General features: G+C 36.5%; 5 protein-coding genes across 5 annotated transcripts; all 5 read right to left on the bottom strand.

The window, feature by feature from the left end:
- Positions 1-30,804: 30,804 nt before the first annotated feature.
- Positions 30,805-31,356, bottom strand: LOC140154161 (5-hydroxytryptamine receptor 1-like). Its single transcript, XM_072176769.1, has one exon. The coding sequence runs from the start codon at positions 31,354-31,356 to the stop codon at positions 30,805-30,807; it is 552 nt and encodes a 183-aa protein (XP_072032870.1).
- A 2,661-nt stretch (positions 31,357-34,017) lies between these two features.
- LOC140154160 (uncharacterized) lies at positions 34,018-34,398 on the bottom strand. Its single transcript, XM_072176767.1, has one exon. It carries the CDS (start codon positions 34,396-34,398, stop codon positions 34,018-34,020), a length of 381 nt encoding a protein of 126 aa, XP_072032868.1.
- Positions 34,399-45,434: 11,036 nt separating this feature from the next.
- Positions 45,435-55,568, bottom strand: LOC140154159 (G-protein coupled receptor GRL101-like). Its single transcript, XM_072176766.1, has 5 exons — positions 55,427-55,568; positions 50,605-50,676; positions 49,231-49,302; positions 47,406-47,489; positions 45,435-46,794 (listed from the first exon to the last, which is right to left on the bottom strand). Exons 1-5 carry the CDS (start codon positions 55,552-55,554, stop codon positions 45,696-45,698), a joined length of 1,455 nt encoding a protein of 484 aa, XP_072032867.1. The 5' UTR covers positions 55,555-55,568; the 3' UTR covers positions 45,435-45,695.
- An 876-nt stretch (positions 55,569-56,444) lies between these two features.
- Positions 56,445-60,572, bottom strand: LOC140154158 (enteropeptidase-like). Its single transcript, XM_072176765.1, has 4 exons — positions 60,448-60,572; positions 59,943-60,062; positions 58,604-58,975; positions 56,445-56,608 (listed from the first exon to the last, which is right to left on the bottom strand). Exons 1-4 carry the CDS (start codon positions 60,563-60,565, stop codon positions 56,445-56,447), a joined length of 774 nt encoding a protein of 257 aa, XP_072032866.1. The 5' UTR covers positions 60,566-60,572.
- A 1,441-nt stretch (positions 60,573-62,013) lies between these two features.
- Positions 62,014-64,448, bottom strand: LOC140154156 (bone morphogenetic protein 1-like). Its single transcript, XM_072176764.1, has 4 exons — positions 64,436-64,448; positions 63,423-63,779; positions 62,660-62,779; positions 62,014-62,438 (listed from the first exon to the last, which is right to left on the bottom strand). Exons 1-4 carry the CDS (start codon positions 64,446-64,448, stop codon positions 62,014-62,016), a joined length of 915 nt encoding a protein of 304 aa, XP_072032865.1.
- Between the last annotated feature and the right edge of the window lie 7,641 nt (positions 64,449-72,089).

Here is a 72,089-nt window from a genome sequence, read left to right as displayed (position 1 = left end):
CTAGGCAACTATATTACTGACTCAGGTGGCCGTACAAACATGTATTATTGTAAGACCAATCTATTGCAATGTTCTTATCCATGAAGACTTTCGCACACGCGTGTGTACTCTTAAACACTTTCGCACGTTTGTGCGCACCTGTAAACACAAGTGCGTATCCATAAACACTTTCAAACGGAAGTGCGTGTCCATAAACATTTGCAAATGGAAGGGTGTACCCATGAACATTGGCAAACGCAAGACGTACAAAATTTTCACTTTCGTCACTTTTGCTTTATACAATAAAACCCTTTGAAAGCAAAGTAGCAATATCATATGGCAATACATCGTAAATACCTATTCATTGTGGAAATTAAAGAAGGCTACACTGTTGACTTGTTCTCACCAACATGTTAACTTAACTGCAATCTTCACTGCCGTGCCATAATTATACAACACACGATACATCTGCCAGGATTAGCCTAACAATATGAGTAATAACTTGAACTCGAGTTACTCTATACTTCTGTAGTACGGTACTCAAGGGAGTGTTTTTATCTTATGATCCAATATCTGTATAATGCAAAATCGCCTTAATGGTCATTGTAAAAGCCTCAACTACATTGTGTAATACCGATATAATAACGCTATTTCGTCGATCTATAGAGGTAACAGAAAGGTTACGTTTATAGTCAAGTAAAACCTATTTTTCAAAATATCTAATATGATATTCAATAGAAATTGTAAACTTTGCGTTACTGCCAGCTGGTTATTCTTCAAGACACTACTTTACGCAAAGAATAAAAAGGAAGTTACTTTTCAGTTGTCAGCAGTTTTCACTGTCAATGTCGTATTATACATAATGTTTTTATGTAAACATGCATTACGATGTTGAACAGCCGTTTTGTTATAAACTTGTTTACGATGCTGTTACGACCTTTCCGATTCCTATGTGGACATAATAGGAGGGCGATGTTCAGTTTGGGTAAGCCTTTTGATTAGATTGCCCGGGGCTTTACCTAAACCTGACATCGCCGTCCTATTGTGTCCGCCATTTTTTTTTAAAGGAGGTGAATGGCATACTTTGGGTATGAATTATTATATCCTATTTCATTAATCATCATTCTTGTATAACAATAAATTGGTGAAATATACAAAACTATAATTATTCCAAATGTTTGAACAGACCCATCAGAAAAGACCTAATGATTGCTTATTTGATTGTAGATATTATTGAATCTTGATAGTTAAGAATTTCAGATTTTTTAGTGAAGAAGTTTTCAAAACCGATAATACCATGGGATGAAGAATTACCTTTAATTAAATCTTTACATTTAAATTACTCCGGAGCATGTCTGTCACTCACCTAGATTAGAATGAACAACTAACTTAGCTTACTAACTTTTATTTATAGAAAAATAGGTCAGGTGGTAAGAATTGCCTTTGATTTCTAAATTATCCAATGTAATGCAATACCTGTAATATTTGTAATACTAATTAAATTTGTGGGCATGATCAACGATGATCACCATTAGAAAAATTGATATGCTACCCTCTATAACTAAATGAAGCGTTGATCCCTTGTTCGCTAATTCCAAATAATTCATGCGTAACATGAATTTAACAAAAGACGAATACAGATCCGGCTGTCTGCCAAACGCATAACGATATACATGTAATAGAATTAAGGGATGGGGTATTAACGTTTGGACGGTATTTATTGTGGGTCATTAGAGGTTAAATACCACTAATTATGTATTACACGCGTTTCAATGGGAAAATGCCTAATTTCGGGTGGAATTTTCTCATATTCAGAACTCTCACAGTTCAATGCCACTAATATAATATGATAGGGCGAATATTTACTAAAAACCGAAGCCGTGCGTATGAATTTTGGTACTATTACAACAAAAATGTCAAACAATGAGAGAAAATTTACCATTTTGAAGCACCAAACCCTACAAAGTCCTTTTTGGCTATATAACTTGATCAATTTCAGCGATTTTAATGCAGTCTTTTCGAATGCCATGAAAACAAATAGTTCCTCGTCGTATTTCAAGGTATCGCCCAGGCCTATTGGTGGTCTTTAACCTATATAAGCACAAAAGTGCTCCAATCTCGGGTAAAATGCCATGAATGTAAACATTGACATTTGGAAAACATGTTTTAGCAAAATGTTTCTGGAAAACAGCATGACGAGTAAAATATCAATGATTTTCGGACACCCTGTATGATGACTGTTTCGCTGTTTTTGCTTCAACCTAGGACTATATCTGGAGATTCGTATCTGTAGCCTGTCCTAGCACGATCAGATCAGATTAAGATTTATTTAGGGTTAGTGTTCCGATTTAGGCTTGCTGATTAGTGTTAGAATTGTTGATTAGGGTCAGGTTCGCATTAGGAATAGGGTTTTTATAGGGATAGGCTCGTGGATAGGGATAGAGATACGGCTAGGTCCGAGTATTAGATATGGGTTTAAAATAGAGTTATAGATCAAGTTAGGGTTCCGGCTTGAGTTAGGATAGAGTGCGGCCATACAGAATGCTGTATAGGCCCATAGACACGTGTACACAAAGACTAGGTTTTATTTTACACGTGACTATAGGCCTTACATGCGCCTTAAAGCTTAAGCAAAATGCCTAGCCTAGGCCTATACTGTATTTACACGTATATGCCTATGTACGATATTTAGGGCAAGGAAATCACCAACAAAATGTGCATATGGGCCTAATTAACAAAGTGGCATGTCTATATGATGATCAACATTGATTTTTCATCATCATTAAGCTTTCTATATGTATACGCATGCAGCGAAGGTTGTTGAATTTAGAAGCCCTGAAATCACAGAAACCAACCGTAAACTCAATACTAATGCCACAAGTCCCCCCCCCCCCCTTCAACCAGTTACTACCTCAACGGGTTCTAAAAACATACCTTAGTAGTCGAAGAAGATGCACGTTTTCTTGCCAGGGCAAATACAGTTAAATATTGAGAAATGTAAGCAAAAAATAGCCAGAAAAGTCTCCATGACGATATCAGATCCATAGAATTCAGTGTTTCTATAGGTTAAATACCACTAATTATGTATTACACGCGTTTCAATGGGAAAATGCCTAATTTCGGGTGGAATTTTCTCATATTCAGAACTCTCACAGTTCAATGCCACTAATATCAGGTGAAACTATATGATTTAGATGCCAAATGATCAAAAATTCAACATAGGTTGACCTGAGACTTTTCTTGTTTTAACGCACTGAACCGTAAACACTTTAACATGACAGTGCGCCCTCGAAGCTGGAAGTTACAATATGATAGGGCGAATATTTACTAAAAACCGAAGCCGTGCGTATGAATTTTGGTACTATTACAACAAAAATGTCAAACAATGAGAGAAAATATACCATTTTGAAGCACCAAACCCTACAAAGTCCTTTTTGGCTATATAACTTGATCAATTTCAGCGATTTTAATGCAGTCTTTTCGAATGCCATGAAAACAAATAGTTCCTCGTCGTATTTCAATGTATCGCCCAGGCCTATTGGTGGTCTTTAACCTATATAAGTAGGGATAACCATCCAAATTTCATGTTGACCCTATTGCTACAAAATATTGTTTTCTGGGTAGAACTCATCAACAGAAGTATTTTGGTGGTTAAATGGTCGAAATCGGTCAAAAACTTTTCGAATTATGAATTATCAAAGTTTCCCATTCTGACCGGTCATTGGAACAAAATAAAATACAAGGTCCAAAAATAGCAATTGGGAGCAAATTGGCATAAGCATATATTTACCTTTATATATTTCTTTATTTTAACATATTTGCAAACATGAAACAAGCATATTGTGAAAGCATCAAAGGGGTTTCTTATGAAATGGCACTTAACTAGTCACTGGCATAACTTATTTTTTCAAACCGAGGCATTGAAATCATGCATTTAGAGGACATTTGCCAAAAATCATCCAAGATAGCCGATATGGCACAAAATCAAAATTGCACTAAGAAGGTGAACTTTTTTTTCACAACCAAGAATTTCAATGTTATTGGGTTTAATATGACCAATTAGTAGGTGTATGTAAACAAAATCTTAAGTTTTGAAGGTCATTGACTCATTCACAACAATAGAGATTACCCACTTTACTCATCATGCTCACGTGTGACTTCTAACAAAAGGCGCTGGTTCTATCCTATAGTATTCCTCATTCAAACCAAAGATACTCAATACATTATGAATATCTTTGTTCAAACCAATTCAATGCTTAACCTCTGAGTTACCTGCATGACTATCGCGGGCTATTTTGAAACAGTTATGGTTGCACATTCAGGTGAAAGTCCTAAACAAGGTATAGCCAGCAGCAAGTTGTAGATGGTATGGGCCTAAATATAACAAAACGTTTAGGGTTGAAATCAGGTGAAAAATACATCAAATGAGCACGAAACTTCACATTTATGTTCAGAAAGGTGTCTTCTTAGCATGATTCGAAAGGAGTATGGAAATTCCAAAGGGAAGCTGGTGATTTAATTTGTAACTCAAGATCTACTTGTTCAATATTTTAACCTTTTTACAGAGGGTATGACAGAGGTATTACTGGCAACTCTGCCAAATTTCAGCTCAGTAGGCCACATTTTTCACCTGAAATTATTGACATGAATATTTTGTGCCATTCTTGAGCAGTGCTGAACTCAACCACTGGCAATTAAGCGCACTGTGGCGATGGACCAATTTTGACTCGCACTTACAGAAAAACGAAATAACTTACGTTGCTGTAATTTGCAAGATAGTTACAAAATATAATTGGCAGTAACTTCCCCAATTTTTACAGATAAATATTGAAAATTAAAAGAATGAGATCAATTTAGTAATGTCTGTGCAAGCAGTGCACAGTTGAGCTCCCTGCATGTCTATGGGAGTGTTCTAATCAAGTTGATGGTTCATTGGTCATCCCTAATATAAGCACAAAAGTGCTCCAATCTCGGGTAAAATGCCATGAATGTAAACATTGACATTTGGAAAACATGTTTTAGCAAAATGTTTCTGGAAAACAGCATGACGAGTAAAATATCAATGATTTTCGGACACCCTGTATGATGACTGTTTCGCTGTTTTTGCTTCAACCTAGGACTATATCTGGAGATTCGTATCTGTAGCCTGTCCTAGCACGATCAGATCAGATTAAGATTTATTTAGGGTTAGTGTTCCGATTTAGGCTTGCTGATTAGTGTTAGAATTGTTGATTAGGGTCAGGTTCGCATTAGGAATAGGGTTTTTATAGGGATAGGCTCGTGGATAGGGATAGAGATACGGCTAGGTCCGAGGATTAGATATGGGTTTAAAATAGAGTTATAGATCAAGTTAGGGTTCCGGCTTGAGTTAGGATAGAGTGAGGCCATACAGAATGCTGTATAGGCCCATAGACACGTGTACACAAAGACTAGGTTTTATTTTACACGTGACTATAGGCCTTACATGCGCCTTAAAGCTTAAGCAAAATGCCTAGCCTAGGCCTATACTGTATTTACACGTATATGCCTATGTACGATATTTAGGGCAAGGAAATCACCAACAAAATGTGCATATGGGCCTAATTAACAAAGTGGCATGTCTATATGATGATCAACATTGATTTTTCATCATCATTAAGCTTTCTATATGTATACGCATGCAGCGAAGGTTGTTGAATTTAGAAGCCCTGAAATCACAGAAACCAACCGTAAACTCAATACTAATGCCACAAGTCCCCCCTTCAACCAGTTACTACCTCAACGGGTTCTAAAACATACCTTAGTAGTCGAAGAAGATGCACATTTCTTGCCAGGGCAAATACAGTTAAATATTGAGAAATGTAAGCAAAAATAGCCAGAAAAGTCTCCATGACGATATCAGATCCATAGAATTCAGTGTTTCTATAGGTTAAATACCACTAATTATGTATTACACGCGTTTCAATGGGAAAATGCCTAATTTCGGGTGGAATTTTCTCATATTCAGAACTCTCACAGTTCAATGCCACTAATATCAGGTGAAACTATATGATTTAGATGCCAAATGATCAAAAATTCAACATAGGTTGACCTGAGACTTTTCTTGTTTTAACGCACTGAACCGTAAACACTTTAACATGACAGTGCGCCCTCGAAGCTGGAAGTTACAATATGATAGGGCGAATATTTACTAAAACCGAAGCCGTGCGTATGAATTTTGGTACTATTACAACAAAAATGTCAAACAATGAGAGAAAATATACCATTTTGAAGCACCAAACCCTACAAAGTCCTTTTTTGGCTATATAACTTGATCAATTTCAGCGATTTTAATGCAGTCTTTTCGAATGCCATGAAAACAAATAGTTCCTCGTCGTATTTCAATGTATCGCCCAGGCCTATTGGTGGTCTTTAACCTAGAGCACATCAGACATATCGAATTGCTTTCTGAATACGAAGAATGTCCTTCTGATATCAAATAATTTTGATTTTTGAAATTCGCAATGTAATACACATTTTATGGCAAATGATTAAAATTTATATTTTGATATTTAACAGTACTCGAAGTAAACTTTATAAATCTGATGATTTATACTTAAAGTGTATGTAGGTGGGATGAAAAGCCGACGATCAATTGGAAATGTTGACCTTTCGTATTGAAGATATGGATTTTTCCCCAAAACACCCAAAAAAATAGGTCTTTTGGGGAAAAATCCATATCTTCAATATAAAAGGTCAACATTTTCAATTGATCGTCGGCTTTTCCTCCCAGCTACATACACTTTAAGAATATATCATTAGATTTATAAAATTTACTTCGAGGACTGTTATATATCAAAAATGTGAAAAATATCAAATTTTAATAATTTGTCATAAAATTTGTATTATATCGTGAATTTCAAAAATGAAAATTATTTGATATCAGAAAGACATTCTTCGTATTCAGAATGCAATTCGATATGTTTGATGCTTTCATGTCCCACAAAAAATACTGTCGAAACGCCCAAAACGCTCATTCCAGATCCCTTAACCCAAACCAAATTTCTGTAGCTTGGAACAATTCTATTATTGGCAACTGAAAAGTAAGGCTACGCATTATATCCCTGTCATGTTAAATCAGTGACTTTAATGCCACTGGATGAACATTACAGTAAAACTGTCTTGAAGGACCCTTTCAAATCAGTTTAACATGCCATCATTTCGTCTTCAGGCAATGTACTTTTCTTCTCTAAGGAATACGTATAATTCAGAACAATTATATTTGCACATAAGCGTTTTTTGTGTCATTCAAAGAGTCAATATACTTACTTTAGTTTCGTATTACTCGTGTGTCTGATTTTAAATTCCTATTTAATTACAAGCTAGTATCACAGGAGCATCAACCGATATATGACACCAATGTGTGTAAAGCTAACAAAAGAGATGACGAAATGTTTTGAGAAAGCATGAACAACTCCAAGGCAAAAACATCACGCGTTACAAATGAGGTCAAAAGTGTATAATATCATATTTCATAGTATGACTGTTAATCGTTCAATACATGAATATTACTATAAAAAAAACCCATAACAACGTGTTTTGAAGGTTTCAGATCTTAAATACCATCGGGTGAACCTCAATATTAATATGTTTGACTACAGCTATTGTTCCTGTTATTAATTTGCAATTGCTATCGTAGTCGAGATCGTAAGCCGGCCTATTTTCCATCCAATAGAAAGAAAAAGGATGAACCATGCAATATCCCCTCTGACAATACTATATAGTCTGAAAACCTGCAGCCTCGCTTCGCTCGGTTAGTGGACTTTGGACAGTTTCTAACCTTAAATGTAGTTTAATGAATAAATAAAAGTACTTAAAAAACGTTGTCTCTACCTCATAGATCATCTTTGAGCGCTCTGGAGAAAAAAATCCGTCTGCAAAAAAGGGGGAAGCAAAGCGAGCCGAACATTTTTGAGCAGTTGAGGGAATCAAAAGCAGACCCGTGCCATCAACACTCCCTACCACACTTTTCAAAACAACACCATATCTAGAGGTATGGCTAGAGTCCATGGGAGGTTGCGATTGAAACTGATTTATTGAATTGCATTTTATGATGTGTCCTGAGTAATTTAATTTGATGATTTATCTTTGTTTACAATTATTCAAATCGATTTCATGAGACATTTTAGGGATTCCCCTTTCTTGCATGAACTTGATCAAAGAGAAATTGAATCATTTCTAATTTTGGATCATATGGGAATTCCCTTGAGATTGTAAAGTGAAGATGACATCATATGGATTCAGGAAGTGATGTCATGGGATTCCCCTCAGGAAGTGATGTCATGTGAAAATTGTGAATTATTTTATGTAGTCAATGTGCTACCTGCCAGTGTGGTCGGAGAAGATCTAGAATACGTCAAAGAACGTACTTCTTCAAAGAAAGGAATATATATTCTTCTGTCGACTCGCTGAAGTCTGGTTTTTTGATCCAACACAACTGTCAATATACGTGGGGACAACTGCATCGCAGTCCTGCTTCCTGGAGATATAGTGTGAAAGGTGGAAATAGCACCAGTTTTGGAGAAAGCAGCGCAAGGAGATAAATGTTTGGAGAAAGCAGCACCATCTTTGTGTGAGGATTTTATACGCAAGGATATGCAAGTGTACAAAGGACTTCGCTGATTCTCGCAGGACAAGTGATTTACATCAGCCGTCCAGAACATTACAAGAACTCTACAATCACCTACAAGAAGACTGCTGGTTAAGTACTGAGTAGTTAAAATATTATTGTGATTGTGTGATTAATTTTGTATATGCATTTGTTGTCATATATTGTACCAATCATATCTTTACTTTCAAGTAAATACTTAGATTTTGTTAGCTTAATAATCAAATAGTGTATTTGTGTTGTGCATTCGTGTGAATTTGGGTAAGAGGTGATTTTGGCCTTGAGTCAGTACGAATCGTAACAATTTACCATAACGCTTATCGATTGCAGCAATGAAAAAAAACCCACTATACCAGTTTTAGTTCCCGAAGGAATTCTTCTTAGTCCCTGAGATTATCAGTTTTAATACCAGTTTTTCATTTTAAATAAAGGCAATATATGATAATGACCCAGATGGGAACTCAGTGACATCATAAGATGACTTTATTCAGTCCATGATCTTTCCAGAAAGTGACCTTCACCTGAGGTAATTAGTCACTCAAATGTTGTTGAAAGTGAGAAACAAGTATCATGCTGGACTCATTTTTTGGCTAATGCCACCTTTTTTAAGGTAAAATATGACCTATTTTTAAGAAGTCTGTCGAATAAGGTTTCGTCACAATGGAAAAAAGCACATGATTTAGGCGCCTCTTTTTAACCTTTGGATTCGTAATACCCATTCGCCTGTTACTGTACAGTTTGTCCACTCTGAAGTACAAAGTGACAACGCTCGCGTGTACAGCGCGTAAACAGTGCACAGTGCTGCGTCTCTGCTGAGGTATGCGTGCCTTCAAAGTCGGCATAATGTGTGCGTCCGCGTCGGTACTTTGTACTTCAGAGTAGACTGACTGTAGTTGGTATAAATCATTCTGTAGGGTAATCTTGTTTTCCTCTTTTACACACCACCAATTTGTTAAATACTCTATGTACGTATGGTATGACAAAGTGCGCAAGTACGGATATGTCACGTTTACAAATTGCTTTTTACCTGAGGTTAAATTCTACTTTTGTTCACGATTTGTTAATGACGAAGTGGCATCTTATTGTATTCGTTTGTTGACAACTCTGTCAATATAATTCTCACGTAAACAAAAAACTTCTGTACCCCTGAGCCTCTTTATTGAGCAGCGTCAACGTGTTTGTATCACGTACGTAAATCAGCTTACACAATATCTATTTCTGTTTAATGTCCCCAGTTGATCTGGACTCTAGCATTCGTCGCAAGTCGGTTATAGATGGAAACAACAAGAACCCAGGGGAATTTATCGAATGTAAACCTGATACATTGTTAGTATCGGTAAGTTTATATTTTTGTAAATGTGAAAGAGAGAACTGGCACTGAAGTTGCCTTACACGTGACATGTTTTCCAACTTTAAAATAATAGCCAACACTGTATTAATGTTTTCACAAACCAAGTCGCTCACACCATTGCAACTGCAACTGCTTATTTTGCGATTTGATTGACGTAAGTGACTGTGTGCCTTGAGTGAAAGGTTGTAAGTAGGCGTGGTTTATGATGTGAATAAAAAGTCTTAAACGTCCATACGCAGCGTCAACACCAGGTAAACAATTATGTTTTGTATATGCGGAAACTAATACAATAGAGATACGCCCTGCAGCGAATCACAAAATAAACTGAATTTATACTCCGTCGCTGAGCGTCGAACGATTGGTATAACACTATAATCTGATCTACAGGAATTTTATGGGTGGCTATATTTTTCGAGGTTTGACTATTCAGAGGATACCTTAAAACATCCACTAACCCAGGCAAAAGAAAAAATAAAACAAACAAACAAACTGTGACTTGTGATATTGCCACACATACAAACAAAGTTCAGTAGATCAGAAATTAAAGCATTAAATGAGTTCGTCACTTTCTTTTCGATTGATTTGGCAAATAGTGCTTTATTGAAAGCGTCTAATAAAGTCATGATCCAATTGAACTGATTTTCGAGTGCAACTAAATTGTTTTTGTTTGCCCGCAGACGTTTGACAGAGCGATGGTCCGTGTAGATAGTAACTGATAGGCATCCCATTGAATTCAAAGATGTTTGTATTTTGTATCAGCGCAATTGCAGCAAGGGGCCGTCCATAATTTTCGCCATTTTCAGTTATGCACAAAGCGTGCGTAAGAGGGGGGAGTGGGTAAAAAAAATTGGCATGTGTGCGTAAGAAAAATGGCGATTTATTTGAACCAAAAAAAACAAAACAAAAGTGAAAATTTATGGACAACCCCCAATACTCGCATCTTGAAATGTTTTATGAAAATAGGCCTAAACATTGGCTATTATCAACAAATTAACCTACATGTATTTGTGCTTGTGATCATTAGATGAAATTTTAGGAAAATAGTTTCTACTCAATTAATATTGCCGATTTCGTTCTTTTGTTTCCGCTTCTCCGTGAGAGATCGAGTTCTTTGAAATACCGCAAGCATTTACTATTATCACAAATTGTTTTTGTTTCTCCTGTCTTTAAACCTAAATTTGAGGGACAAGTCCCACTGATAAGCCACACAAAAACAGCTATTTTTGTGGAGGCAAGAAAGATAAGAGTGAAAAGCATAATCTCTTGCTTGAATTATTGATTGTGGAAAACTTGTTTTTATTTTGCATTTTATGCGCGATACATGTTTCACGTATACGTAAATATAACATTTATTTGGTAAAGTTATACATATGGGCAAAACACAGTCTGATCGTGTCCTAGCAAACACAAAAACGTTTTTAAAACATTTTAAATAAGTTATATTTTGGGTTTTGGTTTAGGTAAAAACGTTTTAATAACATTAAAATGTCGGGTTATATAAAGGTCATAAAATCGTTTTAAACATTTTGTATGAAAACACACTACAACAATATTTTTAAAATGTTTTCGAAATGTCATTGTAAACTATTTTTGCAAATATTTTTGGCCAAATATTTTGTCAACACTTAAATAACATTATGTTAAAATATTTGCATCCAGCAAACACAGAAATGTTCTTAAAATGTTTTTTACAAAACGTTTTAATAACATTTAAATGTCGGATTATATAAAGGTCGTGAAAACATTTTAAAAACGTTATTGAAAATATTTTGGGCAAAACATTTTTTGCAAAATATTTTTTCAACCCCAAAATAACATTCTGTTTAGAATAATTTGTACCAAGTTTTCAAAAATGTTTTTAGAATGTTATTAAAACGTTTTTATACCCTTTATATAACCCGACATTGAAATTTTTTCCTGTAAAACATTTGTGTTTGCTGTGCAGTAAATTACCAACAAAAGTTATTTAATGTTATGAAAACGTTTTATACCATTAATGTACCCTTTATATAACCCGACATTTAAACGTTTTCTGACAACCTTTTATAACCTTTTGCGAATGATGTCGAAAACGTTTTCTGTTTGCTGGGGTACTTGGCTGCTCCAGGGGACTGCTACCTTAATAGACAAAAAACACAACAACATAATTTAAACGATCAGCATTTGCCATTCAGTATTATATCAGCATAAAGTCAATCAATATCGATGACATGCAATTACCTCTTACATGTTGTTATATTTGATTTGAACTTTTTTTCTCTTTTACACAGCCGTGACGTTAGGTTCTTCTTTCTTTCTTTCTTTCTTTCTTTCTTTCTTTCTTTTTTTTCTTTCTTTCTTTCTTTCTTTCTTTCTTTCTTTCTTTCTTTCTTTCTTTCTTTCTTTCTTTCTTTCTTTCTTTCTTTCTTTCTTTCTTTCTTTCTTTCTTTCTTTCTTTCTTTCTTTCTTTCCGGTGTAAAACTAAATACTTTCAAAATTTATTATTAGCCATGAAAAGCATCTCACATATGAATTGCTGTTACCCAGTGTACTTGTGGTATTTTTTTATTTGGGGTCAAATGTCATTAAGGGGTAACTCCCGGTGTAAAACCAAATACCTTCGAAATGCTTCTGCCACAAATAACGTAACGTTGCACACATGCATTGTTATTATCTGTTGTCGATGCAGTATATGTGGTATATTTTATTTGGGGTCAAAAGTCATGAAGGGTTCCAGTATAAAACGAAATACCGTCAACAACCGTCAGCAGCGTGGCGGTATGTGGACACATGTATTATTTTTACTCGGTGTGTATGTGGTATTTTTTGTTTTATTTGGAGTCAAAGGTCATTAAGGGGTCACTTCCGAATTACCTTCAAATTTTTTCTTCTGTCACAAATAACATAGCTGAGTGATGCCACGTTCAAACATGCATTGACATCAGGCAATGTCTATGGGATGTTCAGAGATTTTGGGGCCAAAGGTCAATAAGGGGTCACACCACGGCTGTTTCGTGGTCTTAGACCACAGCTATGTCTTGTTTTAACTATTTCTTTATTTATATAAATAAAGAAATCGTTAATAAAGAAAAGGGATAATTCAAAAATATATAATAACTTGTTCTCTACGCTATATTAAGATTTGCTTTTTTTTACATTTGATATTTGCAAATGGTGATGGCCGATTAAGACATAAATATTTAATCCTTGAAAACGTGCGATATGTGTTTAACAGTTTAACCAACATTAGGAAAAGCTAATTGAAACCACCTTCCTAACATTTCAAACTAAAATGGTATTACTAACTCAGCACATTAAATCTATCAGGCACCAATATATGATACATTATGAATCATGTACTAATTAGACTTTTAAATCCGTATTTAGTTTTGATCTCTTGATAACGACGAGTGGGGAAAAAGGTAATTATCAATCCATTTACTTTTTTACTTGATTTACTTTATGAACTTGAATGTTATACTCACTACGAGTGGAGATTTAAAGGTAACTGTAAACCGCAAATAGGTATTTCATAATCTACTGTTTTTGAATAAATAGAGTTTATACATGTAGTACTAATAGCAAGATTTTTTTGTTCGTTTGTTTTGTTTTGTTTTGTTTTTTCTACATTGCTTTGTTGAAATATAGTGTACAATTGACCAATTCCACATTTTACTTTCTTCTTATGCACCTATATATACAATTTTGGTCAAATTTTAATTTGGTTATTCTTTGCACAATATTATAAAATAAATTCCTCAAAAAAAGTTTGGAAACTTTCCAAAACGGCTGCATATCAGATATTTTTGCAACCTATCACCCTCTTGTTTCATATCAGTGAAACCATTGTTCTTTTCTGTCAACAATGACTCCTTATTTGTGACGATAACCTATTCCACGGCTGAGTAACTTTCTTTGAGAGACAGAGAGGTCTCAAAGAAAATGTGCCAAACTGACCATTGTCTGCGCTCATCTTATTGCTTATAGGAAAGTGTTCTGGTCATTTTAAGCCAAACTAATGAGGCAAAATGAAAGGAAACTCACTTAATATCTCAGCTGCTTTAGTGTTTTTACGGGGGATTTAAAGTCATAACTATGCCTTTTTTTCAAACTCTGTTGTCCTACAAACACAATGAATTTGGCTGAATCCAATTAATTTGGGACATGTGTAAACATTACAAATTTGCCAAAAAATCAGCAAACAGAAACATATGTTAAGTGTGAATTTGTGTTCTATTTTCTTGTAACGTTTGTAAATAAATGCAGAATATGGATAGTAAAATACGTATGAAACTTACAACCCACACTTGCGCCTAACTATTATTCCTTGGCAGTATTTTTCATGGTTTTTGTAATATAAATATCCAGAAAATAATCAAGAATGACATCGTTGATATAACATGCAAAAACAACATGAACATTAAAAAAATTATAAGAATAGAGAAGCAGCTAAGTGAAACAAACATACATTATAACATTCGTCCCACGAAGGGATGATGGTGGTAAGGTTTTTGATCCGGTTACTAAAACGCTTATGTTTACAGCCCAATGACTTAAGCTAATCGTAGATCCATCATTTGCGCTTATTAGTACTAACAATTTGTACTCATATACTAGGGGGTGCGACCAGCACATTCGACCATTTATGGCAGTGAGGCCCCCGGTAAGGCCCACCATAGATTTCTACTGTAAAATTCATCATTTTCATTTTAATATTGACTTGTGAAATTAATCTATACTTTAAAATTTCACATTTTCGTAAAATATTTTGCATTTATGCAGTTTTGTACATAGTCAAAATGTCCCGATTATTTAGAGGGCGCTCACATTATTACGTCATAGCAACATTATGTGAGGAATGTTTGCACTATCACTGGATAGAGGAGATCCATAGCTGTACAGTGGTACACATAATTGAATATTATTAGTAGGCATGTCACAGTGGCTGCACAATACTTCTGCCACACTGAGCATGCAAGCATAACAGTAAATTGAAAAGCGCGCGCATGAAAGTTGTTCAATTTTGGCAAACATCCATGCCGAAAAATTAATTTCCTCATATGTGCTATTTATCACGATTGTTTGAATTTTTGATATATGGTGTGTGAAACATTTCTGTGACTACCATCGGTTTTTTTAAAAATAAATATTGCTTCGTTTAAGAGTTACTACCTGTTTTTATGGATTGTTGAAGATCCCTCATAAATCAATAAATATAGGCCTTTTGAAAAATCACGATCTATCACCATTTAGCTGAAATACTAATCTTTCTAAGCATGTAAATTATTTCCGTCGACAACGAATGGCACACTTGAGGAAACCATTTGAAACAAAACATTTTTTAAGTGAGTTTAAAGGGAGTAATATTCCAAACCACAATAGCTCTAAGCCATTGTGTGTGTCCAAGGCCACACCATTTTTGTATACGCGGTATAGTAGAGGGGCTGTTGCTTTTACCGTTTCTATTCCCATGTTAATCCAGATAACAAAATGTTAATTTAAAGTCTCATTGCAAATTAATTTTTATTTTTACATTTCGGATTTGGCTTTGAGCAATGATGACACATACCATATTTACAGAAAAAATGAAAATTCTATTCCAGACACCGTCAAAATGTCAAAGTTTGTATTTTTTGTATTATATTAAAGTAATTAACTGCAGATTCTTTACTCAACATCATAACAGGTTTATATTTGACAAATTCATGATGAATGAAAAGACTTTCATTAAATATTGAAAAAAAAACCAAAATTACTCATGCCAAATTTACATAATAATATGATGAATACATAATTAGCTGTAATAAGCTAATTTGCATAATTGATTACTTTTTGTGTATTTTTTTGTTATCAATTGAAAGAACTTTGTATACATATGTTTGTGAAAACCGCACCCTGATATCATGTACGGTTTTCTTTTGGCATCAATTTTGCATATTAATTAGCTGAACTTAGTCATTTTTTCAACTTTTATTTGTCTGCAGATTGGCCGGAATTGCTAAAATAGTATATTTGGTTAATTTATTATAATTATTCAATGATAGATTTTTTAATTTTGTTTTCTTTGACGAAGTTAAAAAAGATAGGCAATTAACCTGTGATACTTAAATTAAGGTTGCTTTTTCAAGCAAGTGTCCAAATAAACCTTCAAAATCTCGAAATGTGCCAATTTTGTCATTATAGCAATTTGTGGCAGATTTGCATTCCATTTATGAGCATCTTAAAATTGACACTACGTCACAATACATTGACCGATTTCAATTCGGTTTTTTGATTTTTGATGCTTTAATAAAGGTTATTCATGTAGAAACATTAAATAACGTGTTTCTGCTGCCCTTATTTTTGAGGTGATATACCTATTATTAGTTATCCCCTGTTTGTTCACAATACGAAAAATATCACTGGTTTAAAGTCGTATCACCCTCAAACCAATGATATTTTTCGTATTGCATAAACAGACAGGGGGAATGAATTTATCATTCAGTAGACATGAATTTAATATAAATAAATAAATAAATAAATAAATAAATAAATAAATAAATAAATAAATAAATAAATAAATAAATAAATAAATAAATAAATAAATAAATAAATAGATAAATAAATAAATAAATAAATAAATAAATAAATAAAGGTTCCTATTAGAATATACAATTCAGTCAATATTAATCATAAGGTTATTAAGAATCAGTATCTCCCTATACTGGGAAGAGAATACTTTTACGAGAATATTGCTGATATTACGTAGACAGTCATATCGTCACCTTGACTTTATCTTGATGTTGCTATTTCCTCCCTGAGGTATTACATGATTGTGTGTGACTTGTTTTCAGAACACGGCTTTGTAAGTTTGAGATAAATGAAGATGATGTATAAAGGCTGGTGTGTTAGGTATCATATTAAAGAAAATGCCAAAGATGCATTTTGGATTGTCAACACATAAGATTCCAATTAATCAAGCACCAACATGCGCAGTTTTGTCCTTATATCAAATTTGGTTTTTTTTTACAAAATGTTATCAAACGTGCCTCTCTACTTTGATTGGTATCGCTCTTTGAGTAAAACTCATAAAACATCCCAATGTATCATCACTGAGTTTGATCTTGTTAGTGAAGAAGAGAGATCCTCAAGATGTTACTAAGTCACCTGCTAAGTCTTGTCTCCTAGACCCTGTTCCAACGTGGTTCATAAAGCAAAATGTTCATGTGTTCATACCTGTAATAACTGATATTGTCGATAAGTACTGGTACCTTTCCTGACCCATTGAAACATGCAATTATTTCACCGATAATTAAGAAACAGTGGGAAACAGTCTCTCAGAGCTGGTGAATTGAAGAACTATAGACCGTTTCTACCAATGTTGGAAAGAAGTTTCTCAGCCTATTAGATAAGTGCCCCCCCCCCTGAACACCAGCTCAATAATATTCTAAATCATATCTGTGAAAACATCTCTGTCTCCGACACAGACCTCAACTAATTGCAACTGAAAAAACAATTATGCCCTCTTGATGGAAATTGCCTTACATCAGGAGTAATATATCAAGCGACAGTGACAAGAGCAGACAACCACAAGGAAGAAACCTGTATTGGACTAACCGAGGGCCAATTTAAAACCAAATTTAATGGACATAAGAGCACTTTCAAAAATGAAATCAAACTAGTGGCAAATGGTGGTCATAGACCACAAACCTAGCTGGGGCATGTTTGTTTTTCGGAGGTATCTGACCCCTGCAAAATGTTCCAAAAATGTTCCCCTGGTCATGAGGTTTGTTGTCACCGAGTTTGAGTCCCATACTCTTTACAGATGCCCAGAAAATTAAATTCTACGATTTGACCCAGATAACCTTTGACCTGACCCGTGCATAGCGTTAGAAAGTGTTCCCCTGGTCAGTAAGGACTCTGCCCTTAACGTTGATGTAAGCATCATGTCACAAAGGTATTTTCTAATTGCCATAGAGGGCGCTTTTTACTTGCACAACTTTTTTTGAGACAGGCTGTACATGTACTATAAATTACTACAAAGATGGGGTATAGTTTAAGGCAACTCTTACATTATCGGTTTCAAATTATCTGACACTTCTCGCATATAGTGACAGAGAGGATATTAATGGAAGGCGAATGACAATTGCCAATAATAATTATTAGTTTTAGAGTCAGGGGTTAAAACCTGAAAAATGATCCGATCTTCACCAAAATAGTTTCAAATTGCTCATCATAATAAAATCAAAACAGAAAAAAATACATGTGTGTGATGTTTCCCTAAATGGGTAATCACGGTAACATAGTGAAAATGGGCCAAGTCTGTATGATTCAATAGAGATTGATCTTTGTCACCATGTTACTATAGTAACGAAACATCCTAGCTATTGCAAACTATTATTTTTATAATTGTTTATAGACATTATATTTTCATATAATTTAAATCGGGGTATTTTTCTGGTTTTGACGTCTGTGTAGGTCCAATGGTGACCTTTCACCTTTCTGCTTATAACTCCATAAGGAAATAACTCCAGAAGTCACATATAGGTAAAAGTTACCTTTTCTGGATGACTATGGCAAGAGGAATAATTTGGAGACCTTTCCATTAGCAATTTAGCAGAATTTTTGCCTCTGTATGAGATTTGACCCTCCATATCATGAATGCTGACAGATGTCCAGTCAACATATTTTTGACATTGGTGGTCTTGACAATCAGAATATGTCTAAAAGTTAAACAATACTGGAAATAGAATGGGAATAGAATAAATATCGAGGACATGCTGCATCGAATACTCTACGTCGAATATCGGAGTCTCTACGTCGGAGTCCGTATGGCAACTTATAGAGCATAGTTTCAACGTATCATCATGATCATCATCACGATCTTTGGTTCTTTGAGTGCATGCCCAGCTATGACCTGAATCGAGGTGAACATGCCATCACACGGAACATTACGTGGTTCAAACACGTTCAATCAACACACGCATGACGGATTCTTGTTTATGAGACAGATAAGAACGTTGAAATTTGATTTACAGCTTGGAACTGTACTTTATCAAAAAATAAATGTGGGTACAATCTTAGAGTCTGCAGGGTCGAATCCGAAATCTGCCCACATTTTGATTCTAAACAGACTTGGTGCTAATATAATCACTGAAGATTGTCCCCAAGCAAGTGCATTATTTGCTTTGATGCTCGGCATCACTCGGATTCATTTGTGTCTAAATATCTATTATTGTTGTATTTTTGTGGGTACTAATGTGTCCTGGAGTTAAAATAAAAGGAGAATCATTAAGAGTTTTAATATAGTAATCAAATAATTAGTTGGTTTATTGTTCTTATTCATATTATGAAGCACAAAGTATATAGTTGAAAAACCTCACAGAGTTCAGAATGGCATTGACCGCAGCGAAAATGCTAACATTGTTAACATTACATGAATTGCCTCAAGCCCTATTGATTAAGGTTTGTTAAACTCATTAGGTGGTGATCTGTTCGCCACAAATTTAGGTGAAGTTTTTCCTCGCAACAATCTTAATACAAAAATATTTGCATTATGAAAAGAGTGTCGCTGTCATAAACTTTATGTCGTTGACATCCAAGCGTTTCTTTAGTATTTTATTACCATTCTGTTGTTAGATCTTAATCTGATAACGGAACTTCCAGGTGAGTTAAAAAGAAACACACACACACACACCCAAACAGTATCTTTATTTATTACATAGTCCGGGGGACTGTGATCAGCCGTGGGATTTGAATGATTAAAAAATCAAACCTATCTAGATACCTTATATAAGTCCCAAAGAGCAAGAAATCTCTTGATGGAAAAATCTGAGGTGTGGCCAATGAGGTAGAAAGGATAGAGTGCCCTGCTCGCCGAATCTGTGAAGCAGGTTTGGGTCCCGGTTTGGGTGCTGTATAGATCACACCCCCGGGATCACACCATTGTCTTTATCAAAAAATTGCTGAATTATAAAGGCAAACACGCCTGAATCTGGTATTTCATCAGTGTTGCCACGCTAAACAACTCTACCACTTTACGAAATTTCGCCTTCAGTCGCCGTTCCTGTAGCACTGCATGGCAACGGGCGAATGAACTAGATTTAGGAGCGTGCTTGCCTTTATTATTCAGCAATTTTTTTTAATAAAAAAAATGGTACACAGTAAAGTTGAATATGCTAAAACAAGTAATTTATTTAATTTTATTAATCCATACATGCTAGAGTAAATTCAGTTTCCATTTTAGTTGTATTTGATGCTGATTTTGATAGGTCCCTTCATTTCATAATGGCTTATTCAATGTGTGATTGTCAATGAAACGGCAACGTACCAGCTCGAGCTCAGCGATCTATGTTTTTCTACGTCATTGGGTGTGGCAGAGGGCGGCCATCTTGATTTTCAAAATGGCCGCCGTTTTGATATTTATTTTACTATAACCCAAGCAAGTGCACATTTGCGTCTAAATGTATTTTTTTTGTAGGTAAAAATGTGTCCGTCCTGGAGTTAAAATAAAAGTAAAATCATTAAGAGTTTACTAGTAATCACATAATGATTTGGTTTATTGTTCTTATTCATATTATGAAGACGGTCTTTAAATTCAAATCGAATTCGTAAAACCCCTCTCTCAAAATGGATTTAATCACAGGACACAGGTATATATAGCTAGCACAAAGTATAGTTGAAAAACCTCACAGAGTTAGTTACCCATAACATTCATGTTCAAAATGGCATTGACCGCAGCGAAAATGCTAACAGCTTGTTAACATGTAATTGCCCCAAGCCTTACTGATTAAGGTTTGTTAAACTCATTAGGTGGTGATCTATTCGCCAGAAATTTTAGTGAACTTTTTCCTTGCAACAATCTAAATAAAAAAATATTTGCATTATGAAGAGAGTGTCGCTGATGTCGTTGACATCCAAGCGTTTCTTTAGTAAACATCTCAAAAAAAGTAACTAACCCCCTTAAATAATGACCATTATTCAAAAACGGGTGATTGTATCACAAATCTGTAAAATGCGTTGGAAGCAGAATTTATTTCTGCACATTTTGACACCTCATTTGTAGCCATTTGCCTAAATATTGACGTCACAGCGTACATTTAAATCAATGTAGCCCAAGATTTGAAAGTTGCAGTAAATTCTATTGATTTTGCATTCAGTGTAATGGAAGGAAATCTGTGTAATGATATCTGAGTGTTTTTGTATTGCAAAACATTGTATGTAAGTGCAACTTTCAAATCTGGACCTCACTACATTAAACTGACCGGTGTTTTATTGGTTTCTGGGCTATCGTATCAAATGAGGTGTCAAAATGCGCAGAAATAAATTCTGCTTCCAACGCATTTTACAGATTTGAAATACAATAGCCCCTTTTTGAATGATGGGCATTATTTAAGGGGGGTTAGTTACTTTTTTTGAGATGTTTATTTTATTACCATTCAGTTGTTAGGTATATTCTTAATCTAATAACGGAACTTCCAGGTGAGTAAAAAAGAAACACACGCAAACAGTATCTTTATTTGACGACATTATACCTTTTTTTGCTGCTTCGACCAATAATACCTCGTCTACCCTTAAATAAAAGTATAAAATAAAAGCAAGTGCTTTAGGTGAAAACTGCTAATATAATTGAGTTCCAATTACTGATAAGGTGTTTTTTAGATTAAATTTTAATAAGCGATGATCTTGTTGACAATCTGTCTTAAATGGTAGAATGGTATTGTTAAGAGACCGAAAAAGGGAGCTGAAATTTTGTATCCCTCTGAAAGGGGGAGGCCTTTAAAAATCACCTTAATTTTTCTCGTAGAACATCAATTAACACTATTTTCTATGGGGTTGACGTACATTTTTCATGGCCAAAGGGGGGGGCATGAAAATGATTTTAACCCGAAAGGGGACCTGAAAACAAATTTGAATTTTTCATTTTGCATCAGGCCCCCTTTACAAGCTGCACTTTTACCATATGTAGTTGACATCATTTTGACACCTATTTCGGCCAACTTTGATGCTTTTGAATCCCACAGAGCCAAAAACGTGACCTTTGACATTTTAGGTTATAACTCAAGAACGGTACGTCCTAGATAGGTCAAACTATAAATTTTCTGAATCCTTGTGACTAGAGAAATACATTGGGATGGATTTTAACACAGTTTAAGAAGTTTGAAATTTGACCCTGTGTAACGTTCGATGACATTTTCCTGCGTTGTTATGTAGCCCATGATGTCAACTACCTATGGTAAAAGTGCAGCTTTGCTCCCCTCCCAAGTGGTACCTCCCAACCCCCCGAGCTCACACACTAAGAGTGTTTGGTAGCAAATTTGGTATCAAGTTGGAGTTAACAATATTCTGCACACGATCGTATCAATCAAATTGTCATAACACTCGGGTTTTAGTGTGGGACTGGTTTACATAAGTACGACTTTCTTTATATGAGGTGTTTATATCGTAATACACTGAAACTTTACGTGTTGCGTCAGGGGTTTTACAAAAGCAGCTTCTGGTTTGAATTGCTTTCCACTTTCCACATATCCTTCTGTTGCTTAAAAATTGATTAACTGTAAAAGGTATTATTTGATTTCGTGCCATACGTATTATGGGTACTTGTGTTAGAGTGCTGACGACAAGTATTTTTGATATTTGGATATGCAATACATTCCTCTGTACCGAATTGATTTTAAGACTTTTAAAATAAATCGCAAACTGTTTTATGAAATTAAGAAATTATAAAGTTATTGGCGAGTCCTGTTATAATGGCTGATTATGTAAGCAAAGATGCAGTTTTAGCCCATTCAACTTTCAAAAATTGTGTATGCCTTTCCATCTGTAAATTACATTCTTCATGCTTACATAGTTCACGTGATTTGCACATGGATTTAATTTCAGGCCAGAACACGTGCACTATTATATAAACATTTGTTAATATGCAGTGGTATTATTATACAGAAATTAAATGCAAATATATAGTATATGTTGATTTCCTTATTTTTGAAACAAAGTAATTCATGGCAGCCAAGTACCCCTACAGCCACACCTACGGACACATATTAGGGCTCGTTTCATAGTCCCCTTTCTAAATGTCGTTTGGCGGGGACAATTAAACAAAAAAAATTAATTTACGTCCTCAAGATATTTTTTATTTTACGGCCAGACATTATAGCGTCCTCAACGGGCTTGCCATTGATAATGTTACTTAGTTCTGGACAAGAAATGCAGAAAGTAAATGGCTTTAATTGGAGGGCGGTATTTCAAGGGCTGAAAAGGCTACCCAATTCCTGGAGCACTACATGTAACATAATAGTGTCCAATATACATACACTATACATCTGAGGCTAATGGATGGTGCTCTATTCTTTTTTTTCTTTCTTTTTTTTCTTCTTTTTTTTTTCTCTTTTTTTTTACCTCTTCTAATGCTGCTATTAATTGCGAGCACGAAACGTAAGCAACTCAACTTAGTCTGCGTATTGGGTAATGCCGTAGCTTTAAAGGCAAGAACTGAAAACACTGCAGGATCTTTCAAGTCCCTCGCAGGGGGGGGGGGGTGAAGACAAATACAGATATTATTATGGGCCTCAAGGAAAAATAACTTGTATTATCATCTTATTTATTAGTGTTCAACGTTAAAAGACGAAAAGCAGGCATGATCTCTTTAATATAACATTTAAAATTACGTTTTTGCGTATTATAAAATCGGTCAAAACATTCCAGGAACGGTTTTTCCTCTCCGATCGACTGGTCCACGCTGTCATCGTTCCAGGCCCTGGTAAAAGGAAAAACAAAGAAACGCAGCCCGGGAAACGCAGGCGCCCACGGGATAGTGCGATTGTCTTCGAAAGAACGTCGATTCTAAAATAATTCTAATAATTAATAATAAAACGAGATTTCTAAAAGGCGCACTAATACACGCAAATGCGGCATCTAAGCGCCAGAATACAATAAAATATAAGCAATATCAAAATACACAATATCAAACAATTTAAAATATACAATAGTTTCGAAATGGAAACTAAATTTAAAAACAGCGATAAGAGAGACACTAAAGCGACACGCCTTGATCAACAAACACACAAAGAACTGCAAAAATCAGACATCCGGCGTGTCGTTCCCAAGAAAATGAAATGCAAGATGACCAACAAAACCTAGCTACCATAGTATTGTCTGAAAAGGTAGCTCTTGATAGCTGTTTTGAATTATTCGATTAAGTTGATATTTCTGATGTTACTCAACATGCTGTTCCTCAAATTAGGTCGAAATAAGTTATGTTGTGCCGAACGAAGCGGTCGAACGGTAAGATTATGAATTCAAGGCGTTTGAAGATCAGCAGCAGTATTTTGTATTGGATACGTTGGCATACCGTCCGCCAATGCAATTGGAAGAGGATTGGTGTGATGTGACAACGACGCTTACTACGAGAGACAAGTCTGGCAACTGCGTTTTGCAGCCTCTGAAGGCGTAGGATTTGCAATTTCTTAGTTGATGATATGTCCAGAAACCTTCTGATCTTACCGAGTTTGTATATACAAGCCCAATCAGCACTAAAGATGTTAGCAATGTGGGATTCCATTGCGAGATGATTGTCCAATGTCACACCCAGGTTGCGAGCCTTTGTGCAAGGCCGGGGGGGGGGGGTTCTTCCTGGTTGAAGGTATACAGGGATGTGCCACGGTTTTGGGGTACCTTTTCAGCGATTTTGGTATATCGATGGGTGGGTTTTCAGTGGATACCAATGCGCCCAATTGGGCCCATTTGGGCAAAAATGCCATTAAAGCGCCCAATTGTGAGTGGACGCGGCGAATCAGCCTTAAACTCGGCAAATTGTATTCTGAGTTAAAGTGTAAAATGTATGTGAAGCTCGTATTCATAGGTGTGCCAATTCGTTGCGACAAGTATCTTATCAAACGCTGTTTAAATCAATCAATAATACTACTGCCGGGGTGCAAAGTTAACAGTAGAGTTACCAATTCTTATAGGCGGAAGACCGGTGGTGGTTCTGAATCGGGAGGTCACATGCAAAACTTCCGTTTTGTCTTCGTTGAACTGAAGGCTCGCTGGTGGGGTTACAGAGACTGTCAACCACGCGGAACAGTTCTTTACTGCTGCATTAACAACAGTAATAGGTGTCAAAATCGTCCACCAAATGGCTTCAATTGGGCATTTTTTTAAGTAAAATTTTATAACTTCTCACGGAGGAACATCCCCCCTCAGACACCCCTGCGTATGCATAAAGAAGTTGCCTATTCGCTTCAGCTTTGGACACCCGGCACTTGGAATGGCTTAAATTGGGCCGTCATTGCACATATTTTCGGCTTTTTCAAAATTTTACACAATAATAGTGTCAAAATGATACACCAAATCGCTTCAATGAGGTATCCATTTTTCAAAAGTTTCTCACTTATGAGGTAATAATGAAATGTTTTCTTCCAAAATATAACCTTGTTTGGCCTCAGATCAACCTACACGTACATGTATGGTGGAATGTGCTGATTTTTTTTATAGTTTTTATCTGGAAAAATCCGGCGAAAATCAGATTTTTTTTCTCAAAATACCATAAAAATACAAAGTCGGGAATTGAAAAATAAATTTGGCCTAATAATCTTTACATTTGAAGGTGCATCTTAAAATATAAATATACAATACAAATTAAAAACAGGTTAAGGAAACAATTAAGTTTTTTTAAATGCTACATTGGACTTTTGGAAGTTTACCAGCAACATGGTTTACAGCACCTTGTCTTGTTTGACTCTAATTGAGCCCGTAGTCAAGCAGCTGCCTAACTAGCTTAGAAATAATTGACTAGCCTCATGCTAGTCAAAATGGGCACCATCAGTAGTCCGGTTAACCAATTCTTTGTGAGCATTGAAGAGATAAACTTTTGAGAAGCCATGCTCTAAACTCTATCTCTCAATCTTCTGAATAACTTTTGCAGGGCCCTTGTATAAAATTGTCTCAATTTCTTGTTAGTGAGCGCATATAGAATCGGATTAATGCAGGAATTAAAGAACAGTAAGAGGGCAAAACTCTTAAGTATTACACGTGATCGATAACAGCTAGGGCAGAACAAAAATACGTAAACACTGTAAAAAGATATAGGAGTCATGCAAAAGATAAGGGCAGAGACTAAAGCAGCGTACATGATGGTTGGTTTGATGTACCGTTTACGCACAATCGCAGCCTCTTCTTTAGATGTATTCTGATTGGCGTGCTCATTTGTATCGCGTTTGCTTGCAGGTGGAATACCGCGTGAGGTTGTAGCAACTGGTGATTTAATAGTCAGAGTTGCATCTGTGTCTCGTTCGCCTCGGTTGCAGTTATTTTTCGATTTAGATTCAGCAGGTTTTGAATCATTGCAGTTGTCATGATTATCCTTATCCAGATCACCAATTGATTGACCACCATCTTGAGATGAATTTTCACCAGGTGATACCTGTGTCTTAAATGCGATAGTGTTTCGATTTGATTCAGCGTCATTTAGCTGGATGTTTTGATTGTTCATTGTAGTTATGGCGCTACCCTCCCCAGTAATGCCACTACTCAATCTCGTCGTATCTGTGATCCCTGTGCTTACCGACGTCGACCCAGCCAAAGCCACACCAACACGTTTCCATTGCAAAAGACGCTTTCGTAAACGGCCAAGAAAAAGTATTCCAAATATAAGAACAAACACAATAGGCATACACCTGAACAGGAGGAGATCAATTAACAGGTAGTTTGGACTGAAAAATACAAACGACCAACATTGAATTTCCGAACCGATTTCTAGAGTACTATCGATTGATACTAGTTTTAAGTTTATTGCAATTACAGGGCTTACAGCACATACCCAGGCTATGATTATATGTCCAATGATCATCTTTCGTGATTGAATTTTCACATAGTCGCCATAATCTTTTGCAAGCAAGAGATAACGATCCCAGCTTAAAGCAACAATCAAATTTAATCCAGCACTGAGACAAAAGGACGTCATAATATATCGCATTCTGCAACAAACTTCACCAAAAATCCAAGTACCCATCACTTCGTCAACAACGGTAAATGTGGTCTCGCCTAAACATATGTATGAGTCGGCTACAGCGAGTGCAAGGATGATCAAATCGCTCGGTTTTTCACGTAGTTTGGGATCCAACGCAAAAGCCAAAATGGTGCCGATATTACCCAAACCGCCAACGATGAAAATCAAAGACTGCGCCATAATTATTACATCTGTTGGTATATCTGACATGCCAGGGTTTAGTGATTGAGATTGGGTACTACTCATTCCACCTTCAGTCCACACAGGACTCGTATCTTCAGTAGAAGACCAGTTCCATGGGCTTGTCACACTTATCAGTCCATCAAACACTTCTGTAGTATCCATTGGGATGCGTTGAAATTAAGCAACCGATCTCTGAATTGGTTCAAGCTCTGTGAAGAGTTGTTGAGAGTGAGGCATAGCACAATGCGTTAGAACTTATAAGTTAAACTAACAGTGACCAGCTCCACAATATGCAATTGCATTGATTTTTTCTTTATGATATTTGTATTAGTGGAAAATACAAATGAAAGAAAACGAAAAAGGATAGAAGAATGAAAGGAAAACATCACTGCAGGCAATAAAAATGTTGACATTAACAGCGAATAGATGAATAAAATGAAATAAACGTAATAAAATCTGAGACTGACAATACCTAATGAACTTAAAAACAACAAAAGAGGTGAAAGGTTGGAAGAATGAAAAGAAAACACTGCAAGTATTAATAAAAATAATTATATTAAATTAACCCTCGTTATACATACTACGAATGGGGAGGGTTCCCCTATATTTTTCTTAATTAAACGTCGTATACTGTTTTATTTGGTACCCTATCATAATGTGAACGCGCAATCGAAAAATTTGACAATTCTGGCTATGTACAAAAGTGTAGGCAAAATCGATTTCCACTAACATGCGATTTTCACCAGATTTTCTGCGAAACATAAAAAGAAACTATATAGATGGCACACCTACCCAGCAAACACAGAAACGTTTCAAACATGTTATATTTTGGGTTTTGGTTTAGATAAAAACGGTCTAATAACATTAAATGTCGGGTTATATAAAGGTTAAAACGTTTTAAAACGTTTTGTATGAGATCACACTAAGACAATATTTTTTAATGTTTTCTAAATTTTATTGTAAAATATCTTTTTCAAACATTTTTGCCAAATATTTTGTCAGAACTTCAATTACATTGTGCTAGAATATTTCCAATAGGTTATCAACAAATGTTTTTGAATATTGTGCAAACATACCATTTATTTGCCCTACATTTAAAACTTTTTCTGACAACCTTTTTCAAACCTTTCGCGAATGATGTCCAAAACGTTTTGTGTTTGCTGGGTATGTTTGAGCAAACATGAATATCTATGCACAAGACCAGTCTGATTCCATCCTCATATCACCGCTTGACACCCCTTAACCCACTATAGCACCTTTAAGCTACTAAAACATCTCTTAACACCAAGCAACCCACCCCAGCACCCCTCAATCAACCATAACACCTCTTCACGCGCCGTGACGCCCCTTAACCCATCCTGACACCACTTAACCCACCTTGACACACACTTTGATACCCCTTAACACACCATAACGCCCTTTAACCCAATATAGCACAAATTAACCCAGGGACAGCATAACACCCTTAACCACCCTGACATCCCTTAAACGAGGGTACTCCCTACAAACCCACCATGATACGACACCCTATACCACTTCACCCATCCTCACATCCCTTAGCCCAGCTGACAGTCATGCATTTATCCTAACACTCCTTATCAACCCCACATAACAAGCCTTAACATGACTTTGACATAATAAATACACAGGAAAGAACGCACAGTGTCGACAACATGTATTATAAATACTTTTTTCCCTGCAGTGAATCACGTCTTAATACTCCGTTGGTGAGCAACGGGCGATTGGTATTTCACCGAGCGCAAGAAAAGGAGTCCTATCTGATTGGCTAGAAACCAATCACTAGATCGCTCAGTGATGAAGTACAAACTCAAAATGTAGAGATGTATTCAATTCTATTTAAATCAATATTCTATTATTGACGCAGATAAAGAAAGTTGCATAGTGTCTCACTATGTGGCATTGTATTATATAGACTTGTGATTTAATATTCTATACAGCGCGTGGATCTGAGCTGAATGGGCTGTGCTCGTTCCTTTCATATGATTATAATTCTCAAACAGCTGAATATATCACATTATTATCGTACGATTTAAAACGTTTCGCAGATCGTAAAAACGTGCACGTGTATGAATGGAAACTCTGCGGTATCTCGTATCATGTAAATGATATGCTTAGCCTGAGTCACTCGGCCTATCCCGAACAAAATCGCCATGCGTAGCTGTTGAAAAAACGAGTGGATACGCCGTACTATCACGGCAATTTTTGACACGATGATATAGGGATGATGACGCTGTGGAACGTATTTCAGATATGAAACTTGGTATCAAATTAAAGCTGATCATATGTAGAATATTATTATTTTATTATATATCGTGCTAACTATCAACTTTATTTGCTCATTTTCCGCCAAGAAAAAGCGTCTAAATTTAACACTTTTAAGTGTTAAAAAATCCCTCAATTTTTGAAACCGGACGTTGTTCCCATTCGCTGAAAACGTACAAATTTCGAGTATACGTTTAGAAAATAAAGCCGCAACAAGCTCAAATAAGCGGTGGATTATTATAACCACAGTTCGCTGGTACATAAACCGTGGAGTGATTTGGTGGTGCGATCTCTTATGCATTTGTACGTTTAAGAGCCCCATTTTGAAATAAAGGGCCAAAACTATATAATTATCTGAGCAGACTAGTATTTTGTCACCATGGTTTTTCATCTTTGAAGTGTTTTGAACTTAAAAACAAACATAATTTTAAAAATTGGATCTTTAATCACAAAATTGCACGGTATTAATCTTGCTTCTTGACTAATTGTTCTTCTGGCCTAACCGGAATGGGCTTCCAGTTATTTTAAACTCATTTCATCCCCTGTCTCTCAATCTTCTGAACATCTTTTGTAGGTTCCTTGCATAAAACTGTCTCAATTTCTTGTTAGTGAGTGCATACAAAATTGGATTAGCGCACGAATTAAAGAAGAGTAAAAGGGTAAAAATTTCAAATATTACCGGGTTAATACAGCTAAGGCAAAACAGAAATATGCTTACAGCGTAAAAAGAGTTAGGAGTAGTGCAAAGGACAAGAGCAGAGACTAAAGCAGCGTACATGATGGTCGGTTTGATGTAACGTTTACGCACAACCGCCGCCTTTCGTTTTGATGCTTTGTGGTGGGCGTTGTCATCGTGTTTACGCGCAGGTGGAACACTGCTTGAAGTTGTAGCGATTGGTGATGCATTCAGTATTGCATCTCTGTCTCGTTCTCTTTGGTTGCTGCCATCTTTCGTTTCAACAGGTTTTGAATCAAAGTTGACATGGTTACTCTTATCCAGATCACCAATTGATTGGCCATCCTCTTGATTTAAATTTTCACCAGGTGCTGTCGTTGCCTTTCCAACAGTATTTTGATAGGATTTACATGTATTGTCAGTTAGCCGCATGTTTTGATTGTACACTGGAGTTGTTCTGTCCTCCCCAGTAATGTCAGTATTCATATTAGCTGTGTCTGAGACCCCCGCACTTACCGACGTTCCTGCCAAATCTACACCTCCGACACGTTTCCAATGCAAAAGACGCTTTCGTAAATGTGAAAGAAACAGTACTCCAGATATAAGAACAAATCCAATCGGGATACACCGGAACAGAAGGAGATCCATCAACAAATAATTTGGACTGTAAATGAAAACCGTACTACATTTTACTTGCGAACCAACGCTTATTGCGCAGCTGATCCATGCAAATTTCACATTTACTACAATAACAGGATTGCTGCGCATAACCAGGCTATGATTATATGTCCAATGATCATCTTCCTTGTCTGAAGTTTCATATAGTCGCCATACTCTTTTGCAAGCAAGAGATAACGATCCCAACTTAAAGCAACAATCAAGTTTATTCCAGCGTTGATACAACAGGTCAACATAGCATAACGCATTCTGCAACCAATTTCGCCAAAAATCCAGGTCTTCATCACTTCTGTTATAATGACCAACGTGGTTTCAACCAAACATATGTAAGAGTCAGCGACAGCGAGTGCAAGGATGATGAAATCACTCGGTTTTTCACGTAGTTTGGGATCTAACGCAAAAGCTAAAATGGTGCCGATATTTCCCAGACCGCCAACGATGAACAATAAAGTATGAACCAGAATAGTGAACATGTCAGGGCTGGGGTGTTGGGATGGGGCACCACTTATAAGACTCCCATCAGTCCAGCCAGGATTCATATCATCAGTAGAGGACTCATTGGCTAGGTTTGTCACAATCAGTCCATCAACCGTTCCTGTAATATTAGCAGCATCCATTGCGATAAGTTGAAATGAAGTAACTAATCTGAAAGTAGATTCTCAAGTAGAATTATTGCGAGTAGAATGTAGCACAATGTATAGAGCTGTGTAAGTTGTGATTGACCCCACCTAATGTGCATTGGATTCTTCCCCTGCTTATAATCTTATTTGAAATTATAGTAGAGAGAGTGGGGGAAGAGAGAATTAAATATCAACTATTACGGATCCTACTTTAAATTTCATTATTATTTTGCACCAACTATACAAGAAGCTTTTATCTCTTTCGAAAACTGATTTGATTACTGAATCATAAAATATATATGAGAATGATAAAAAAACATTGTGGGTGTTGACTTTTCATCATTTCTCATTGATTTGATATCACTGCTTTTATCTCTTTGCAATTTCACATTGTCAGGTATATGTGTTCTAACTTCAATATTAAATTGAGCATAATGGGACACGACTGTCTCTTACAAAAATTATTTGATTATCTGAATCACTGGATATGTGTGATGTTATCAAGCAAAATCAGTCGGAAGTCGGAAATATTGATTTTGATATATAGCCAAACAAAGGATGTTTGTTTACGTTTCCTATTGTTTTGAAAACTCTTTAATGCTGACACCTTTTGAACTGGTTGTCCAAATTTAATGGGGTTTTCTGCAAAATGTAGCCTTGCAAATGCTGTTTAAAAGCCTATAAGAAACTTAAAATTGAATATGTCCGACTTCAGACTGATTTTGCTTAAATAATGGCAATGCATTTGTGCGTTGAGTTTACATCATTTTTCAATTTAATTCTAATTTTTCCCATTTCCCTTTTTTCCCATTGCAAATTCACATGCCATAATGTTAGCAGTGCACAAAACACAAGACATAGCATAACATATGAATATTTCATTTCAGAAATGGTACTTATATAAGTCATACATAATTCGTATTCAGCGGTGTGGTCTAGTTTGCAGACATAAAATCTGATTGGACAATCGCATGATTTCGGGTGTCATCTATCAGGCCATAGATGACCCACATCATCACAAGTATTGATAAGGCGTAACATGCTTGTCGAGGCGCGCATACATGTATGTAGCGTGTTGTTAGCGTTTATTCATTAACGTCTTGTTCTTCCACCTCTCCCTTCATGTTGGAAGAGTCCGTCACATTTGGCTTGATGTTTAGCCATTACTCTTTTAAAGATACTACAAGACTTATAAAAGACGTATTAACTTGGTCTCTAAAATCAAATTTTCCCAGCATTAAATATCCCAGTGAGAGAAATGTTGGTGCGTTGGATATAGCTTTACATTATATTTGTATGTTTATACAGGGTGAGTAAAAAAAAAAGTGCAATAGAGACAAAAAATCAATTTTTATTTAAGAACCGAGTTGAACCTTGTTAGGTTTTAAAACACTTTATAAATGATATATCCATTAGCGACCTTGTGTGAAAAATTCAAGGAATTAGCATTTACCGTTTTGTTTTTATGACACATTTCATAGCGATACCCTATTTTAATGTTTGTTCAATAGACATCTAAAATTTGAATGTCAGCCGACAACTGCCATTTTCTTAACCTCATTGGCATTGAAATAAACTGGAGCACCAAAAGTGTTATTGCCCTTGGTCTTGTTTAAGGAGGAGAAACATTATTTGTTGTTAAATATATAATTTCTTCTAAACAAAACCAAATTTACTCACTAGTTTGACGGTTTCGCTTTTCATGGTCGAAGAGCATCATCAGAATATCGATTGTTGATCACTTCTTCCGGTTGGACGATTCCTGACCACAGAGGGTGTAGAACTGTCACTCAGTAGAGGATCATATACGTGACTTAGATAGTGTGCCTCGTCGTCCCTATTCATGACGTTGGGTCCTCTTCTACGATTTGTCCCAATCTATTACGTGGTTCTGTTGAACTGCATGGTCTGCAATAGCCGATTTTGATTATTCAGTTTCTGACTGTTTGCGAGTTTGACGCGTGTAGTTTTGTTTTGTCTGTTGCACCCTCATAGTTTCTTTTTGATGTTCTTTGAGTCGCGTTGCAAACTTCCTTCCGGTCTCACCAACATAAGTGTTGTTACAATTGGCACAAGGTATCTCATAGACGCAAGCCGTGCTGTTAATGGGGTCAACCTTGTCCTTAGGGTGGACTAGAAGTTTGCGGAGGTTAGTGTTAGGTTTCATGGCTGTGGCTATGCCATGCTTTCTGAATATCCTATTGGCTTTTTCCGCAAGCCCTTCTACGTAAGGAATGACAACTAGTCCTTTAGTTTGGATGTCAGTGTCCTTTTTCTTTTTAGGTTTCTTTGCCTGTTTTTTATCCATTTTGTCTTTAACTTGCTTAAAAGTCCAATTTGGGTATCCACAGCGGCCGAGGGCCTCTTTGATTTTTGTTTCCTCCAGTTTCTTATCCGCGTCCTCAGTTATGATAGAATTCATTCTATCAAAAAGAGTCCTGATCACCCCAAGTTTTTGGTGAATAGGGTGGTGCGAATTAAAATTGAGGTACTGGTCAGTGTGTGTGACCTTTCTATATACAAGTAACTTCACTGACCCATCTGGCTTACGAACAATTAACGTGTCCCAAAATGGTATGGTACCCTCGTGCTCTTTCTCATAGGTAAATTTGATGTTCTCAGTGGGGTCACTCTGATTAAGGTGCTCAGTAAGATTGTCTACTTGATCTTTTGCACTATTTCCAATATATCGTCCACGTATCTCTTCCACAACCGTGGCTTACATGTGAGAGGGGCAGATGCTATGGCCTTTTGTTCTAAAAACTCCATGTAGAGATTGGCTACAACCGGGGATACGGGACTACCCATCGCAGCACCAAATCGTTGTTTATACATAGTGCCGCGGAAAAGGAAATATGTGGTGGTGAGTACAAACTGTAGTAACTCCAACACTTCATCAACCGAGAGTAGGGTTCTTTCTTTCAGCGTAGTGTCATTCTCCAAGCGCGATTTTATAACTTGTAATGATTGCTCAATTGGGGTGTTCGTAAACAGAGATACTACGTCATGTGAATTAAATATCTCCTCCTCTTCAATCATGACTTCAGCTAAACCCTCGGCTAAATGTTTTGAGTTTTGCACGTGATGTTCTGTACCTCCAACCAAAGGTGACAGAATGTCTGCTAACGCACGGGAAGTCTGATAAGCGATGGTACCCGTGTAGTCAACTATGGGTCTGACTTTATTTCCAGGCTGTGGATCTTGGGTGTTCCATAAATCCTCGGGATGTTTTCCGCCGTAGGAAAAAGGAGGTTATACTGAGATCTATTAATTTTACCATCTTTCTTTAACCTACTCAATATAGCTACTAACTCTCTTTTATAGCGTTGCGTAGGATCAGAAGGGAGGGTTTCATATGTTCTTTTATCATTAAGCATCTCAGATAACTTCTCCTCATATTCATGAACATCCATAATGACACTAGCTTTACCTTTGTCAGCTGGAAGAACAAGCATTGATTTTTCATTTTTGAGCTCATTGATTGCCTGTCTTTCTTCCCCCGTGATGTTGGATTTGGGGGGTTTTGAACTTCGTAACGCACCGGCCATTTCTGATCTAAGTACTGTAGCTTCATTATTATTATTTAATTTACGGCATGCTAATTCCGTGGCAATGATGTAATCCTCGTAAGGAAGCTTACTCGGTGACGGTGCGAAATTGAGTCCTTTGGCCAGAATGCTCTCTTGTGGTTTCGTGAGTTTGTGTTTGGAAAGATTAATCACCCATTTCTTCAACTGCTCGCCTCCTAATTCCACATTATCGGGTGTATTTCTCCTTTGAATTGGAACATAATCTAAGTCACGTATATGATCCTCTACTGAGTGACAGTTCTACACCCTCTGTGGTCAGGAATCGTCCAACCGGAAGAAGTGATCAACAATCGATATTCTGATGATGCTTTTCGACCATGAAAAGCGAAACCGTCAAACTAGTGAGTAAATTTGGTTTTGTTTAGAAGAAATTATATATTTATTTATCTTCAAACCTGATGAATCTATTCAGTGATTATTTGTTGTTATTTTCATTTTACCTTTACTTTAAAGATGTTTATCAAAAACATACAAATTTGTAAGCGGGCTTTTCAAATGTCGAAATGAAATGCGCGCAAATTGAAGTGTAGTGAATTACAAAATATCCAGTAAGTTGGACATATTGGGATTTAAAAAACTGGAGTTGGAGTCGAGTGAGGTATGGAGGACTTAAAGTAATGTTAGAAAGTCTGTTTGAACAGAAAACAAATTAAAATAACACAAAAATCAACCTTATTTAAGTTAAAGTCAGTTTCAAAGCTGGTGCCTTTATCATGCATTGTGTACTCTCATTCATCATTCAAAATGCATGGTACCTCGTGAACAAATAATAAAATTGGGTATCGCAGCAAAAGGACTCATAAAAATTAAACGGTAATTGAGATTCACGTCATTTTTTCACTTTTGAGTGTGGCATTTATAGAAACATTCAATAATGGGAAAGTTCAACTTGGTTCTTACATAAATATCGATTTTTTTTTCTCTATTGTACGTTTTTTACTCACCCTGTACATAAATGCATAATCCGTTTGAATGTCCTTCGTTTACCCCCCTATTACCTAACAATTTCAAAAAATCAAAAACGTGTTAATGTTGTTGTTTTTTCACATGTGTGCCCCCTAAAAACTACGCCGAGTGATTGTTTTCTCTTTTTTGAAACAGTAAGATATGGGAACCTTTCTTTTGTACGTCTTAGTTCGACTCCACGTGATTATACACGACTCATGCATATTTAGTAGCCGATAAATGGTCATTAACATATTGAAAGCCTTATTACAACTCGTCCTGGCATGGTTTGACATCTTGGGAAAAGATGTTTGCCAAACAAAAAGGCCTCACAGTCGTGCGTTTTTATTGCCAGACTGTTTTTCCTTACGTTATTAGCAATTGCTGGACAACTTGAAGAATAAAAACAACAGGTTTTGCTTAGTTTGGCATTGTCCTGCTTTGTTATTTATTTTAACGTTTCCAATATCCTTGTGTTTTATTAAACAGAAGTTCTTGAGTTTTTGCTAGATGAGCTCAGCTGACTTTGATTTGTTAACTTTCGTAGCAGAATACCATGTTCAGCTGATTCTTTAGAATTTGCTAGTCTTCGTTTTTTCAGTCTTTCTGCAACAATGAAGGAAATCGTGTAGAGGTATGGGTTAATTGCAGAATTGATGGGTAAGACAAAAGTTACTGCCCATGCGCTGAAGTCTGGAGCTAAAGTGATCACTCCTGTTTGAACGAGAATCCCACAGACAATGATTGGAAACCAGCAACAAAAATCCGTTGCAACTATTGCTGCTACCTTGAGGTTCATGCTTATTTGCTGCTTTAAGTCCTGACGACGACCGACTTGTCCGGATGATCTGTAAACCTGGACTACAATAATTATATAACACGCTAGTATTAGGAGGAAACATAGGAAGTTAAAGCCGCAGAAGAGGGCCGTGGAAAAATGCATGCCTGGATTGCTTCCCGCTGAAACAGTGATGTTTTTCAGAATTGAGCCCCAATTTTGACCATAAGAAGTATCATTAATGACCGTTAGTTGGTTCGTTGTAACAATCTGTTGAACAAGTGGCAGTCCGATACAAACATGGCTATTGGTATAAAAATTGGGATCGACACCAGTCATGATTGAGGGTATTATACCGACTGCTAATGCAAATAACCATATAACAGAAGTGCATATTTTCAAAGATTTTCCGCGAAGTTTGTGTTGGGAATATGGGTAATTTATACAAATAAATCTATCAACACTTATCATTGTAATAAACAAAACTGATGCTTCACTCGAACATATTGCCAAGGCGCCGGCAAGTTTACAGCATGGACCAGTTCGCCATGTCTCCGAATGCATAGGGAAATATTCTCCAAAGAAAGTATCAGAAGAGGCAATGATAATCATGTAGATCCCCATCAGTAGATCAGATACAGCTAAATTTCGAAGTAAGAACGACTGCACGCTGTGTTCCTCACGTTTTTGAAGTCTCCTCCACGATAATACAAAAGCGTTCCCAAAAAGAGCAGCGAAGCCGAACACCCATGTGAATACAGCCAGTGCTCGCTTTGACAGCAAACGTCCGCATGTGAGATAAGCAGATCCAGGATATGTTGATGTACACTTAACTTTAATGAAACAAGAGCAAACTTCAGCTTGATCTACGGTGACAAAGACGTCAACTGGAAGGTTAGCCATCATTTCTGTGTCAATTTTATAAAGCTTATTTCCGTTAAGAGTTAAATTTCTTAAGCTAGACATGTTTTTCATTTTTGGGAGATCCTGAAGGTGGTTAAAGGATAAGTTCAGCAATTCGACATTAGGAAGCTTCTCAAATATTTCATCCGGAAGTGATGTCAAATTATTATCATCAAGATACAGATCCAACAATGTGTTCAAATGGTCAAATAAGCGGGGTGGTAAATTGCTGAGTTGATTTTCATTAAGCCTCAGATATTGAAGGTTATTGAGATTATTAAACACTCCACCAGCAATGTTACGCAATATATTTTTATTTAGATTTAAGTGCTTTAAATGCCTCAGTCCTCGAAATACTCCCGATGTAAGTTTCTGTAATTTATTGTCATTCAAATACAGCTTTTCTAAGTTATCTACACAATTAAAGAAACCGGCTTTCAATGTCACTAAGGCGTTGTGTGAAAGATACAGAGTTTTTAATCCTGTTAGGTCGCAAAATACACAACTTTCTAATGTTTGCAATTCATTATGCTTTAGATTTAATACTTCTAAACTGCTTAAATTTCGAAAAACACCGACGCTTAAGAAAGCGATATGATTTTTCCATAATGCCAATATATTCATTTTGAAAAGACCATCAAATACGCCTATACTAAGATGAGTCAAATTGTTACCTCCCAAGTCTAGATTGATCAGCTCTGTCATATCTGTAAATACGCCGTCCTCAATGGCACCTACATGATTGTATGGAATAAATAAGTATAGCAAACTATCAAGTCCCATAAAAACACCTCTCTGCAAAAATTGTATCTTGTTGTCGTTGAGATCTAGCCGTTGTAAGTTTTTGCAATCGGTAAACGCGCCTACTTCTACTTCGTCTATATCGTTGTGTCCTGCGTAAAGTTCCATTAGATTGGTTAGATTACCGCAAAACCCTCCAGCAACTATCTTCATCTGATTACCATTCAATTTCAGTTTTTGTACCTGGTCCAATCCTTGAAATACGTTACCCGCTAAAACGGCCCCATTGTTTGCAAGATCTAGTTCTTCCAGATTTATCAGGTGCTGGAAAATGCCTTCATAGACAAGCAAGTTATTATTGCTGACATCTAATCTTAAAATGTTGCTCCCTATTGTTTCAAAGGCGTCCAGCGACAGAGAAGCTATATTGTTATGGCTCAAGTTAAGGTGTGTTATATCGTTGGGGTAAAGCAGCATCGCATTTTCTATCTCAACCGAAGCATCACTAACATTTTTGAAGCACCGATATCGAATTTCGTTCTTACCAAACGTACAGGTGCATTTCTCAAAGCACTTCAGCTCACAGCGTGTATCGTGTTTGTATTCTGTAAACCTGAAGATCACATAATCATGCACAATCGTTTTAATACTGTATTTACAAGACACTTTCTTGGTATACTCTATAATGGTGCAAACTGGAAGATAATTGCGTAACAATGGAACGGAAGTGGAAATTGAAGTCAGATTCCTTGTAATGCCGATTGATATGCCTGCGCGTAGATGTAATCTAATTTCTCCAGCACATAACTGAACTTCAAATTTGCAAGGGATTTGTGTACGTGTAAATGAGAGAAAGTGGTTGGATTCGTTTATTCCTGCGTCATGATTTGCTAAATAGAAGTAATCCAATCCCGTTATTGTACCGTTTAATACCACAACGACAAATCTTGCGTCAAATTCTCTTACACGTAGACTACGTACAGCGGATCGACTCCCGTCAAAAATCTGTGCACCGGAAGGTTGCATTGTGTATGTATCATTTATTCCTTGATAATTATTGACATAGCAAGATTTCGAATCACCAGTTTTCCATGGACATGTGCAGATTGAGAACAAAAGCAATTCGGTGATTACATGGAGTATCAGATATTTGGGTTGCAACGCCATGATGTTCTGGTGTACGCCCTTGTCAATACTGTTATGTTTGCTCCAGAGTACTGGTATACTGTTTTATATCATTACATCTCATAAATATTTATGAGCATATTATGCCACTTTATTGGTCAATTGCAAACGAAACGACCTATTTCACCGTACGATAGTTTTTTTCTATCTACATGACAAACTTCACCCCCATGGCCTAAGTTCGGTGTAATAAAACAAATACTACATGGGGGTATAGGACAACTACTTTTTCTGAGTACTGGCTTTAGGTCCCGTTTTTTTCCTCTAACCATGTAATATTTGTATACTGACTGTCTCAGTCTCTGTTTAGTTGAGGTTGACGTTTGGATAAATTAACAGCGCGTGATCAAATGTCAAATCCTATTGACATGGTTAAAGATTCATTCAGCGAGCCCAGTGCAAGTGTAAAACAATAAATAAAATTGTTTATAAATTGCTTAAGAGTGAAGGATGAGTCATTCAAATTGTCATTTGGTATTTTTGAAATAAAAAATTTGGCAACAACGAAGAAAACAACAGTATTGACGAAATTGAAGCCCCATTCAAATACATTACCTAATTTATATACTGTCATTATATAAAATACAGATTTATGTTGTAGTCAAAAATTAAAAGTATAATCACGGGTAATTTCAACTTCCTGGTACGTAAGATAACAGAAATGGGGTGGAGCTAGAATATTTTGAATGATATAGGAACTCAGAAATGCTAATCTGTCACTCAGCCACAGCTCCGTAACACCAATATTAATATGATGCTTGTACATTCCTAAAATGACCTTTGACTTCAAAGAGGCATGCTATGCAACATGAGGTCAGATTTTGAGTTCATTGGTAAATGAGGGTGATTGAAACATGACATTGGAAGTAAGACCCTTTTGGTCCATAGTTTATACATAGGAAACTTCATTGTCATAATTAGACAAAAGCTACCTCCTTCCGTTATCCCCAATGTATGAACCATTTATAAGTGAGTGAGTTGATAATACATTAACAATGTATTATCAACTCACTCCCTTACTCCCATGGTTTTCTTATACACGAAAAGCATAATGTTAACACCAGACAAGCTGCGACAAATTTATTGGCTCCACCGCCTTGCATGGATGGTTATGATACTGGATATTTTAAATCATCTTTTTCGTACAGTGGGGTTGAAGTTTGGAACAAGCTGAGTAATGAATTAAAGGAAATCTGTACCATAAACTAATCAATGGCTATATAGTTGCAGTAATAATAAAAAACGACAAACAGTAAAAGTCCCAAGCTTTTTTCGTCCACATAAAGGAGAAATTCTTAATTCCTTTCGACAATCAGCGATCAGTTTGTAATCCATGGTGGCGGCCATATTGATACCCGATGTATTTTATTACGCTGTAACGGTACCCCGATTTTGAAACCAGCGAAATCCGTGCCACCAGCCTCGTCCCTCGTGAACTTTGGTGACACGAAGCGAATACTACCAAAGTTCAGATTCAATATTCGTTCAAAAGAAAACGCGACAATTTTTACCCATAAAACTACAGAAGAACATAAAAAAATGTATTTCAAGTAATATTTATGATCAACAATGTCTTTTGAGAACGAAAAGTAAAAACAGCACTAAAACCAAAATTCGCTGTGGGGGTCGCGAATGCCATAGCAACACACGCTCGCCGCGGGTCTGTGTGAAAGGTTACACTACCGCTTGTGGCAGAAAGGATTCGCAAGCAGCTATCATGGCGGCTTCCATGAATCGCAGAAATGAAGGATTAAAAGTGCTTTTTCTTTGTTAGGAATATTCCGAAATTCATATAGACCGTCTGGTATGTTTAATTTAGGGGTATATAACTATATTAGCCATTGATTAGTTTATGGTACCGATTTCCTTTAAGAAGTTCAACAAATATGCAGACTTTCAAGTCCTAACATTTTGTGCATATTTTTTGTAAATGATGTGTTTTTATATACTTTGAAAATTGTATGTATTCTTGTATTTTAAATTTGTATCTAATAGTTGTATATAAATTGTATGTTGATAATTGTTGCTTTTAAATTATTGTATATATGTGTAGCAGGGCCCCATGTTAGACCAGCTATTTGGCTGAATTGGGCTACCCTGGATAAATACGATTAAAATAAATAAAAATAAATAAATGGACTAATTGGGAACGAATGGAAATTTGAGATTATTATATTGGTACGCATCATCAAATCTGAAGGTAAAATATTATGTAATGTGGTTTGTGTTTCCTGGGCACAAAGACACAAATCTAGAACATTTTGGAATTTAAAATATAGCTTAAAATATCCAAAGTTTTGGTCAAAATTTTGATCCTGATATAACGAATACCTCGACTATATTAAACTTTGTATTGTTTGCTGATGATACGACAATTTTATACTCAAGCAATGATATTGCTAATCAAATGTCATTAAGGGCTGGGGTATGAACGTTTGGACAGTATTTATTTTGGGACATTAGAGCACATCAGACATATCGAATTACATTCTGAATACGAAGAATGTCATTCTGATATCAAATAATTTTGATTTTTTGAAATTCGCAATTTAATACACATTTTATGGCAAATCATTAAAATTGATATTTTTGATATTTAACAGTACTTGAAGTAAACTTTATAAATCTGATGATTTATACTTAAAGTGTATGTAGGTGGGATGAAAAGTCGACGATCAATTTAAAATTTTGACCTTTCGTATTTAAGATATGGATTTTTTTCAAAAAAAAAAAAAAAAAAATTTAGGTCTTTTTGGGAAAAAATCCATATCTTCAATATGAAAGGTCAAAATTTTCAATTGACCGTCGGCTTTTTCCTCCCTGCTACATACACTTTAAGAATATATCATTAGATTTATATAATTTATTTCGAGGACTGTTATATATCAAAAATTTGAAAAATATCAAATTTTTATAATTTGTCATAAAATTTGTATTATATTGTGATTTAAAAAAAATTAAAATTATTTGATATCAGAAAGACATGCTTCGTATTCAGAATGCAATTCGATAGGTCTGAGGTGCTCTCATGTCCCACAAAAAATACTGTCGAAACGCAATAAACGCTCATTTTGGATCCCTTAATAAATAAAGAGTTATCCGAAGTAACTGGTTTAAAGCAAACAAACTTTCTGTAAATGCTAGTAAAACTAATTACATGATTATGGGTACCCCTAGAATGACTTCGATAAATAATTCACAAGAAAACAGAGATATTACTTTGGATGGTACAAACTTGCAAAGGGTAACGAAACCAAATTTTAGGTGTAATTATCGATGAAAATCTCACATGGAAAAACCATATCAACGGAATCTCAAAAACAATCTCACGGAATATAGGTATGATAAACAAGTTGAAAATTTTTATACCTGGGCGTGTTTTGCACACGCTTTATTGTACGCTTGTCTTGCCTTATATTAATTATGGTATACTTACATGGGGGAATGCATGTAAAACATATCTTGATAAAATACATTTGCTCCAAAAATGGGCCATGAGAACTATTTCAAATAGCCATTATCGAAGCCATTCTGGACCACTATTTCATAAATTCAATATGCTCAATGTATATGATATATTCAAACTAGAACTAGGTGTATACATGTATAAATATGCTATTAAACAACTGCCATGTTCATTTGACAGTTTCTTTCTAAAACGATCCGATATTCATAGCTATCACACAAGAAACAGTAATAAGTATAATCAAACAAGAAACAAGAAAGTATTCACTGATCATTCAATCAGGACTACCGGCCCACTGTTATAGAATTCCCTGAACGATAACCTTAAAGTAGCAAACTCAATCAAACATTTTCGAAACAAATATAAAACACAGCTAATCTCATTTTACAACTAGTTCTTGGAGCCCCGTTTTTGTTCTTGTGTGATAGGCTTAATATAGTCTGTTTGTTTGTTGTTGTATTAATTTAGTTCTGTAAGGGGATGTTCAATGCTGGCCTTATTGGCCTTTCGATCATCTCCTCCATAATTGTCTTGTTTTATTTTTATGATGTTGAATTTCTTTGTATTTTGTTGTTTTTTATTATGGAAATAAAGATTCATTCATTCATTCATTCCTTTTTGACCCATATTTTTAAAACGAAGGAAAAAAATCAAAAATTTGAGATTTTTTTCTAGATTTGTGTCTTTAGAATAGAACATAAATATTTATTTTTTTGTCAATTTCGATACTTGGGTAAGTTGTTATGGTGGACCAAAAAATATTGGCATGGAAAATCAAATTTGGTGCTTTTCTTAAAAACTGCTAATTTTTGCAGATATTTGTCGATACTAGTTGGATTCGATCCCTTGTATCATTTCATTTCTGCAAATGTATACTTTTATGTATTTATCATCATTACTTTTAAAGATAAAATGCAAAACAACGTCTAAAATTTCCCATTTTGAGTGATCCTGCTGCCTCTAAACAACTTTCCTGCTGCCTCTAAACAACTTTTTTCCTACTTACTGTTGACTCTAAAGTGTTGATCAAAGCGGATTAGCAGAGGATAGCTAAAGATATTACACCTTTAGAATTGTATGTCATACCAAACTAAAAAAGTAATATTTTAATACAACAATAGGCAATCAACAGACAAGGTACGTGGTAAGTTTATATTTCCAAACATTTCGTCCAATTCACATTATCTATATTACAAATTTACAACTTTCAACATTTTCAGTTCTAATTTGCCATTTCACGTCCTTTACTTCGTTTATGTCGTCACTGCTGTCTCTTAAATCTCAACAATATTTTGCCACTATTATGCCTAGAGCCCCGGGCCTAGTGCACGCAGAAATATACAGTGAGTGGATTATGTATAAAAGAGCAATATTCATTAATTAGGGTGTGTGGGGGTGGGTATAAAATATCAAAATACTGTCCTAAAAATAATATATGCCAGATATTGCTTGCCCCGACTAAATCTTTACCCTACGCCGGGCATATTACCCACCCCTGAATTAAATTCCGTGAATGGAATTTGATTTTGACGTACACATCCTTTTTCTATCAAATCAAATTCAAACTGTGCTTTACCTCTGCTGGGTGCAACACCACATAATAACCAGCTTAACTGTCTTCTGTGTGGGTTGTTTTATAATTTAGGTTAATATGTGTTTCTGTCACTGTTACATGGAAAATTTTATAGTTATTTATTAGGGCATTGTCGGATTGGCGTACCCACTACAGTAAACCTTTTAAAAACGAGTAATGTAAGATGAAAGCGTGCTGAGATGTTGATGCGTTTAATGCGGGAGTCACACTGGGCGAAAACATTACACCTATTAATGTCATGTCTGTTCATTCAATTAGCTTATACCGTTCCAGCTATAGAGTCTAAATGTGATTATGGTCCACCGGTTTTTGTTGTACAAAATTAGGCGAAGTACATGTATGCGTGATTACGTTTTATGCATACTATTCATTCCGAGGATTTCCTTCTTATTCCAACTGGTTTCATCGATAAAATGTAAATTGAGTTTTATTCAATACTACCATTCCTTCCCAAGAATATCAGCATTCGCTTGATATTTTCAGATACAGTGTCTTTTAATACCAGAATTGTTTTCTGTAACCTGCATCTATTAAAAGTGTATAATGCAAAAAGACGCATTATTGAAAACTTTCACGGGTAGAGGATTAACTCCACGCATTGTTTTACTGGAGTTAGGTAGTGGCATACTTCTGAAAAGAGTACTAGCATCTTGCCCTTCCCCATTTTGTGATGCTGGTCACCGTGATATTCTTAGTTTTTAGGTCTTTTTTGGCCATTTTCATCAGAATGTATGAAAACGCTGCCCACTCTCCTGAAAGAAAAATCCTGACTACGACGATGGGTATCATGAGAGTGGGAGTTGGGTATAGGAGAGGAGAAAGTTGAAGAGTGGAGGAGAGGATTGATGGAGGAGAGGATTGATGGAGGGGAGAAGAGGGGCGGTAGGGGGGAGAGACTGAGAAGGAGGAGAAATGGACGCTTCGTTTGCGCTTTGTCTAAATGGAAATATTATGGACTTCGTTTATTCAATTAAAAGCCTGATAAAAGAGATGCGGACACGTACTCATGTACTGAATCCTATTTACTTATGTCTACGTCGTAGAGGGATAATTTCATTTGGATTTTTTTGTCATTTCCCCAATAGCTTGCCTACTTTAACAGAACTGATACAGTAAAATCATCGATATCATTGTCTAATCAGATTCGTTTGTCTTTGTACTTTGTGTTCCTGTTGGCGCACTGTTAATCTGTCCTTCAGGTTTTACCAGCGAAGCTGCATTCGCATCCTCGGGTGACACCTTAAAATGCCTCTTACTGACCAATGCAGCGATGGTATACAGATACGGATTGAGGGATGAGTTAATAGGCATAATCAATACCACAGTCCATGTGTACATTTGCAGCGGAATCACTGCAGCACCGGTTTGCGAGAGGATCCCCATCAAAATAATCGGCATCCAACACACGAAGTCCGTACCAACTATGATAGCCATACGAACAGCAAGCTTCAATTCTTCGTCTCTTTTCCTTCTCCGAACTTTCTTAGCTGAAACTTTTAAACTTACAAATACCGCTATGTAACAGCATAAAATGACGACGAAACACAACGAGTTGATACCGAGAAATATGATGATGGAGAAATACCAGGCTGGTTTGGATTCTTCAGCAACTGGAAGATCCAATTCCAAGTCACTAAGGGGATTGCCGATTCCTCCTTCTTTGATTGTGTAACTGGCAGGACGCGTTATGAGCGGTAGACCAACGCAAACATCAGATAGATCGTATAGATCGGATTCAGGTCCCGCGAGAATTACGGGCACTATACTTATAACAAAAGCCACTCCCCAAAGTCCTCCGCCGATAGCTTTGGCAGACATGATGGTAAGCCGAGCCGAACTAAATGGAAACACAACACTAAGGAAGCGATCAAAGCTGATCAAGGTGAGAAAGAATACCGAAGCTTCACTGGATAAAAGTGACAGAAATCCAGCAAATTTGCATATTCTACCAGCTCTCCATTTATCTGAATGTATAAAGTAATCCTCACCGAAGTATGCATCCGCGCTTGCTAAAATTACCATATAAATACCCATGAGAAAATCGGATACCGCTAAATTGGTTATTAAGAACGACTGTACTGCCTGTGTAGTACTCCTTGCAGATTTTTGTTTCAACCGCCAAATGATCACGAAGAAGTTCCCTAATAATGCACTAATACCAAGGACCCACATACATATACGAAGGCCTGTGTTCTGCATCAAACTACACACACATAAACAAAGGTGGTTGTGGCTCTAGTGATATACAATCTGGTAGATCGCTGAAGTGACAACATAGTCTGTGATCATCCACATATCTGAAACAGAAAAAGATACAATAATACAAAGTCAAGTATAGTATAAGTTTGATGACTATAAAACAAACAAAAAAGACCTTTTGACATAGATATGACCCTACTGTTTTGTTATGCCACACAAAGATCATGATGTGAACATCAATATAATCGCTATGTGTTATGACCTTTTCAATATTACTTAATCCACCAATTGGCAACTGCCGTAAGCATTGATTTCAAATTAGTATTTAAACTTTGATATTTCATACCGGCTGCGATGGTATATCCATATTTAAACCGATTAAGATACTGTGCCTTTGTAGAGCTGTGACCGAAAAGTTTGCGAACGTGTCTTAGACCACCGTGATAAGTTCTTTTAGCAATTATGTGGAATGTTCGTAGCGCACTCTAAAATCACCTCAGTTAAAACGATGATAATGCACACCGTGGAAGACATCTCGTGTATGAACCTCTCCTACCACTGGCATGGGTCTTACTCTTACTTTAAATTGTATCTCCTGTATGATCTCACACCCTATGCTAAATCGATAACAAATGAGATACTTACAGTATCTGCAAACTTGTCAGACCAGTAAAGCCATTCTTATCCACTTCAATCGGCTCATCACTTTCATCCTCGGTGACCAGGACACTGAAAGGAATAAATTTCGGTAATTATTGTTATCCCATCGAGCATAAGTTATTTATACTGAATAATATGAAACATGACCAATGGTTGCTTTTCTACTTTTTTATAACATTTTAAACATACTTACAGGGTCTGTAATTTCCCAAGTCCGTTAAATCCACCATTTCGTATTCGCTGTATTGGTACTGACCACAAAAAGCTGAAAGATGGATGATATTTGACGGAACAGCAAGTTTAAACATTTAATAAACCCTAGAACTACTGGGCCATATTTTGTAACATGGACTACGAAGGAGGAGATGAGGGTTGCAAACGTTATATACCATTGTATTTGATACTAATGTATAGCTATGGGTCCACTCTATTCAGTGATACCAAAATAAGTATATTGCGCCAATAAAGTATCCTTACACTTGGAAAAATAATCACAATTTCCAAACTGAATAATATTGGAGTAAATTTGTTTTTGTAATAGATGCACTATCTAATCCTGCACATTATGACACCACATTGATTCCAATGTGACTTCAAGAAGTAAAGTTACAAGCATTTGATTAGACGAAGGTCCAGTTTCAAAAGTGACAAACTGGCCTATTCAAAATTCCACAGACCACAAATCTGGTTTGAGAGTGGTTAATGGCTAACTTGTGCGTTTGGCTTTGATTTAAAACAAAAGGAACAAAAGAAAACTGAAACAAAAGTACTGACAAATAAAATGAAAGTTATGAAAAGTACAGCGAAGTAAAAACTGAAATAAAAACTGCGTTAAATAAGGCTTCATTGAAGAAACTGTGTTGTCTCTTTGTTGCGCTTGTCGGAATCTTTTTGCGCCTTGTATATAGACCAGTTTGTCACTTTTAAAACTGGACCTTCGTCTATTCAGTTGCTTGTAACTTTACTTCTTGAGGTCACATTGGATTCAATGTGGTGTCATAATTAGATAGTGCAGGATTAGTGCATCTATTAAAAAAACAAATTCACCCAAATATTGTTCAGTTTTGAAATTGTGATTATTTATCCAAGTGTAAGGATACTTTATTGGCGCAGTATACAACCATTCCCCATATAATATCGCTATGACGTCATAATGTGAGGGCCCCCTTGCAAAATTGTTTAAATTGGGACATTCTGGCTGTGTACATAAGTACATAGGTAAACTTGATTTTTGGCTAAAAATGCTACGGCCATGCGATTTTCACCAAATTTTCTCCTAAATATAAAAGGAAATGACTTGGCTATTTCAAAGAAACTAACAAGTAAAAAGTCAATATCATTTATAATAATTTTACAAGAGCGAAATGAAAATCACGTATTTTACTGTAGAAACCTATGGCGAGTCTCACCAACCAATCTATGGTCATTTTGATGGAGGGTCCTACCCCGGTAAGGAGTGGTAAACATTTTATCACTAAAACATGCAAGATGAGCGCAAAAGATGGATCTAAGTTTAGCTTAAGTCATTTGGGCGTAAAGACGCGCATTTGTTTTTATGACAGATGAAAAACCTTAGGGTTGGTACAACATCTCGTTCCCCTTCGTAGTTCTAGGGTTAATCAAAGCTACATTTTCTATGGAATCTATAAAAAGTAATCGATTACATCGTTGGTATTGGTTAAATAAGTTTAATACGACAAATTACTAAAAAATAATTTCCAACCAAATTTACTGGCCAGTGTACTGGGGTGTACAAAACTTCAACACTTCCGTATGGTGTGATAATTTGAGTTGAAAAATGCAAACTTACAGCCCATCTAGAATGGTCAATTCTTCAAATATATTGCTTCCAATCTGAGAGATTCCATTTTTGGACAAGTCTCTGGGGAAAGAAATCAAAACATTTTTACAAATTGATTGGTTTGAAAATTCAGATTTCGGTCGTATAATTATGAAGTTGACTTTGTCATCAGAGTAGTTTAGAACTAGATTATGTGTAAGACGATGATGCTTTCTATCACCAGCCCTAATCAACCTGTGCCTGAAGTTTATGGTGAAAGACTTAAAAAGAATGTCAGGATGGCCAATGTCCAATTAAAGAAATCCGCTATGCTGACGACACATACCGGGAGCTTTTTAGATGGTGCATTTGACAAGCTTCAGATCGGCATAGATGAGTTGGATAGAGCATGCAAGAAGTAGAAAATGACGATAAATACAGCCAAATGCAAACTAATGGCAGAGGACTAAAACGCAATCTGGTTAAACCACAATCTACAATACACTTTCCTGTCCTAGTCTCTCGCAGCACTTTCCTATATGAATTGTCTCCGCGCCATAACGGGTGTATCACTGATGGATAAGATGAGACACGAGGAGATACGAAACCAGCTTAACATTACAACGACTATTACATATGCTGTTTCAACACGTTGTCGTAAATAGTTTGGCTATGTCTTAAGAATGACTAACAACAGACTATCCCACCAAGTATACAACTGACTTAAATAAATAAAGGGCCATCTGGTACTGCGTTGTAGGGACCAGGTCCGGCTCACATAAAAAACATATCCCACCTCCAATTCTTGCCAAATTACCAAAGCGATGTCAATACATACGATTTCAAAACAACAAAAAGGCAAATAAGACCTTTGTAAAACTTCAACCCCATTATCAAACAATACAGATACATTTTCCATTAATTTATTGTTAGGATACAACAAAATACTGTCCAATTTTGTTTTTGATGTACAATTTCTGCAAGTATAAAGCCATATAGTACGCATTCAACAAATGTGTGCCCAACACGAATTTTGAGCCATTTAACAGATATTATTTGTACCGCTGTAAGAATTTTCGTTGAAAAGAACTCGTTCGGCTTCTTTTCTGCTTCCACAGTGCCAGTGACATAAAACCTAGACTCGAAGGCACCTCCGTTTCAGGCTTAAACTAAATCCACATTCCAACAAATTTGACCTGGAATGTTTTTGGAGTCATGCTTGCTACGAGTGTCAATATTGTACTATCTTCTGTAACTGCATTACCAACAACAGACAGGCATGGAGATGACCTTTACATGAGATGGACAGGGAGCATCAGGTTTTGAGCTCATACGTCAGGTAAGTATGGTATTGAAGTTGCACTTTTAAGTTACCAATTTATAAATAACATAAAATTAACTTACAACCATGTTAAATTTGCAAGTCCGTCAAAGGCACGCTGGCGAATGGCTGATATGTTATTCTGAATTAAAGATCTGGAAAAGGAAAAGAAAAAGAAGTCTCATGATTGATCAAATTTTCGTGTGGTGAGAGTTGTGTGTTTATTATTGGGACGTAAGCTGTGTTTTACTTAATTAATGTCTACGTACGTGATTTTACATGTATCATTGTAGGGGTGGGGTATGTTTCTATGTAGTACGTTTCGACAAGTTTGATATGATATGATATTATTATGATAAGCACTTTTATGCCGACTTCTCTGTTTCAGGAACACCGTTTAATATTTGACCGCAAAAATGAACTGATACTATAAATGAAGCAGCATAAACCGGGTAGTCAACATGTGGCATATTACAAATCCACCGGGGGGGGGGGCACTTCATTTTGAAATGGATATAGGTGTAGGGCTGGCACTTTCGCACTCAGGGGCATTCGGTGAGAGCAAAATTTAAAAAATATGGGGTCATTGGGTGAGAGCATGATTTTTGGCATTCGGTGAGAGCAAAATGTAAAAATATGGGGTCATTGGGTGAGAACATGACCTTTTTTAAATGGAATCTTTGGGTGAGAACCAAAACAGCGCCACAGAAACCTCGAAAATCGAATTTCTAGTTCTAAATGGCTTCAAATTTCATTGTTTTTTCACAATACAGTAAGTAACAAAATCAGTGATAAATGAAAGTTGCTGTTCAAATTGAACTTGTAAGGGTCTTTGGGTGACAATGGAAAAAATAAGGGTCTTCGGGTGACAGAGCATGTGTTCGTAAAAATATGGGGTCTTTGGGTGACAGCGATGCTGAAAAAGGGGGTCTTAACAGCCCTACATATGCGTCACCTCCAAAATTGGAGTGCCCCCCCCCCCCGGGACAAATCCATCGCGTACCAAGAGGTAATTTACTAGCTAACACCGCACGTTCTAAACCCATATCACAGGCGCCATGATCTATAGATCTCATGGCATCGCGGTTGAGATACCGATACCAAACCTTGCCAGCCACCAAAGATCTTTCTTGCTAATTTTACAGCACGCATTATATGGAATGTTCTTCCTGCGCATAATATATCGGATCACGAGCTTGCATCAGCAAGGAGGTTAGTCGCTTTCCAGGCGGTCACTTGTCAGCAGCCTCTACAACATGATTGTTTCTTGCTGTTAAGATGTGCCGTGACATTAAGAGGGTACTACACCCCTGCCCAATTTTGTGCCTATTTTCGCATTTTTTCAAAAATTATAGCGCATTGGTGACAAGTAAGATATGTATATTATAGGGGCAAGGACTACAATTACTGAACTGGACATTTTATTTCAACACAGACAACAGTTGTGGAGTTCAGTCAAAAATGAGAGAAATCAATATTTGATCAATAAATCAATAACTACTTGCCTTGAGTTGCTGGCTTTTCAGTGCAGTAGTTGTAGTCCTTGCCCCTATAATATACATATCTTACTTGTCACCAATGCGCTATAATTTTTGAGGATAATGCAATAATAGGCACAAAATTGGCTAGGGGTCCGGGTGTAGTACCCCCTTAAGCCAAGAAAGTAAAGGAAAACAATATTCACAATACGTACAATGATCTTAGTCGTGGCACTTCCTTGAATGTACCCGATTCTAGCGTTTGGACATTTCCACCTGTAAGTTCTCTGAAAAAGATGGAAAGGAAATAGATTAATATTTGGTTTGTGCTGATAACATCAGCTTTAATTTGACCTGTCTTAATTTTTAAAGGATTGTTCCTGCGCGCCGAGCTTTTGCCTCCTCCCAGTTCCATTTTATTTCTAACTACCAATACAAACCTTTTCTGTACAATTAAATATTAATATGTAATTTGAAGACAATTGGTCATTCATAATCCGAAAAGGCTCAAAAGATTATTTCCATACCACTTTTGAGTTGTTTACCGACAGAAAACAGGTTAACATGGCCGGTGTCTTTCCAAAAATGCCGAAGTAGTTTCAATCAATATTCCATAATTGGAGATTTGGGACTATATAGGAGAATAAAAAAAAGCTGACTTTAAACTTAACTATGAGTAGTTTGTTCTTGACAGCCAGCCAGCCTGTCAGTCAATTGTTAAGGGTTGATCGAACTTTGGTGCAAGTTCCATGGTGCAAGCATGAAGGTATTCTCATTCTCAACATCCATGGTGCAAGTCAGGCATGATCACTAACTTGTTTATGAGTGTTCGATAATAATCGCATATCACGTTGGATCGATATTGATCACTGATTCATCAGTACGTCATATCGCGTTGTATTTTGTGACACGAACTATGAATATATTACATTTTTATATTACAATAATGTCATATACTGTCAGAATTTACATGTATTCGGTAACAATTTATCGCTATATATATCCAGTGACACTAAAATAAGTACAAACATGCCCTGTCGCTATGATGTCATAATGTTAGCACGCCCTCGCAAAATTGGTAAATTCTGGCAGTGTTCAAAACTATAAGCAAAATTTATTTTCAACTAAAAGCCGCACGAACTTGGAATTTCACCGGATGTTCTGCTAGATAGGAGTGAACATTACTCTTTTAACCTATATTCCTGTATAGACTGGTTCTATTTTGGAAATATCGCATTCCTCGCTGCAAGCTTGCGTAAAAGTTGGCAACGAGCTTATTTTTGTTAATTTTGGTATGCTGAACTCGAATCTGTTGTCGACCAAGCAATATTTTGAGACCGTGAGCCTCAAAAATATCACCAAATAACCTTACAGGATCGTACAGGCGGCAAAAACTATTTGCATTCCTAAAACACTTTCAAACATGTCAAATTATGCGTCTGGCCCTAAAGGATCCCAGAAAGGTGATGTTTATGCGTGTACGACATATCGTTAAGAAGTTGTGGGGCACAAAAGGTCTCAGGTCGATTTGCTTGTTGTGTATGGGTCAAAAGTCAAAGTTCCTCCAATTTTCGTAAAAATTGAGGCAAATTGTTCGCCTACCGCAGAGGTTTCAGAAAATGAATAGTTTGCATTATCTGCGATGTCTAGTTAGCATGTTACATAGCAAAAAGTCAACAGATATGTAGGATTACATACCCAGCAAACACAAAACGTTTTCGACATCATTCGCAAAAGGTTATAAAGGTTGTCAGAAAACGTTTAAATGTCGGTTTATATAAAGGGTACATTAATGGTATAAAACGTTTTCATAACAATAAATAACATCTGTTGGTAATTTATTGCACAACAAACACAACTGTTTTACAGAAAACATTTAAATGTCGGGTTATATAAAGGGTATAAAACGTTTTAAATACATTCCAAAAACATTTTTGAAAACTTGGTACAAATCATTCTAAACAGAATGTTATTTTGGGGTTGAAAAAATGTTTTGCAAAAAATTTTTTCCCAAAATATTTACAATAAAATGTTTTCACGACCTTTATATAACCCGACATTTAAATGTTATTAAAACGTTTTGTAAAAAACATGTTAAGAACATTTCTGTGTTTGCTGGGTGCAAATATTTTAACATAATGTTATTTAAGTGTTGACAAAATATTTGGCCAAAAATGTTTGCAAAAATAGTTTTTAATGACATTTCGAAAACATTTTAAAAACATTGTTGTAGTGTGTTTTCATACAAAACGTTTTAAAATGATTTCATGACCTTTATATAACCCGACATTTTAATGTTATTAAAACGTTTTTACCTAAACCAAAACCCAAAATATAACTTATTTAAAACTTTTTAAAAACGTTTTTGTGTTTGTTTGGGTAGGATTCAATGAAATTTGTATTTATTTATCATCTATCGTCTGAACTTGGCATCGCAGGTTGTAAAAACTATTGTTTTCCTGAATCCCTTGAAATTGAGAAACAGTTTGCATCCATTTTTACGAAAATCGGAGCAACTTTAATTTTTCACCCCTGTATAACATGCAAATTGACCTTGGCCCTGTTGAGCATCATAACTTGGTAACTATATGTCCTACGCGCAAATATTATATATTTTTAGTGAATTTGGAGCATGTTTAATTTTTGCCCCATGTGAGCATGTAGGGTTTGGGGCCCTTTTAGGGTCACAGGGTTCCAATAGCTTGGCAGGTAAAATTTTGCATTCAGCATACCCGAATTAACCAAAATAGTTTGGTTACCAGCTTTTACGCGGACTTGCCGCTTGATGCTTAAATAAGCATATACATGTATTTCCAAAATAGAACCAGTCCAGTAGTTTTTGACTTTGATAACCGGCCCTATTCCTGAAGACAAAGGATAAGGTAGGTTTTGTCCGGGAGTTTGGGTGATATACGTACAATGTGTGAGCAACTCCAGGTAAAGATTGCATTGTGGCTGTATTCCATCCAACCCCACATTGGATGTGTAATTCCGTGGATTCATAATATGCACATGTGCACCCTGCAGGACAGCGCTTTGAATCTATGAGCAAGGGAGAAAGAAAACATGCAAAATGAAAATAAACACGGAAAGGAAATAACAAGAAAAGTTAAATTTGATAAAAACAGAAGGAAGAAGATATTGTTGAAGGAAAGGAGAATAGAAAGAAGAAGACGAAAGGGAGAAAGAGGAGGAAGACGAAGAACAAAGAGTGAGAGAAAAGAGACAAGATAACTCGTAGAAAGACACAACTAGGTTCGATATGAAATTACTGAAAGGACTGAAAAGTGCAAGCTGATCATTCATATATAACCGCGCTAGTGTTTTAAAACTGAAGTGACAAGCCCTTTCTAGCACTACCAATTTCACCCAGTGGCGCGGCTCGATGGCGTAGCCAATGGGGGAAGACAAACGTTGCCCCTCTGACCCCCTCTGAAAAATCCTGGCTACGCTACTGCCTTCATCAAAGAAATAGGTCTTACCGCATTCAATTTCATCATCACCAGTTGGACAATCAATGCTTCCGTCACACACAATCTCATATGGCACACACATCCGGGGATCTGATGGATTGACCGATTCATCACAAAGGTATGAGCCAGGGCATGTGATATTGGCTGATGAAAAAGGGTGAAAAAAATTTATGTCAATTGATGTAATAAGCATAATGGCAGTTCCAATGATATTGATGATCAGTATAAAATTTAATCATAGATGCAGTTGAATTATGTCACATAGATTTGTCATCTTAGTAGGCTTACGGTCGAATCCGACAAGCATCATGAGCGTATTATTGACAGTGTTAAATGTAAAATGTATCCAAACTCATTCAAATGTTCCTCTATGCACACCGACATCGCCTGGCTAATAATTATTTGGTGCAGCAGAGACATTAAAATGAATACACGGGATCGATACACGTGAATTGCTATGCACGATTTTGATATCAGGCGAAAATCTTCGGATACTGGGTTAGAAAATGATGAATATCTCCCGTAAATGAATTTTCTCAAGAAACCAGATGTGGTCTCATACACTTGAAAATACGTGTTGAACAGATATGATAGTCGTTAGCGTGCGCTTTGAAAATTGGCCGTGCGCTTTGAACTCAAAATTTGACCAAAACTCTAATTTTATATTGCGTTGGTCCTGTATGGACTACAGCGCGCAGCAGGCTATAGCGGCACTCACTCAAGTGGAGACAGTATAACCATTGACCGCAATGTCGTATAAAAGCTTACTCACACATCGAGAAATCAATTACCCCTTCTATTGTCAGTAGCCTTAGTCAGGTCACTTCGCTAATTATACATCTCATAAAGTCCGAATAAAATAGCCATGGGTGGCTGTGGATTCATCCTACCATAGCGATTTCTACCGTGAAGATATCGGGGCGATGTCACTGTGCCATGTGCAAAATATCAACATATCAAAATAACATGTGTCTACGTGTTAAAAAGGAAGAAAATATCAGAAAAACTACGAAATTGCTTACCACAATTTTGCTCATCTTGCAAATTGAAACAATCATTAAAGCCATCACATGCTGCGGTACGATCAACACATAGCCCAGTTCCACAATCAATATGATCTTCGTCGCAAATAGTATCTGTATGACGCCAAAATGAACACAAACATAGGAGAACAATGAAAAACTAGAAGGCTATATATTTGTACACAAATACGGCAGCGGCTATACCCGCATGTTATCGGTGTACCCAAACTTACAGTCCTTATTTTGCTGAGGACTTAAAATAAAGAAATTGTAAAAAGTCGCCCAATTGGGCAGAAAATGTGTAAAAAGTGAAAGTTCAAGTCACCAGCTTTAATTGAATGTAGGTTGCACTGTCGTAGCACTTAAAATAAAGACATTGCAAAAAAGTCCCCTCCCAGAGGAGTCGTCTCTCTTACTCTCCATAGGTTGCTGTTGTCAGTCTCTCTTACTCACAGTGAGGCTATGCAATATGATTAGGGGGAAACTATTCCAGAGGTAGTATGTAAATTAAATGGAACAGCCACTTCAGAGGGAGTTTGTAAATTAAACGGAACCGCCTTTGTAGGGCCATTTCAGAGGGAGTATGTAAATTAAATGGAACAGCCAATGGGTATGTAATTTAACTGGAACAGCCTTAACGCTTCACGCTGGTATTTCCAATCATGATATAATACGATCTGTCTGTTTAGTCCTACGTGTGTACGGTGGATGGGTGTGTGGGTGTTAGTAACAATATATTTCTCAGGTGCAATCTGTGTACAGACTCTGAGCCCTGAAGCTGCTATATTTGATGAGAAACGACCGGCCTTTGTTTTAACATTTGGGGCCCTGGGGCCCATAGTATTTGACTTATGAGGCTCATGAACATAATATTGAAGTATAATTCTCAGGTGCTCTCAGTAGACTCAAGCTGGGCACTGTAGCTGCTTTATTTACTAAGTAACGGCCGGCCCTATGTTTTAGCATTTAGGGCCCTGGGCCCATATATGTGACATATTGGGCTCATATGTACATATAACAATATAATTCTCATCAGGTGCAATCTGTGTACAGACTCTGAGCCCTGATGAAGCTGCTTTATTTGATGAGAAACGGCCGGCCCTCTGTTTTAACATTTGGGTCTCTGGGGCCCATAATATTTTACATATGGGGCTCATGTACATATGTTGAAGTATAATTCTCAAGTGCTATCAGGACATTGTAGCTGCTTTATTTACTGAGTAACGGCCGGCCCTATGTTTTAGCGTTTGAGGCCCTTGGGCCCATATTATGTGACATATGGGAGTTACATATACATAATGACAATATAATACTAAAGACCTATCTGCTTACCAAATCTGAACCCTGTAGCTACTTTATTTGCTGAGAAACGGCCGGCCCTTTGTTTTAACATTTGGGACCCTGGGGCCCCTAGCCTTGTACATCTGGGGCCAAAATGGGCAAAAGGCACATCTACAACTTAGGGCCCATACATATGCCACTTATGAGCCCTAGTGTACTTTAAGAGCTAGGCTTGTCAATCTGTTGCACCATATTTTAACATTTGGGCCCTTGGGGCCCACAATATATAACATATGGGGCTCTTGTATATTTGTAAATATAGAGTACCCCAAGGGTTATCAGTGTAGCAACTCAGGGCCCTAAGGCTACTTCAGTTGATGAGAAACGGTGTGCTTTGTATTTTCACATTTGGGCCCCTGGGGCCCGTGACCTTTGACCTCTGGGGCCAAGATGGGCAAAAGGCACTTCTATGGGGTAGGGCCCATAAGTGTACCACATATGGGCTCCAAGGCCTTTGTAGTTTTATCGTTAGCCTTGACAGAATGATATGTTTGATGGAGGAGGAGGAGGAGGAGGAGGAGGAGAAGAAACCACAGGATGGCAATATACCCGTCCATGCTTCGCATGCGGGTATAATAAATTACCAAGAACGAAAGGAACGGAACCGAATGAAGAACAGATAAGGAAAACCAAAAGAAACACTGAAAATCGTGTTAGTGAATAGCTATAGCTACACCAAAATAAATTACAATTTCACACCCATTGCTGCCCCAGCTGTTGTTTCCCCATTTTTGTTTGTTTTGTTTCATTTGTTTCATATTTACTCACCATTGTTACCACTCATATTTATTTCAGACAAAATCATGTCAAAACCACGGCGAGTCCCCGTTCTGTCGGTATTAAACTGAATCCACAATTTGGCCTGCATGGATACAAGTCGTCTCAATTTGACAATCCCAGTTAGATCAGCAATACGCGAAGCTTTATCTGTCGAATATTCCCCGTATCCTATGATCACACGGTCATAACCTCGTTCTAATTCAAAGTCCATGATGTCCACCCTTATTGCGAAGCCGACGTGGGATGTCACCCGCCAGATACATGCGATATCATTGCGATAGTTTTGGGGATAATTGTTTGATTGCAGCTCGTACTCCAGATTGCCGGGCTTTAAAGTAATATACCGCTGTCCGCAGATAACTATATGAAAAAAAGTTTGAGAAAGTTCATGAGGGTGTAAGATATAGGGACCACAACTTATACATTCCCCCTAAATACTTTTTAAATTAAATCTAAAAATATTTGATAAAATTAAACTGTTTAAAAAGGATTGGATACCCTCATTTGTGTTACCCATATGGACAAAATTATAGCGTCACACGTCATTTTGTTCAGTCACAATGGTTCATTATGTAAAAAAAAGACCGTTTTAAACAGTGTTAAAAGTTGCATCTGAGTCCATTAACTCTCAAACAATACAGTCGGCCAGATCTATTCATGTGTTTGTTAAACAAAACATGACTCAGATATGGACTAAGATGCAATTTTTAAAACGGCCTCTTTTCTCACACAATTAACCATTGTGACTGAACGCAATGATGTGTTACGCTAAAAATTAGTCCACATGTGTAAAATAAATAGGGCTATATACTTACTATTTTACAATTTTACATTTCGTAAAAGATTTTTCGATTTTTAAAAAAAAGTGTTAGAGGGGAACCTATAAATTGTGGTCCAAATATAATCTCTATATACCATAAAAAGCGCTTTTAATAACATAAAATTGTACCAAAGTCCGGCGCTTTACCAACTGAGTTAATGGAATTGAGACACAAATTTGCAGGTTTACTTGTTCGTAATGTATAAAACTATGTGTATTGATGCTCAAAACCCTTTACACTTTAGTAACCACATATGCTAACGAGTATATCGTGTTTTTACGGTATGCCAACAAATACATATCACGCGACATACGGTAAACCATTACATTGTTTTATTTCTTTAATAATAAAAAGGGCTTATTGTCTTGAACTCATATCACTATAATCAAACGAGTGTGTGTGTTTTCCAGCAAATTCACAATTATCAAAAATGGCTATACGTGAAACCCGTATAATTTCGGTATAATTTTTTTTTAATTATCTAAAATAATAATGTCTATATTTACTGCAAGCGGTTTCGTCTTTTTGTCCTGGGCACATTGGTATACCGTCACATTCCTGGTCACTATGCAGGCACACTTTACCTCTAGAGAACCCGCATGGAAAGTCGTCTTCTTCACACGTAGCTGTAAACAACAGAAATGTAAATTAAGGCGTACTAATCAACATTATAAAGCATTTTGGTGCTGGATTTCTATTTCTTAAAAAAATCAAGAGTTGGCCATACACACAAAAAATCATATTCTACACCAATTTTGATCGCGTCCAAATCCCGAAAGCGAAGTCACGACATGATCAGACAAATTGAAAAAAAATTTCAACCCCAGTGTCAAACAATATAGATACTACATTATTTATCATTTGGACAAAATACACCTCTACATTTATGGACAATATCCGCATGTCAAAGTATAGAGCCATAAAGCAGCAATTCATCAAGTGGGCGCCTCACAGCCATTTACCAAAGAATACTTGCAACATTTTGAGAAATCTTGTTGAAAAAGAACTCACCGGGCTCTTCTTCTGCTTTCAATGTTACGTAAAAACCTCTACTTGAAAGCAGCCCAGTTTCAGATGTAAACTCAATCCACATTCCAACAACTTCAACCTGGAATGTTTTTGGAGCCATATTTCCATTGAGTTTCAAAATTGTACTATCTTCTGTGACTGCGTCGCCGTATCCAAGATACAGGTTATCATATCTGATTTCTGTGTGGAAATCTTTAAACGTAAGAATGACTGTTGCATTTCCTGCAAGCAGTACAAACCAGGTACATGTGCCACGTGGATATTGGTGTGGGTAGAACGGAGAAGAAAGATTTGCAGCATCCATGCTGTCTGTCGTGAGATTTATATACTCATCGCCACAGTAATCTGTATAGTGAATTCAATTTAATGGAAAGTATCTTGTTCAAAATATTAGTTTCATTTTTATTTCGCTAAATATTATTGTAAACTTGTATTACTAAGTGGAAGATTTCGTTAGGTCACTGTAATAATAGATTTTTGTGTGCTGACAAAATAAAGAGATGCCCGGAAGCCTATGCAAAATTACGGGTTTATAGAACCTGTATCGCTGGGTACTTTTTTGCTATTGGAGAATCATAACAAATAAAAAGTAAATGTCCACACAATGTTGATAATACTTTTGTTTTATTAACTAATAAAAGATGTTAGTTACATTAATTATTTGATTTACACTTTCAACTTTTCTGCTTTGTTTTAACGTAGAAATAATTGAAAATGAAGACTCACCGCAATCTTGTTCATCCTCTAGTCCCGGGCAAAGTTCGACACCATCACATCGATCAGATCCATGAAGGCATACGTGGCCGCTAGTGGTTGGACAAATATAATCACCTACGTCACACGACGCTATAAAATTACAAAAAGTAATATAACATTCTAAAATAAGCATAATTAATTTTGAATTTTGTATGAATGATACAAATGTATTAGCAGCATAAAAAAGCAAAACTGAGAAAAACACCGCACATGATCTTCTAACACACGATCTTCTAAAACTGGCCTTCTTTAAAGGTAATCTCTGGCAATCACAGCATTATGCCTTACATGTTAGGAAATTCATTATCAAGCACGGATCACATGGTTTTATTTCAAACAAACTCATATCGACCATAAAAACGAATAAAAACAGCCGTGTCTCAACACGCGATATTTAAAATTCCTGGCCGCCGAAATTGTCTGGTCCAATGACGTCCTAGTAAGGCTGGCGACAGTTGAGCACAGATAGCCATGACGTCATTGCCCTAGACAATCTATAGTATCGCATGTTGAGAGACGACTGTTTTTATTCGTTTTTATGGTCAATATGAGTTTGTTTTCAATAGAACCCGATGTGACTCTTGTTTGATAATTAATTTCGAACATATAAGGCATAATATCGTGATTGTCGGAGACTTCCTTTAATAATTAGAATAAACTATTCAAGAGGTGTTTCTCTTCATTTACCAATCATTTCCACGTGCACACTATATCATGATGTTGATCTAGCGTGTCAACATGAGATGCTGTATTCGAGAAGACGTGACAACCCTTGTCACGCGATACGATATACTAACTATACATGTATTGAATACGTAATGGAAAGACAGATTGTAAAATCTTTGTGCACTTACAATTCATAGGTGCCCATTCCAATAGTACTAGAAATCCCGAAAGCGATTTTTCGTGGTCAGAAGAGAACTCTATCCACATTTCACTCCCATCAACCGCCACAGTCTTTGGCATATTTTGGCCACTGTGTCGATACACTGACGTTTCAGGAGAAGGTGTTGCACCGAAACCAACTTCGAAATAATGCTGGTCAAGTTTAGTATCAAAGTAAATAAATCGTATTCTAGTGGTACCCCCATCCGTGGTTGTCACTAACCATTCACATACAATTTCAGTAGGATAGGGTTTTGGATACAGAGGCGACGTTAAGTTGATTGCAGATATTAAATTTGCAGAAATTTGGATGTTTTCTTCGCCACATAAATCTGCAAGATAAAATAAAACATGAAATATATATATACTGTTATGTTCGTGTTGTTTAATATAGTCGATAAGTCGACACGCTGTCGATTTGCTTAATGTTACCATCAGCTCATGGTGTCTATGTACACTTTCATTTTGACAACATGTGAAATTTTATCATGAATTAAAGTTTAACAAGTGAAAATCATTATAGTAATATTAGTTAATAAAGAGATTATCTTACGACACTGTAATTCGTCATTTTCAGGAGCCACATCAATACATTGAGTGTAGCCATCACATACAAAATTAGCTGATATGCATACCAGCCCTGATTCACATTGGTAACCGGTGGAATTACATTCTGAAAATGAAGGAGAAAATAAGATGCTATTTTTAAAGTATTTTCTTATGGCTTTTATCAGTGTTATGGTGTATCTATCAATAGGAATAGAAGCTTAAACTTGAAGGAAATATTTACAACATTGGGGAAGAGAAAGATTTAAGTTGGCTACGGGCTGTCCCAAAGTGCAGATAATTATAGGCAAATGGTATAACGATATTCCCCTAGGATATAACATTTGAACTTTAATGTTCAATGTTCAAATTTTGCAATTTTAATCTTCTAGCAATTTTTTTCTTATTAATTATAGTTTGTTGAAAATAATTGAGTGATGCTTAATAACGTAGAAAAAGTACGTGCTAAGAATGAATAACGCAATTGATTTGATTTTGATTTTATTACTTTTTATTAATATGCACTGGATGCAAGTAAAGTAGTTCAGTATATAAGTTTTATTCCTTTTATTTTAAACCAATCCTCTTGCATCCCATGCAGTACCATGCGTTTCACACCTCTCCCACTGCAATATATTCCCACTACACTGCCTTGCATTTCATAATCTTTCTTTGTTTACTATGATAATGTTACCATTATTTAAAACCAAACCTCCAATGAACCAACCAACCAACCCTATTGTAAATAAGATACCTAAAACCGGATTTACCATATTCAGTTTGTAGTGCCATATGAATGAGAAACCCTCTTCCTCCTGTTCTATGGTTCGTCTCAAATCTCATCCAAAGAGTTTGCACTCTGAACCAAATCACTGATTTCTCAAATTCACCGAAGAGTTCCAACAATGTTGACTGGTCTGTTATATTATGACCGTACCCTACATGCAGTGGGTCGTTGTACTTCTCTGTGTCCATCTCGATAACTGTGAATACTGGAAAGCCATCATCGATGGTTGTTATAAACCATAAACATTCCCAATTTTCTGGATAAATGGATGGGTAGAATGGCGACGTCAAGTTGACGATTGCACTGAAACTTAAATTGTACTGCTCCAGACCACAAATTTCTGTAATCAACGAGAGAAAATGAAAATGAACAGGTAAAAATATTTGGAAAATTATTAGGATCAAGTTACAGAAGTAGTATTATAAATCATTAGACAAGTGTACAACATGATGAACCGGTCCAGGGTGGTGGTGATGTAAGCTGATGTTGGTGTATGCTCATCCGGAAGATCGTAAAAATCATCAAAATTCAGATTTTGGTACCTTTGCCATTGTCATAGACGTGCTAACATAGTCAGCTAGTGGTTCAGCTGAAAGCCATATATTTAAGACAAAATAAGGTATTTTACACGAATCTGTAATTTATATACATTTGCTACATGTATTTGAATGGGGCTTCCAGTTCGTCAATACTGCTGTTTTCTTTATTTATAGGGGAAAAAATACCAAATTACAATTTGCATGACTTATCCTTCACCTTTCAGCAGTTTATAAACAATTTCAATATTTTTACACTTGCGCTGGGATCACTGAATGGGTCTTTAATGGTGATGGTAGTGGTGCTCGAGGTAGTGATGTTCGTGGTGTTGTATTGGTGGTAATGATGGTTTTGATGGTGGCAGTGGTGACCAGGACGACGATGTATGAAGTATTCCACTTAAACATGAAACATGACAAATTCACCAAGCAAATTCATCCATAAATAACACCGGCATACTTACGGCACTCATCCTCATCCGACTCATCATAGCATACGGGGACACTATCACAAACCAGTTTGTCATCAACACATCCGTAACCATTATAGCATAAGAACTCCTCATTACCACAGCCAACTAAATTTATGATAAAAAATAAACAAAAGTTAAAAGGGTATACAAACGTAAAGTCATTCCTGTGTTCGCATGCCGGAGAGTGCCCATAATCTTTCGAAGCAATTTGGAACCAGACTCTGACTTATTCGTATGGAATGTTGCTGTGTGCAAACTTCCCAGTTTGAGCCAGTACCCGTGTAAACCTAGGTGAAGTGAAGCAAACGTGATTTAGTACATTGCCCAAGGTCACAACACGTGGGTGATTCGAACCCGTAACCTTATGATCACCAGTCTTATCACATACCCGCTGAGCCACTGTGCACCCCGGGTGTACCAGTCAGGACTTTGCACGGTGGCGATCGCTTTAATACTGATGCTCAAAATGGGATTAACTGCCAGAGCAATGGATGAATACAACTTTTGACTAGATTGCCCCGCACTACAAGCAGATTGCACCAATCACCTATGTATGCCTGCAATCATAGATTGAATACATCACCGCTCTTTTCAAAGATACTAATCTTACAGGTGCGAGTGATCAGCCTTTCTTTGACATCTATGGTTCAATGCATCGGTACCGCATGAATGTTGTAGTGCAGGGCGATATAGTCAAAATTGTAGTCATCTATTGCTATGGTAGTATGCCTAATTGGACACATGTGACGTCATTGGAGATCACTATATTTCCGCCATGCCAACACATCGACAAGCTATATCTAATGTGTTCAAACACATTCAGATCGTGTTATTTCCAAGTTAAAAATGGATAGGTAAGAATAAAATAATAATAAGTATGTCAAACATTTCTGAACGTACCAATTAATGTCAACACCTGTCACAAAAAGCTAATTTCAATAACTCATAATAAAATAAGGAGACACCATTTATTTTTACGTCAATATATTAGCCTTTCTTGAAATACATAAAAAGACCTTAAAATACTCTACATAATAATACTTAACGACGGCTTTGAAAATGCAAGCAATTTCTGTTATTTAAAAAAATAAAATCTTTAAAAATCTTATTACTAAATGAAATTAATTCTAACCTCTTTCTGTACTCCACTCAAATTCCAGTAAAAATCCTCGGGTTCCATAGCCTCTATCGGAATGGAAGCCGATCCACATTTGTGAGCTGGTAACACTCAGAGTTCTTGGAAAAGATTGTCCACTTAGATAGAGCACAATGGCTGTGTCGTCCGTCGTGTTTCCTTCCCATACGGTCATGAAATCGTAGTGTTCCTCTGTGTCAAAGTCTTTCAGCGTCATCAATATGGATCCATTCAATGGCGCGACGATGTGCCAGAAACAATCCAGGTCATTATAATAGATATCGGGATAATTGGGAGAATTGAATGATGCTACTGATGTGCTGTTTATGACATATTCTTGTTGACCACAAAAATCTAAAAACAAATAAAACAGATAAGAAGACAAAACAAACAGTGTGAATGATGAAAATATATACATGTAAATAAATAAATGGGCAATTCCAAGCATCATTCCACAACGCAAGGTTTTTATATGCAAATTACTGGAAATTATGATGGCTTGGAAAAGTTTATCCTATCTTAATCATTCACTTACCAAAATAGTTTCCATTATGCATGTTATGTATTTACCAACATGCTTGGCTGCTGCATTGCGGAATGATGCTCTTGGGATTGCCCAAATGTCGACATTTTTTAGTTTGTTCAAAGCGCTTTACATTTATCCTGCTAGCACTAACATATAGCCTGCCCAAACATGATGCAGTCATGTCTACAGTAGAATTCAATTCGACCTTTGCAGGACTTAAACCCCATTAAAAGCTATTAAACCAAGAAAACAGCTCAACTGATTAAATCATATCTTCTCTGGTTAAATACACACAACATATGTGTCTGCTTTACACGTACAGTGGAGCAATGAGCTGGGATTATACTTTCAGTTGGGTGAACGATTATAAAGCGAGAGAATAATTGTGTGTGGTCTTTGTTTACGAAATGAGACAATACGTGCTTATTGTTAACCAGCGTTCTTGAAAATGAGAAACATGGTGGTTTGCAGACTTAACACGGTTTGGAAATAATTTCTTCATATTTTTTGGTGTTATCTGTCGTTTACATATCCTTCCTAAAACACCAAAGTACGCACATTTCCAAACATCTAAATTAGCTAAAAATTTAGGACATGTTACAAAACTATATTGTCTAGAATTTTAGAAGAGTACTTTTAATATTGGCCGATTATTTTTCACACAGCGAAGTTAACTAGGCAATGTACTATTACCTATAACATTAACTAAAACACCAAAGTACGCATATTTCCAAACATCAAAATTAGCTAAAAATTTAGGACATGTTACAAAACTATATTTTCTAGAACTTTAGAAGAGTACTTTTAATATTGGCCGGTTATTTTTCACACAGCGACGTTAACTAGGCATATCCCCATACTTTTAACGTAGGCTATTTGTAGAGGTCACGCGTCAATGTAATTTCTTAAGCTACCACGTAAGCTTTGTTTCAATAAAATCGGTGGTCTACAAGCGAAGATCACCAATTTTGTCAAGTTGTCCTAAGCAGCTTGGGCCACTTTCGTGACTGGATTTAGGTGAATCATGAACCATCTGGCCGGTGTTCTTAGGATGGGTAATTTTAAACAATGAAGCATTTGAACTGGTATTTTAATTTATGTTTATGAAATAAATATCATATTTAATATTTACTAATGTAACATGAAACCTTTGATTTTGACTTAGATATTTAACGATAAATATGAGAGTTCATTTTACGCTGTAAAATTAACTTACGCGGTAAAATTAACTTGATGTTCAACATGTTCAAAAAGTGCCCCAACTCGGGCGATTAAGTGAAAAGCGTTTGAACCTGAACTATATAGGAAAGACTCGAAGTAAAGTTTTTCTGTTAGCCAAGATATTACCGATTCTACTGCATACCACATTTCATTTTATGGACGATTTAGTTAATTGAGCATAGCGTTTGAGCCCGAACTAGTAAACAGACCAATTAAAGATTTTCTGTTAGTCAAGATGTTATGTTTCCACTGCATGTAATATTGTTGCATGATCTATTTTATTTTTTTCTGAGAAGCGAAATTGCAATTGTATAATTGTGACACGATCTGGTCCATGGGGGCCAAATGCGGCAAATTTGAAACTAAGATAAAGGTCAAAATATGGAGTAAAAAACAATAAAATACATAAGGAAATAGACATCAAAGAACTTCATAACTATAGAACCAAGTATGCTAAACCTTTGGTGTTTTCTATGTGTAATTTAATGATTACAGTAACCCAATTTTCAAAAATGCCTCCTTTGGCCCCCATGGACCCGATCGTATCACAATTTCATTGTTACATTCTGTATAAAACACTTTTAAAAACAGCTGTGACCAATGATTGTACCTTAGTAGACGTTTGATAATTCGGTCGATTCACAATACGATGCGCCTCCAGCGTTTGCTGGGGGAGAGGTAAAAATACGCAATGCATATTGGGCCCGCGTAGTACGAATACAATACAGGAACTTAATGTCATTGTGTGTTTAAATGTCTATATCATGATATAATGATGTTACACGCGAATGCGCTGCAAAACAGTAATTTACAATTATAGTAGCTCAATTTTCTATCTATTGATCACACGGAATCCTTCGTGGAGCTGTTTTCCACATTATTATTATCATACTCGCGTGAAAATCCTGATGGTCAAAAATTGGACTGGTAAGAGCAACTACTGGCGGCGCATCGTATTGTGAATCGCAAGAATTACAACAGCAAAGTGTTTTGTTGTAAGTATCTCTTGTGATGTGCCTTGAGTAATTGAATTTGATGATTTATCTCTGTTTACAAAATTAGAGTTATTTCACGAGTGAGGACATGTGTGTGGGGAATCCCTTCTCATTCATCAAGTTGATTAAAACAAATTGAATCATATCTAATTTTGGATTGTTGGGAAATCCCCTGGTCTCTAGAATGTTCATTGTATTGAATCACTGTGTAGTAGGATACTATACACTACATATTATACAGTCAACCTGCTATTGGTTTTACTGACACTACTTGTGTTGTACTGGGCCCAGAACTTGTGTAAAACACCAGTCAATTATATTGATTACAAGGATCAATACAACATCACAATGTGTTGTAGGCCTACTTATAGTAGGGCTGAACTTCTACAACTTAAGGTGCCAGCTGATGCTAGACTGCCTACTTCCTTGTGGGATCATTTATCATCTCTTGGCATACGCGCCAAGCCAAATATGAGGAGAGGGCGAAGAGGGGGCAAGCGACATACAATCAGGCTTACCCTTGATACTGGTGATGATACTGGTAGCACTGAGGTTTTTCAAATTCAAAGTTTAGTTTCATCCCATAGACCTACAATCAACAGATGTGGTGAAAAGCGAGTGGCTCGGAATCTTGTGAGACCTTATATAAATACCGAACCCTTAATGGACCTTCGTTTGTGGAATGCAAGGTCCATTTGCAACAAGACGACCACATGTAGTGACTATGTGATCGAGCATGACATTGACGCAATGTTCATAACAGAGACTTGGCTTGCTCCAGATGACCCTGTTGTTATCGGGGAACTCAAACCCAATGGATATGAATTTCTCAATATAGCCCGCGGAACAAGTAACCACGGTGGCATTGGTTTCCTCTTCAAAACCCAGTTGAGTTTCCGTATTCACAAAACCAACATACAGACTGTTAACTTTGAGCATGCTTGTGTAGTTGACCCTAAAAACGTTGTGCACTATATGGTGATCTACCGTCCCCCACCATCTGCTGTTAAAAGATTCAAAATCTCTGAATACCTTCAAGAATTTGATGACTTTCTGCAGGAGATCATATTGCTTCCCGGCAAGATTGTACTCGTCGGGGACTTTAAAATCCATATGGATGAGCCACATAAGCCTGAGGTAGCCCGGTTTTCTGGTATTTTGTCTTCGTATGGTCTTGAAAACCATGTTACATTCCCTACTCACATATCGGGTCATATGCTTGATCTGGTTATTTCAAGGTCAGATGAGGCATTAATTAGATACTGTGCTGGTGACCTCCGCTATGGCTCAGACCACAATATGGTTATCTTCTTGCTTCAACAGCAAAAACCACCTCCCCTTAAAGGGGGGTAACCCTATTGGTTTTGGATATGGATTGTCTTTAAAATTACATAATAATATCAAATATCGCCTCCTTTATGCTGCTTTGTGAAAAAACGAGAGCATTTTCAGCGTAAATGTGAATAAATAGCCAAATTTGCAATCCAATACCTTGGTATACGTGAATTGCATTCTGGGCAGGCAATGACGAATGCTGACATGCTGTACAATGCCCGGCCCGTATTGAACGGAAAATGTTTTTTTTCGTACCGTTTCAGAAAAAAGGAAACAAAATATATTTCCCTTGCAATATGTACATTTCAAATGAATATAAAAAAGTTTGGGTAAAATGGAGAGGAAAAAAACCCTTCCGAGACCGGGTTTTGAACCGGGTACCTCTCGGGTAAAAAACAAACGCGCTAGTCAATTGAGCTATTTAGCACACCACGCTTATCATTGCCGTTTTCATAACTATATACGGCGCACCGTCTTGCGGTGACTGATATTTCGTTCATAATTCCCTCCCAGAATTCCAAAGTATTTACCATTGTTTACAAACTGGTATACCTGAAAAAACCGCTGTGATTCATGATTTCTCCGGAAATACATCGACTTGGAGCGTCAAATTTCAGGATAAAAAAAAAAAAAATAGTATCTATTATGTGATACCAAAACCTCATCAACAATGAAAAAATCGGGGATGATGCTGTCGATCGGGTTACGGACCTTTAAGGTTATGTGTACGCTACGGAACTATCGTGATCTCAACATGGAAGACTTCAAGTGTGAAAAAGAACTTGCTGTTGAAGCTCAACCTGATGCCGATGTGAACATGAAATTGAACAATTTCAATATTGCTTCTACTCGTGTCCTTAATCAGCATGTCCCATCAAGTACAAGAACACGTAAAATAAGACCAAGGTTCCCATGGTATTCACAAGAAATAAGTGAAGCTCGTAGGGAAACACGTAAACTTGAAAGAAGGTTTAGGAGAACTCATCTCCAGTGTGATAGGGACAATTTTAACAAGCAACGTATGCATGTAAATAAGTTGATTGATAGATCTAAAGCTTGTTACTACAAAGATGCTCTTAAAGATGCTGACACCAAACAGACATTCAGAATACTTGGCAGTGTTATGCACCAGAATGTTAAAGCTCTTCCGTCATTTGACACTCCAGACGTCTTGAGTAACAAGTTTGCTCTTTCTTTCAATGAGAAAGTGGTCAAGATCCGATCCACGGCTGTTTGATGTATATAGAATTGGCTTCATTATTAACTAAATGCAAACTATAGATGGCGCTATTTACCCTAAATCAAATTTCTTTATTTGCAAGGGCTAGGTGATTAATACCGCCATTAAAACAGCTGGAATAGGTGAAACGAGCAACAAGGAAATTTTATAAAGATATTTTATCATACAATAAAAGGAATTATTTGTATTAAAAGCTTGAAATTGTAATTTCCAGTAACTAAATAGCGCCACCAATTTTGTCATTAATAGATCAGTTTTATATCCGAAAAAGCTTTAAAAAATACTATAAAAGTAAATAATTTTGTAAAAGAGGGAAATTAATGTTGAGAACGACTCAAAAGCATTAGTATACATTAGCACAATATCACTTTTTGCTGTTTAAGCCTAAAATTTGGTTATACATGATGTTTTGTTTGAAAAACTAATAAATGATCCCATCAAACAACCGTGGATCTGGTATTGATAATAATGTTGTATCTGATCATAAGGATTTGTCTATAGGTCATGATATCGCTCAGAATATAGGTGTCAATCTCGAGACCCACATGTCAAGTTTCAAATTGCTCGATGACGGTGAGGTTCATGAGATTGTGGCCAGTTCTGCAGACAAGACCTGTAATCTTGATTGTGTTCCTACTTGGTTGCTAAAAAGCAACATCAGCGTTGTTTTACCTTATATCGCTGACATTGTAAATACATCCCTTCAATGTGGTGTTTTCCCAAGTGAGTTGAAACAAGCTATTGTGACGCCTATACTAAAGAAATCTTCTTTAGACTGGAACGACCTTACCAATTATAGGCCTGTCTCAAATGTCAACTATATTGGTAAAGTGATTGAGAAAGCAGCCATATCTCAGATCAATGAGCACATTGAGAGTAACGGTTTGGACGAACGTTTGCAGTCTGCTTACAAATGCAGGCATAGCACTGAGACTGCTTTGCTCGTTGTCAAAAACGACATCATGACTGCCATTGACGAGAACCAAGCTGTTTTCTTAGTCATGCTCGATCTTTCTGCTGCCTTTGATACCATTGATCACACAATTTTGTTTAACAGACTTGAATGTGACTTTGGTATCAAAGGCACAGCACTCGAGTGGTTTCAATCTTATATGACTGATCGCAATTTTCAAGTATGTGTTGGTGGTAATATGTCTGAAAGGCACTATCTCAAATTTGGAGTACCTCA

Source organism: Amphiura filiformis, chromosome 6 (assembly GCF_039555335.1).
Source record: "Amphiura filiformis chromosome 6, Afil_fr2py, whole genome shotgun sequence".
Taxonomy (NCBI): Eukaryota; Metazoa; Echinodermata; class Ophiuroidea; order Amphilepidida; family Amphiuridae; genus Amphiura; species Amphiura filiformis.
The sequence above is the reverse complement of the archived record's forward strand: the minus strand, read 5'-3'. Positions and strand labels throughout refer to the sequence as shown.

Coding starts and splice junctions, on each gene's coding strand:
- LOC140154161 (XM_072176769.1), bottom strand. CDS start 31,356: ATGGATGCTGCTAATATTACAGGAACGGTTGATGGACTGATTGTGACA.
- LOC140154160 (XM_072176767.1), bottom strand. CDS start 34,398: ATGATTGAAGAGGAGGAGATATTTAATTCACATGACGTAGTATCTCTG.
- LOC140154159 (XM_072176766.1), bottom strand. CDS start 55,554: ATGTGTGTGCCATATGAGATTGTGTGTGACGGAAGCATTGATTGTCCA. Junction 49,303..50,604: donor CTTGCAAATTTAACATGGTT/GTAAGTTAATTT, acceptor TTCTTTCCCCAG/AGACTTGTCCAAAAATGGAA. Junction 46,795..47,405: donor CTGACAAGTTTGCAGATACT/GTAAGTATCTCA, acceptor ATATCACTAGAG/CCACAACCACCTTTGTTTAT.
- LOC140154158 (XM_072176765.1), bottom strand. CDS start 60,565: ATGGCTCCAAAAACATTCCAGGTTGAAGTTGTTGGAATGTGGATTGAG. Junction 58,976..59,942: donor AAAAGACGAAACCGCTTGCA/GTAAATATAGAC, acceptor TTTTTCATATAG/TTATCTGCGGACAGCGGTAT. Junction 56,609..58,603: donor AAATATGAGTGGTAACAATG/GTGAGTAAATAT, acceptor GGCGTCATACAG/ATACTATTTGCGACGAAGAT.
- LOC140154156 (XM_072176764.1), bottom strand. Junction 62,780..63,422: donor GGCACTACAAACTGAATATG/GTAAATCCGGTT, acceptor CTTCATTTTCAG/AATGTAATTCCACCGGTTAC. Junction 62,439..62,659: donor AAATGACGAATTACAGTGTC/GTAAGATAATCT, acceptor TTTATCTTGCAG/ATTTATGTGGCGAAGAAAAC.